The sequence below is a fragment of the Macaca fascicularis genome, chromosome 17, assembly GCF_037993035.2.
Source record: "Macaca fascicularis isolate 582-1 chromosome 17, T2T-MFA8v1.1".
NCBI lineage: Eukaryota > Metazoa > Chordata > Mammalia > Primates > Cercopithecidae > Macaca > Macaca fascicularis.
The window spans coordinates 69,975,329-70,036,276 of NC_088391.1; the positions used below are offsets into that span (position 1 = coordinate 69,975,329).

Below are 60,948 nucleotides of genomic sequence, written 5' to 3' on the forward strand. Positions count from 1 at the left end.
TTTCATTTTATCAGAATCCCTCTTTCTTGCCGTACTGTTCTTCACTGTACACACTGCATCTTATCCCAACACCCCTAGGGAAATGTCTAAGGTAGTTTGAGCCTTGGTGTTTTTCTGAAATGTATGATTAATATTATTTCATTTCTCTATATTCCCAACAATTCTTTATTAGCCTCTGGTTAGAGATTTGTCTTTCTCAGTAATTTTTTAACCAAAACAAAAAGATAATATATCATGGTTAAGTTTTTACTATCCTATCCTTTTGTTAGAAGAGACAAAATCTTACCTTACTTTAAAATATTCTACAATGCTATAGTAATCAAAACAGAGTGGTACTGGCATAGAGACTGACACATAGACCAATGTAACAAAGCAGAGAGCCCAGAAATAAACCCACACATTTATTATGATCAATTGATTTTCAATAAAGGTGCCAAGAACACATACTAGGGAAAGAAGAGTCTCTTTAATAAATGGTGTTGGAGAAACTAGATATTTTCATGCAGAAGAATGAAATTAAACCCTCATCTCACCCCATATATAAAAAATCAACTCAAATTGGATTAAAGATGTACATGTCAGACCTGAAATTATGAAACTACTAGAAGAAAACATAAGAGAAAGCCTGCATGACATTGGTCTGGGTAATTATTTTTTTGATATGACCCCAAAAACATAGGCGACAAAAGTAAAAATAGACAAATGGGGTTGCATCAAATGAAAAAGCTTCTTCACACCAAAGAAAGCAGTTGACAGTGAAGAGACAACCTATGGAATGGGAGAAAATAGTTGGAAATCATATATCCAGTAAGGGGTTAATATCTAAAATATGTAAGGAACTCAGCTCAATAGCAAAAAAAAAAAAAAAGTAAGAATACACTAGTAACCAGATTTAAAAATGTGCAAAGGACCTAAATAGACACTTCTAAAAAAAGACATACAAATGACCAATGTATGTATGAAAAAATGCTCAATATCACTAATCATCAGGGAAATGCAAACTAAAGTCACAATGAGATATTACCTCATACCTCTTAGAATGGCTATTACAAAAAAGACAAAATATAACAAATGCTGGTGAGAATGTGGAGAAAAGAGAAACTTTGCACACTGTTGGTGGGAGTGTAAGTTAGTACAGCTATCACTGAAAATGATATTGAGGTTCCTGAAAATATTAGAAATAGATCTACCATATGATTCAGCAATCTCACTTCTAGGTATGAAGTCAAAGGAAATGAAATCAGTATGTGGAAGGGATATCAGCACCTCTGTGTCTACTTCAGCACCATTTTTTATGTACATATACTTTATTTATTTATTTATTTTTAATTATACTTTAAGTTCTAGGGTACATGTGCACAACATGCAGGTTTGTTACATATGTATACATGTACCATGTAGGTGTGCTGCACCCATTAACTCGTCATTTCCATTAGGTATATCTCCCAATGCTATCCCTCCCCCCTCCCCCGAACCCACAACAGGCCCTGGTGTGTGATGTTCCCCACCCTGTGTCCAAGTGTTCTCATTGTTCAATTCCCATCTGTGAGTGAGAACTTGAGGTGTTTGGTTTTCTGTCCTTGTGATAGTTTGCTTAGAATGATGGTTTCCAGCTTCATCCATGTCCCTACGAAGGACATGAACTCATCCTTTTTTATGGCTGCAAAGTTTTCCATGGTGTATATGTGCCACATTTCCTTAATCCAGTCTATCATTGATGGACATTTGGGTTGGTTCCAGGTCTTTGCTATTGTGAATAGTGCCACAAAAAACATACGTGACTTCAGCACCATTTTTGCATCAGTTCTACTTCCCAGCCCTATCTGCCCAAGACGCACAGGGGTGATCCAGTATGAGCCTAGACGGGTATCTGCACCTGCAGTTGGTTACATTAGAGGAGAGAAGCACTGGGCTTGAGGAACCTACACTTTTATGGCAGTCAGTAACCAAGTGTGTTCTTTGTCCCAGGAGACATTACCTCATCTCTTAAAGTTGCTGGCTATGAACACAACCCTGAAAATGCCCTGGATAAAGAGCAATCAGAGCCTTTTAGGCTTATCATTTCCAGCCAGAATGTACAGGGATGCTCAGAGAGAATGGTGGATTGGCACTTCTGACATCAAACACTGTTATAAGGACTTCACATTGACCAACTCATACTCCTCAGAATGACCCTGTAAGGGAAGTATTTGATCTTCAATTTTTACACGAGATAATCGAGGCATAGTGAGGTTTAAGCAACTCAGCTGGGGTTCTACTACTGGTAAGATGTGAAGTCTCGACATCTGGCTCTAGGTTCTTCCTTCTTTTCCAATGTACTATCACTTTTATTGCCAGGTCAGTAAGGATAATGTACATGTTTACCAACTAGATGTTCCCCTAGCCACTCAGGTAAGAGCTCTGGGCCTATGTAGATCCACACCACACCTGCTCCCAATTCTGTGCTTTGTTCATGCTGTTTCATTATCTATAATCCACCCCCCAAACCCCACACACCCCGGTCCCCCACAACCCCCCTGCCCCCCCCACCCCGCTACACACACACACATTATTCCCTTTTCCTGCATGGCTAAATTCCTTTTCTATATTTTCAATGTCCTACTGAGCCACTGTACATTTCCAACCAACCATTTTCACTTTCTGTGCCCTAAATGTAGCAATATGGCCTTGGTTTCTCTTTTTCAAAGGGAGAAATATATTTTTATGGCTAAGTGCCAATGTATGACTCTTTACTTATTTTACCTGTTTTCATACTAACATGGGTTACATGGGGGAAATGTTGGTCAAAGGGTACAAAGTTTCATTTAGACAGGAGTTCTAGGAATGTATTGTATAGCATGGTGACTATGAGTTGGTCATTTCACAATGTATACATACATCAAATCATCACATTGTACACTGTAAATAAGTACAATTTTTGACAATTACACCTTAATAAAACAGGGAGGAAAAGAAATATCTTCTAAAATGCAGATCTGCCATTCAGTAGAAATACAGGCAACCTCTTCTTAGGGGGACACTAACAGACACCCCCCTTACTTGAAGTGTACTGGGGATATTCTTGTTTCACCATTTTATGCCCCTATTATGAAAGTTACATTTTCATAACTATGTATATTCTTCATTTTGGCTTATATCACAGAATAATATTATATATATAGTTCAGTCTTATCTCCAACTGGACTCTGGACACTTTAAGAACATGAACCTATCTTATTACATTTTCATTTTTTGGTCTCTCCAAATTAGCCCAATGCTCAGTTCATAGCATGTGTTCAATAAACTGCACACAGAAGTGATTACATTGCTCTAAGTCTGGCACTATATTTCTATCCTATAAAGCTTCCTGGTTTAAATGAAGTTTGAAGAGAGGAGATAACCTGGAAGCTTATCAACCCAGTAGAGCTATGTAACTACATAACTTTGGTAAAATGTTTTATAAATTTTCAAAAAATGTCAACAATTGTCTTTAGGATAAAATCTTTTTAAAATGGTTTATTTGTAAAGGTAAATATCACTTGCATAAAAATATACCTAGTTGTTTAGTTAAAAATAAAAAGATCTTAATTAGTAAGCTATAGTTCAATTTTCTTCTATGTGTTCACCTAGCATGCATTGCCATCAAATGGTATATGTGACACTTGACTTGGAACACTTAATGCAGATAGGGCTGGGAAGTAGAACTGATGCAAAAATGGTGCTGAAGTCACGTATGTTTATTGCGGCACTATTCACAATAGCAAAGACCTGGAACCAACCCAAATGTCCATCAATGATAGACTGGATTAAGGAAATGTGGCATGTATACACCATGGAATACTATGCAGCCATAAAAAAGGATGAGTTCATGTCCTTTGTAGGGACATCAAATCAATATGTGGAAGGGATATCAGCACCTCCATGTCTGGATAAAGTCCTTCCCATGGTGAAAACACCTGCCATTATTTACCTATCATTTGTTTCTAAAGCATTTTAAAATGTAGTCTAATTTCTACTCTTCAGACCTGTTCTGTCTCAAGCATTTCGTAAATTCAAGGAAATTAATCATTTCAATTTGCCTTTGAAATATATAAAGAAGATTATCAAAGTATCTCAAGAAAGAGAAACTGCACTCAGAGGGGTTAAATGAATCGTCTAAAGTCATACAGGCCTTTAAATGAACAGTTAAATGAATGGTTTAAAGACATACAGGAATATCTCATTTTATTGCACTTCACTGTATTGCATTTATTACACTTTTTATAAATTGAAGGTTTGTGGCAACCCTGTATTGAGCAAGCCTTTCAGCAACATTTTTTTCCAATAGCCTGTGTCCACTTTGTGCCTATGTGTCACATTTTGGTAATTCATGCATTGTTTCAACTTTTCATTTTTATTACATCTGTTATGGTAATCTGTGATCAGTGATCTTTGATGTTACTATTGTAATCATTTTGAGGAATGACAAACTGTGCCCATATAAGACCATGATTTAATCAATAAATGTGTGTATTCTGACTGGTCCACCTACCAGCTGTTCCTCCATCTCTCTCCTTCTCCTCAAGCATCCCTACTCCCTGAGACACATCAATATTGAAATTGGTCCAGTTAGTAGCACCACAGTGGCCTCTAAGTGTTCAAGTGAAAAGAAAAGTTGCATGTCTTTTACTTTAAATCAAAGCTCCAAATGATTAAGCTTAGTGAGGAAGGCATGTTGAAAGCCAAGAAAGGCCAAAATAGCTAAGCCTCTTGCTCTAAACAGCTAACCAAGTCGTTAATGTAAAAGGATACCTGTTGAAGGAAATTAAAAGTGCACTCCAGCAAACATATAAATGATAAGAAAGCAAAATAGCCTTATTTCTGATATTGAGTGGTCCGGTTAGAAGATCAAACCAACCCCAGCATCCACTTAAACCAAAGCCTAATCCAGAGCACAACTCCAACTCTCTTCAATTCCATGAAATCTAAAAGAGGTGAGAGAGTTGCAGAAGAAAAGTTTGAAGCTAGTGGAGTTTGGTTCATGAGGTTTAAGTAAACAAGCCATCTCTAAATCATGAAAGCACTATGTGAAGCAGCAGGTGCTGGATGGAGAAGCTGCGGCAAGTTATTCAGAAGACATAGCTAAGATCATTGATCAATGTGGCTATACCAAACAACAGATTTTTGATGAAGACAAAACAGCCTTCTTTTGGAAGAAGATGGCATCTAGGACTTTCATAGCTACAGAGGAGAAGTCAATGCCTGGCATTAAAACTTCAAAGCACAGGCTGACTTTCTTGTTAGAGGCTAATGCAGCTGGTGACTTTAAATTAAAGCCAGTGCTCATTTTCTATTTGAAAACTTTAAAGCCCTTAAGAATTATGCTAAATCTACTCTGCCTGTGCTCTATAAATAAAACAAAAAGTCTGGATGACAGTACATCTTTTTATGGCATGGCTTATTGAATATTTAAAGCCCACTGTTAAGACCCAGAACTCAGAAAAAAAGATATCTTTCAAAATATTACTGCTAATTCACAATGTACATTTATGCAAGAGCTATGATGGAGATATACAAGAAGATTAATATTGTTTTTGTACCTCCTAACACAATACCTATTCTGTAGCCCAGGTATCAAGGAGTCATTTCTACCTTCAGGTCTTATTTTTTAAAAGATGCATTTTGTAAGGCTATCTGCCACAGATACTGATTCCTCTGACAGATTTGGGCAAAGTAAGTTGAAAACCTTCCGGAAAGGATTCACCATTCTAGATTCCATGAAGAAAACTCATGATTCATGGGAGGAAGTCAAAATATCAACTGGAAAATATCAACTTGGAAAAAGTTGCCCCCAATCCTCATGGATGATTTTGAGGGGTTCATATCACTGAAGAAAGTAACTACAAATGTAGTAGAAATAGCAAGAGAGCTAGAATTAGAAGAGGAGCCTGAAGATGTGACTGAGTTGCTGATTCTCCTGATAAAACTTGAATGCTAAGGAGTTGCTTCTTATGAATGAGTAAAGACAGTGGTTTCTTGAGATGGAACCTACTCCTGGTAAAGATGCTGTCAACAGTGTTGAAGTGATAACAAAGGATTTAGCATATCACATACATTTAGTTGGTAAAGCAGTGGCAGAGTTTGAGGGGATGGATGACAATTTTGAAAGTCCTTTCGTGGGTAAAATGTTATCAAACAGCATCACATGCCACAGAGAAATTTTTCATGAAAAGAAGAGCCAATTGATGTGGCAAAGCTCACTTGTCTTCTTTTAAGAAATTGCCATAGCCATCCCAACCTTCAGCAACTGCCATCCTGATCATTTATCAGCCATCAACAAGCAAGACCCTCCAGCAGCAAAAGAATTATGACTTGCTGACAGTTCAGATGATTATTAGCATTTTTTAGCAATAAGGTATTTTTAAATTAAGGTATATATATTGTTTTTTAGACATAATGCTATTGTATACTTAATAGATGACATTATAGTGTAAACATAATTTTTATATGCACAGGAAAACCAAAAATTCATGTGACTCACTTTCTTGAGATATTTGCAGTGGTCTCAAACCAAATCCACAATATCTCTGACATATGTATATGTTATTATCAATTGCTTTCTAACACTCTGCAAAACCATTTGGAAGATAAACCGTTGATGTCCAATCCAAAAGAAAGCAGATTCTAGAACACACAGATTTTTCTTTCCTGCTCTTACCATCTTGTAGTGCCCATCATGTTTTCAAGTTTAGTTCTGGTGGTTATGCTAGCATCTTCTTCATTTATAAACTGGTGAACACATAGCTTAACCCACTTTCTGTTCTTGGTTCACAAATAAAAAGTGTGATCTCTTATGACAAAAATAGTTTTCAGTATTAAGCGGTGGAAAGTCTGTAATATCTTTTCATTTTAAAGGACAAAAGATACAGTGAAATGTGTCATTATCTGACCTGGGATATCTAAGGTCCATATCTCATTAATTGCCTGTTTGATGGGGAGACAGGGTAGGCTTCTTGCAATATTAACAGAGTTTGCTTTCCCTTGTGGCTTTAATCCTTAAAACGTAAAAGATACTGTAACCTTTCTGACCATCTACGTGGCACAGCAGAGAGGTCCACCTGCCTAAATTGATCACTGAGAGCAAATTGGAAATGGCCATGGCTGAAATAGTCCAGGGCAGAAAAGGAAATCCATGCCCCGCATTGCAATAGGGCCCATGCTTATTTAGATGTAAACTTAGGGCTTCGCTGGAGAGCCATCTCGTTCCCAGCCTCTGAAACATGGCATTAGTGAAATGTCAGCTTGCGTTAAGATCACCAGTGGCCTTTGCTGCGTACATTCTTCCATGTTTCTGCACAAAGCTAGCGGAGCACGGCCATGCCTCTGCTCTGGAGATCGATCCGCCTTCATGTCTGATATTACCTTATATCGCTGGGGCCAGGCGGGTGTGAGAGGGGGCAGAGAGACCGTGTTCACTCACTGAACCTTGAGGTAGAGCTTTAGCAAGCAAGTGGCCAGGCAGCTTTGAGTCGCTGAACTGACTGCAGTTGGGGCCCCCTTTTAGGGTTTGCACTGATAAGAGCAGATCTCGGAGGAGTTGAATGTCTGAGTGATCTAAAACCAGGGCAGTCAAGCTGAAGAGGATGTGTGCACTAACCTGTTTGCACTGAATACTCTCCATAAATAATTTACAACTATGACTGTTAGCTATTATTACAAAAATACCGGATTGCATTTTGACACATGCATCCAGCTTGTAAGTCAATAGATATGGTTTCACCTAGTGTGTGCAGACTCGGCTTAAGTCACCCAACCAAGTGTGTTTTCCAACAATGTAATTTAATACTGCCAAACCAGAGGGAGAAAGTGCTTCCCAAGAAGCCTGTGCCTTCAACAAAATGATAAATTGTCCTTCCAAGTGCTTATTTTAGTATCCCTTAATAAGATTCTGATTTTCTTCTCCCATGGATAACATTCTTGTGAATTTCAAGTCAGTCGCATCTAATGTTAAAGTGAAAGTGAATGTGAGAAATATTCTTCTTTTTCTCACATTCAAAGGATATCTTCTATATCACTAATTGGTGTTTTCTCTGAGAGGCACTGGAACCAACAGGAAGCATTTCACTACTGGCTAATCTTAACCATCCTCCTCGCCTCTCCAAAATAGCAATGTGGCTTTCTTTAGACTGGCATTTTTCCCAAAGAGGAGAGTATTGCCCGATGAAGACAACCCAAGACTTTGTAAATTCTCTTCAGGAAGTAGAAAATCACCTCCTACTTTCTGTGGTCTCAGAAATCTGAAGCGAAGCAGCCTAGTAAATATGCAAGAAAGGAGTCACATTAGAGCTCCTCATGATGGCTGGCAAGGTTACATGACTCTTGGTGGTTTTTATGTTTGTTTGTTTTTTTTAAGAGAAAGCCCGAGAACACGATTCAGATATTACTGTCTTTATGAACAATCAATAGCAGTGTTGCAGGGTCTTCCTTATTCTTTGATGAGGTACATTTATATGCAATGAGGGATTGCATGTATATTTAATAAGAAACTCCATTATGTGTACACATGGTGAGAAAAAGGAAAAAGATGTTTGTGCTGGCTGTGGTAATGCTATAATAAGAAATGTGTCTAAAAATTACTTGCTACAGATTTAAAAGAATAATCTTAGGTGGAGGAAAAGGCAGGTAGGAAATGGTGGTTCCAGGCATAGATGGCTTTTAAATATTCACATGCCATAAGTAGAAAGTATCTGACAATGAGCTGTTGATAACACACAATATTCTCACAATACAAATCATTCTACTAGGGTAAAATGCTTAGAATTTGGGAAAAAGGAAATTTGTGGCACAGGTAGAATTTTCTGTCAGAATGGTCTTTTTCTGCATCTGCTCACATGTAAACATACACAGAAATGTTAGCAGTCCTTTCATTAAACACTTATTTTCCTTGATAAGGGATTATTCAGTAGCAGTGGTCCTGGGTTGGATGAGGAGTCTCCTGTGCAGATACACCTGCACTTCATCTGAAAAAAATAATTTTGGAATGTATGATACTTTAAATAGGCTTGAGTATCTGGGTAATTAATTGACTCATAAACTCTTTCAAAGCTGAAATCTTAAAAGAAAACATCATTGTCAACAAATACCATCCAATAGCATTAATCCAATTGTAAGAAATTTTTAACATGTGAATTACATGTTTATTAAGGTTTGAGTAGCCTAATATGCTAACTGGAGAAAATCAGGCATATATATAATAGAAGAGAATAATTTTATTTTTAAAATAAGGTGATATTACCTTTGTGGATTTTTATATATCTGTATCTACCTTAATTATACTTTCTTCCTTGTGTCTTCCATTCACCCTTAAACTCTATCTCGATTTTCATCTACTTTCCACTTGGCAAAAGAAGATCTTACCAACTGAACAGCTTTCTGGATGCTTGCCTTGACTCTGGATGCCCCCTCTTCCTATTTGTCACCTGTGCAGATGCCACTCTCCACCAGCCTTCCCCAGGCATTTAGCCTCTTCAAGCACAGGGACTCACAGGCTCTTCTGATTGCCCACAAACCCTACCTCACCTTCTCCTAAGCTGCCAGGGCCTCCCAGTAGGAGCATCTTGCTGGCTGATTTGCTCTTACACATGGCTTCAGGGTAAGTGAGTCTTCACAAAGGGGCCCCAAACTTCTTACAGCTCCCTTCTATGCCAGCCTGCAGCAGTCGCTGCTTCTGGATCCTACTGGCATCTAATGCCCCTCCTCTGTTCAGGTTCAATTCCTAAGACTTTTCAAAACCTACTCATTTCATCTTTTCCATGAGGAATTTCCTGCTAACTTGAACTCACCTCATTACTACCTAATATGTACAAGCTTTACATATTTGTGTAGTCTCTGAGTCTTTCAATTATGATTTCATCTGCCTGGAATCAACCTTTCATACTGGTTTCTTCCCATCCTTACCCCTTACTTATCTCTTAAAAAATTCAATTTGGACAGTTCTCCTGCAAAGCCTTTGATGACTCCCTAGATAGGGGCATTCAAATATTGAATGCCTGGTGCCAGGGTGTGAGTTTTCAGAGGTCCATGATGAAATGAGCTAAACAAATATTCACAAAATTATATGTGATCAATTTAAAAGATTGTCCTTTACTCCAAAATCATAATGTATTCTTTTTGAGTTACAACATTTTATGAAATGAGAGTAATAGTAGAAAAAATTTTTAAATGTTTTGATTTCGAATAATAAAACTTGGCCACCCATATCAGTTGCCCAATTTGTTTTTGAAAAAATTTTAGTCAATGAAACATGAATCTGAAAAACACTCCCCTAAGGCTAGTGACCTATGTATAACACTACAATAACACTTACCATGCTATAGTATAATTATTGACTCATTCGTTAGTGTCTCTGGACTGTGAATACATGCATGATATTCGCCACGGTATCCTTAGCCACCAGCACAATAAATACTCGTGAAGGAAATGGTATAAAAATGTTCTGCATTTTATTTGCCAAGGATATTCATTTATTTTCCTCAGCAAGTGGTTCTTACTCCAAGTTTTGTGGTCCGCTAGGCAGGTCTGTGGAAGAACTTTAGAAGGTCCAAGAATAGCCTAAAATTTCATGCAAATGTTTCATGCACAGTATATGACTGTTTGGTGGTGGTGGTTGTGCTGGGGAGAGAATTTATAACATTTTCAAAGTCATAACCCTCAAAGACTAGTGATCACACTGCAAGAATTATGTCATTCACTGTGGACTGATTTAGCATTTCCAGAATAACTGAGATATGCAAGATCCTATACTGACTCTAGAGCTACAAAAATGCATTAAGTGAAGTCCTTCCCTTCAAAGAACTCATTCATAGCGTGGCTGTCCCAATAGAGCAGGCAAATAAAAACTACTAGAGGTAAAGGCTATAATAAATGTGTGGAGCTTCCCTATGGTGGTGGTAGTGAAGGCTACCCAGAGGAAGTGAGGTTGAAGTTGGGCCTTGAAAAATGAACAATTTATTATGCAGCAAATGAAAGAGATAGGAAAGGTATTCTAATTATTCAAATTAGAGTCAAAATAAAACAAAAGCAAGAACAAAACTGCCAAGTGCGCACAGACACACACATCTATGTGATGCATATAAACACACATGGCTATAATTGTTTTTCTTTTTCCATTCCTAGTAGCATCTAACCTAGCACTAGCTATACTGCACTAATTTTCCCAAACTTGAAATGCTACAGAATATGGATAAGCCATGCCATGCTGTAATAGCAAATTCAAGTCATCAAAAACAGTTTCAAATGGAAGGGCAACATGAAAACTTGTACTCCTCCAAACTAGTTGAAATTAAGAGGTGTCATGGATTTCTTTGAGACCTGATTCTACAGATGGCAAGAATGAGCTATGTGCTTAGGAAGGCAAGAGAGCATCTAAAAGCATGAAGGCTCAATTGGTCCCCTAAGCTTGGTTTGTGTGAATCCTGCTTTGCACAGGTCTGCTAGCATATGATCTAGTGCCTTGGTGCAAATTAGAATTGGATGCCGTTTCCTCTGAGTGTATTCAGCATCATGCCAGGGCACACAGCTTGAGGAGTAAAAGTTGGATTCCAGTCCCCACTTATCTCCCAGGTGGGTGCTTTGAATTCTCAAGTCCTAGAGATGCAACAGAGACAGAATAAATGACACATTTTACCAAATGTCACGATGTGATGAGCCAATCTTGGAATGGTAAGTGTTGAGAGAAGATCCCCCAAACCTTCTTCCTCATATCAAATAAAGTGTGTGTGCAAAGTAATGAGCAGCAGCAGCTTAAGCCCCGAAAGACGTCTATCTACTGTGGGCCTTTAAATATTGCAACATTCTTGCAGGCACAATACATTGTGATAAGAATAAAGAGCTAAACTCTACACATTTAGGATATGAGGCTCCAGGGAATAGTAATTCTAAAGAGAAAAAAAAAATCATTTTGTTTGTCCACTGGTTGGAAGGAAAATTTCAGGGTTAACAGCAGATTATGGATTTCCAATCAGAACAGCATTATACTGAATGAAAAATGGTGCTAGCTGCACTCATAATGTAATGCTGTTGTGTTTTTTCATAGCATTTCAACTATCTCCTCTAATGAGTCTCAGTAAATACAGAGAACTTTAAAGCAGATATGACTTTGACTAATTCAATGTGTAAAATACACTGATACATAATGTATATCAATTATATAAATATATAAAATCAAATTTAAAAAGTTACCTTGTGATCCAGCACCAGGCAACTAAATAGGAAGAGTATAAGCCTCTTAAAAGTATCTTCCTGACTTGTTTCATGTAGGTCTTTTCATTTTTTTGTAGTGGGAATTTAATATTCAAGGAAGATGGTACCTGAACACAAGCCATGAGATTGTCTCCAGGGGTCACCTGTCAACTGCTCCCACTACCTCAAAGGACACAGGAGGCCTTCAGAGCATTCTCTATAATTCCAACATTAACATGCATCAGTTTATTGTACCTTCTATTTGCTACCCCAAAAGACACAAAGTTCCCAGCTTAGAGAATGAGGAGCATAAGTCAGCATATTTCAAAAGGAAAATAAAATAAGGATACATGAGTTCAGCATCTTCAGACAGACCATAAACTCCTAGAATGCAGTATCTTTTGCCTGTACCCAAAGAGTAGATGCTCTGTTAGTATTTTCTGAATGACTGTCTTAAAAGAAGAGAGGAAAAGCCCTAGAGAACATGATGACTTATGTGGGTCCTAAAAACTTTTCCCTGTTCACTTAGAAGAAAATATTCACATTTTTCATATGTTAAGTTTAATCTGTATTTTTCATGATTATTTCTTTTTCCATTTTTAAATGAGTCTTAAGTGACTTGGAGTTAAACATCTGAATGCTTCTTCTCAAATAGTTCTTTTTTTTTTTTTTTTTTTTTTTTTTTTGAGACGGAGTCTCGCTCTGCCGCCCAGGCTGGAGTGCAGTGGCCAGATCTCGGCTCACTGCAAGCTCCGCCTCCCGGGTTCACGCCATTCTCCTGCCTCAGCCTCCCGAGTAGCTGGGACTACAGGCGCCCGCCACCTCGCCCGGCTAGTTTTTTGTATTTTTTAGTAGAGACGGGGTTTCACCGTGTCAGCCAGGATGGTCTCGATCTCCTGACCTCGTGATCCGCCCGTCTCGGCCTCCCAAAGTGCTGGGATTACAGGCTTGAGCCACCGCGCCCGGCCTTCAAATAGTTCTTTACTTAAGGTTGCACAATGCATTCACTACGTCTCTTGGCATTTCACCAGTGAATTGGTAATGGTGCCTACCTAATAAATGCTAAATGAATAATTGCAACAAATTCTTGCCCTAGAGAATGAACCAGATCCTGCTGGAGGGAATTTTTATTAAGCTGTCACTGGATCTTGGTTTTTAAGATTAGAGGGCCATCAAGAAAACACATTTTTCCATGTCTGTGAGCAGCAATCCACCTTTTTCACTCTCAGGTTTATGGCTAGTTCAATGCATCCAGTTCCTTTGACCCACAGAGGCATTACTGTTCATGTACTATCCCTGGCTCGCATAACAAAATGCTTCCCATGAAATCAGCAAGCTCAAAGACACACTAGATCCCACAGCCTTAGTTTTGCAATATCTTTATTCCATTTTCTCACTTCTTTTTCGTTTTTCCTCTGATCTTCAATTCCACTTTTCAGTCCCAGTGGGTGAGCTGTTGGCAGCATTCTGAAATAAGCAAAAAGGCTTTCTGATTCTCTGTGGGTGGCACAAGAGAACTGTTTTACTAGATGCAACCCATACTTAATTGCTGCCAAATTTGGGACCACAAATGTGGCCTTGATCATCCATAGGCATGAGTGATGGATAGCTACTCCATCAGTCTGCTCAGCCATCCATCTCTGTAGGAAGACGACGGTGAAAGCCGAAGAGAGTGGAGCTGACATCAGCAGAAATGACCACAAGAGTCAGATGAAAAGGCAGTGGAGGAGGGAACTTGTCTTTAATCTCCTTTCTGAGGCCTTTTGCAAATGAGGGCAATTCTAGTCACTTTGGTCCAGACATTTTGCAGATCTTTTAGTGTAAAAAAGAAAAAAAAAAAAAAAAGCATATCTCCTGGGGTAGGCAGGCATAAAAGTTGAGCAGAACCAGTAGATCAAGACTATTTATCATCTAACTTTCTTCACCCTCTGAAAGATGGAAACTTAAACTGATGCGAACTATACACACCAATCCATCAGATGCTTGAGTCAGTTTTATGGATTGATACATTATTATTGAATAAGGCTTTCACTGTGTCTACAGCAAAGCTGATGAAAGTGACACAGTGCCTACCCTCTGAGACATACAACCTTGATATAATTTTGCTTTGAGCATAAAGTTAAAATTAAAATGGGTAACAGTCCTAGGTAACTTTTGTGATTTATGAAAGGGTAACTTGGTTGACAATGGGTTATGTAATTCTATGGTGAGTGTAATTCTCTATAAGGATGATAGTGTAAAGTAAACAGTATCTTGTAGTGCTACTTATATCAGTTATTAACAGTAGAAATAGTATGAATATTATATTTTAAAAATATTTTTGCAGTGGGTTGAATAGTGTCCCCCACAATATTTGTCTACCTGGAACCAACTCCACATTTAAACTTATTTGGAATAAGGATCTTTGCAGATGTATTTAATGTAAGGATTTTGAAAGGAGATCATCCTGGATTAGGACAAGCCCTAAATACCATGGCAGTGTCTTATAAGAGACAAAAAAAGAGAAGACACAGAGACACTGGTGAGTAGACCATGTGAAGACAGAAGCAGAGAGCAGATGTCTCTGCAAGCTACGGAGCACCAAGGGTTGCCGGCAGCCCCCCGGAACTTGGGAAAAGGCTTGGCACATCCAGAAGAAACCAACACTGTTGCCATCTTCATTTCAGAATTCTTGCCTCCAAAACTATGAGAGCAAGAAATTTCTGTTGTTTTAATTCACCCAGTTTGTGATAAATTGTTGTGGCAGTGCAAGGAAACTACTACAACTATATATCATTCTAATTTTATGATAGTTACTTCAGTCCAGATTTGTACCCAGCTTTTTGCCTAAGCTTCAGATCTCATATAGGCAGCTGCCTTCTTGATACTTCCACTTAGTTGTGATACTAGTCAGGGTTTTCCAGAGAAATAGAATTCAACAGTTGTTTGGTCAAAATATGAGAGATTTCATATATGTGAGAGAAATCTCATATATATGAGACATTAATTTTAATGGAATTGGCTCATGTGAAATGATACCTGGCAAGTTTGAATATAGGGCCAGCCAGCAGGCTGGGGATACAGATAAGGGTTGATGTTGCACTGTTGCGGCTGAAGACTTAAAATTCAGGCAGAGTTTCACCATTGCAGTCTGAGAGCTGAATATCACCTTCTTTGAGAAATCTCAGTCTTTGCTCTTGAGATCTTCAGTTGATTGGATGAGCCCTCCCAGATCATTTGTTTTACTTAAAGCAACTCATTGTAAGTGTTAATTACACCTTTAAAAAATTTTTTACAGCAACATCTAGACTGGTGTTTGACCAAAAAGCAGATCACCATAGTCTAACCAAGTTGACACATAAAAGTATCCATCACAGTTATCTAATATACACCTCAAACTTAAGAGAGCCCCTAACTAGTCCTCCAAAACAATAGCTTTTCCCTCAGAATTTTCTATTATCTGTTATTGAAGCTGAAAAGAAAAAAATCCAAGTCATCTTAGACTGCTTTCTCCCCCAATATAATAAATACTCAAACTATCAGAAAGCCCTGCTGCATGCAGTATAGCAGAGATCTAACCTGTGCTCACTGCCTTCTTGGCTACCACCTTAGCTAAATCTTCTCCCACCTGGATTTCTACAATAGCCTCCTAACATTCCATGTCTACTTCTGTGTTGCTTATGATCCGTTTCATTCATATGTATGCATATATATATATATTTTTCCTCACACTGCTATAAAGAAATACCTGAGACTAGGTAATTTATAAAGAAATGTATTTCTCACAGATCTGGGGACTGAGAAATCTAAGATCGAAGTCCTAACCAATTAACTTCCTGATGAGGGTTCTCTTCATGGTTTGGAGATGGCTGCATTTCTTGCAGTGTCCTCACAGGACAGGGACATAGAGAGGTTGATTTTCTCTCCTTTCTTTTCCTTCTTTTCTTTTCTTTTCTTTTCTCTTTTCTCTTCTTTTCTTTTCTTTTCTTTTCTTTCTTTCTTTCTCTCTTTCTCTCTCTCTCCTTTCTCTTTTTTTTTTTTTTAAACAGTTTCACTCTTGTCACTCAGGCTGGAGTGCAATGGTGCGGTCTCGGCTCACTGCAAGCTCCACCTCCCAGGTTCAAGCAATTCTCCTGCCTCAGCCTCCTGAGTAGCTGAGACTATAGGCAACCACCACTATGCCCAGCTAATTTTTGTATTTTTAAAGGAGACAGTGTTTCACCGTGTTGGCCAGGCTGGTCTCAAACTCCTGACCTCAGGTAATCCGCCTGCCTCGGCCTCCCAAAGTGCTGGGATTACAGGTGTGAGCCACCGCGTCCAGCCAAGATTGATTTTTTTTTATAAAGCCACCAATCTCATTGGATTAGGATCCCACACTTATGACTCCATTTAACCTTAAGTCTCTCTCTCTTGTTTTGTTTTGTTTGAGACAGGGCCTCACTCTGTCACCCAGGCTGGAGTGCAGTGGTGCAATCTTGGCTCACTGCAACCTCTGCTTCCGGTTTCACAAGATTCTCTCCCTCAGCCTCCAGAATTGCTTGGATTACAGGCATGAGCCACCATGCCTGGCTAATGTTCTTCTATTTTTAGTAGAGACGGGGTTTCACCATGTTGGCTATGGCTGGTCTCAAACTCCTGCCCTCCCAAAGTGCTAGGAATACAGGTATGAGCCATGGCACCCAGCCTAACCTTAATTATCTCTTAAAAGCTCATCTCCAACCACAGTCACATTGTGGGTTGGGCCATCAACATATGACTTGGGGGTACAGGAGCACAATTCAGTCTCTAGCAGGGGGCAGTAATTTCTGCTGCCTTTCCCCATGAAACAGTTGCTGATTTGTGGCACACATTCAGAAGCTAAGTCAAAAGCAGTGGCTTGAAGCATTCAGCAGCCTCATGGGACTTCAAAGACAAAAAAGTGTATTTCAGGGTTACTAAGGCCCGAAATTTATTCAGACATTACTATTAACTCCACAAATAAAAGGTATAAGTCTTGAAGAAAAGGAAACTTCAGAAACGTGAGTTCAACATTCTATGCTACTTTTTTCCTCAACATATCTGCCAGTTCTTAAATTGCAGTGGTTGAGAAGTTTAGAAACAACAGCAATAAAGTAGAAATTAAGGCTCAATTCAGTGGCTCCCATCTGTAACCCCAATACTTTGGGAGGCAAAGGTGAAAGGATCGCTTGAGGCCAGGAGTTTGAGACCAGCGTGGTCAACATGGAGAGGCCTGGTCTCAACAAAAATTTTTAAAATTAGCTGGATGTGGTGGCATATGCCTGTAGTCCTAGCTAGTTGAAAGGCAAAACAGGAGGATCTCTTGAGCCCAGGAATTTGAGGTCACAGTGAACTATGTGTCACTGCACTCCAGCCTGTGTAACAGAGCAAGACCCTGTCTCTTAAAAATAAAAAAAAAATTAAAAAAAGATACAAATTAAGAGAGTAAAAATCTGAGCAGAACTTTTGACAATTTCACAATGCCAAGAAGATAGAAGTTTGATTTCAGGGCCTGCCAAGGTGGGGGATTCATGTTAAACTTTCCAGGCTTTCAGCTGAAACCTCTAAAAGGATATGACCTGGAAGTAAAAACAAACAAGAAATAGATCAGTTCTGTGAAGACTGAACCCAGTCAAATTATCTCACCCCTCATTGGATCAAGTTGGCCTGCTCCTTCTCCAAAGTCCTGCCAGAAGAAAATTAAATCCCCTCTGGAGGAAGATAACATAACACAGAACTGTTGTATTTTTCATATATAATTTCTGACATCCCAACACAAAATGCCAGGTTGTTAGTATACGGAGCCAAATGTTGAAAATAGAAAGTAATAGATAAAAACCTACCACAGGAGATCCAGATATTGACATTATCTGATGTAGATTTTTAAATAACTATAATTAATATATTCAAGAAAATAGATTGCAAAGTGGAGAATTTCATCGAAGAACTGTAATCAAACAAAATAATCTGATGGAAATTTTAGATACAAAAAAATTGAAAAAATAATAAGTAGATCTAGCAGTGGATTAGAAACATAGTAGTAGAGATTAGTGAATTGGAAGATAAGTTAGCCCAAAATATCTAAACTGAAGCACAAAGAATAAAAAGGGTGGAATACACAGAAAAGAGCATACAAAAAATATAGGACATGGTGATAAATTCTAACATATTGGAGTTACAAAAGAGAGAAGAAAGGGAATGGAACATAACCAGCATTTGAAAAGATGTTGACTAAGGATTTTCCAATACAGATGCAAAGTTACTTAGGATCAGATGCAAGAATCTCTACAAACGTCAAGGAGGATAAATACAAAGATATCTATAAATAGACACACCATAATAAAACTGCTAAAAAAGGAAAGAAGAAGAGAAAAATCTAATACTCACAGTGGAGTTTTCAATAGAAGAGGCAGGTATCAGGGCAATAGCATCTTAAAATTCTAAAAGAAATAACTAACCAACCTAAAAGTCAAAGGAATGTGAAAATGAATGTAAAATGAAATGCTTCAGAAGTACATGTGAAATATAGATGGTTTGAGACAAACAGACACAGAGAATTTGTTACCAGCAGCCCAAACTGAAAGAGAAACTGAAAGGATTCCTTTAGAGAGCATTCCAGAAGGCAGCATAAAATGGGCAGGAAAAAAATGAAGAGTAATGGAAAGGAAAAATAGGTAAGTCTAAATGAATATTGATCATGTAATACAATAATAATAATATCTAGAATTTTTTTTTTTTTTTTTTTTTTTTGAGACGGAGTCTGGCTCTGTCGTCCAGGCTGGAGTGCAGTGGCCAGATCTCAGCTCACTGCAAGCTCCGCCTCCCGGGTTTATGCCATTCTCCTGCCTCAGCCTCCCGAGTAGCTGGGACTACAGGCGCCCGCCACCTCGCCTGGCTAGTTTTTTGTATTTTTTAGTAGAGACGGGGTTTCACCATGTTAGCCAGGATGGTCTCGATCTCCTGACCTCGTGATTCGCCCGTCTCAGCCTCCCAAAGTGCTGGGATTACAGGCTTGAGCCACCGCGCCTGGCCAATGTCTAGAATTTTATATAAATGATATATGCTCTTAATAACATGGACTCAATATATAATGACTGTTTGCCTTTTCATCACTCATTTCTCCTCTTAAATACTACCCACTTACTTAGAGGCCTTCCCTGGCTACCCTATGAAAATACTCTCTTACCTCTTACCCTACAGTCACTCTCTATACCAACAGAGGATTCTGATTCTCACCTTCCCCCAGGAATCCTCAGTTTCCTTCCTTCAGAACTTCTTTCTCTAATTCTTCCATAGCTTCATTAGGTAACTTCTTGCATGTGATGCTGTGTTAGTCACTGCATTTAACAAGCAGCATAAGCATAAGCCCCTGACCATAGCAGTCTGCAACACAGAATGAACAATGGCATCTGAGACTTATCTAAAAATCCAGTAAATACTTATATACTTAATTATATAGTTAAATACTTAATTTTAAAGCAAAATGTATAGTTAGTGGAAGTAATAAGATTCCAAAAATCAGGAAGATTAACACCATGACAGAGTGTACAGCACCAAGATGCTGAGAATATGAATCTTTTTATTCCTGCATTGAATTTTCTTAACATGAGTTCTGCCTCAAATCTAAAGTTCAAGAGTCCTAAAGTATAGCAGTCAATTCTTATTCTACTATTGGCCCATAAGTCCAGCAAAAACACATTATTGAGAGAGATTCTACACTATTATTAATTTTCTGTAAGCTTTGAAGCTCTTTTTCTCGTTGAATCTTTAGAATATAATGCAATCATTAGTATTGTACTTTATCATTTATAATACATTTTTACATTTTCTGACCTCGCTGGATCAAAAAAACTACCCTCAGAGGGGCACTTGGTGAGTTTTGTAGTATGAATGAGAAAACTGAGATTCAGAGAGGTTAAGGGACATGCTCAAGGTTGAATAGCATGTAAATATCAGATTTGAGACTTTTTATCATCTACTCTGCTTTTAGATTATAACCTCTAATAGTTACATATTACATTCCAATTTATAAAATTTGTTTATAAATATATGTGTGCACATACATTACAGTTGATATTTCAGGTTCTTTGACATATAGTGGCAAATAAACCACCTAAATAAGCTGGCAATTTTGGAAGGTTTGAGATATGAAAATAGAACCCCTGGGTAGATACTAGGGGTGCTGTTAAACATCCTACAATGCATGGGACAGCTTCCCAGAACAAAGAATTATTCAGCCCAAAATGTCAATAGTGCTGAGGTTACAAGACCCTAATCTAAAGTAGTTAAGGTCTCTTGAGGGGTAGGAGTACCTCACTTTCTCTGCCAAACCACCGCTACTGCACCCTGGTTCCATTTAACCAACTAGACCAATTTGCTAAAGATCCCAAACAAGCCTGAACTTAGTGAAATTAGATCCATACCTCAGTGATAAAACCATGGAGAAAGCAGCAAGGAAATTGCCATAAAAGTCAAGATGGCAATTATATTTAGGAAGGAGGGGAATGGGTTCTGATTAAAAAGGTGAGTGTGAAGACTCCCACGGTGGCCGGCAATACTGTATTTCTTGACTTGAGTGCTGGTTTCTGAGATTCATTTTGTGATAATTCATTAAACTTTTCTTTATAGTTTATGCACTTTTCTTGATGTGAGTTGTATTTCACAATAATAAAAGGTTTTCAGAAAACGCGCTTCAGTGATTATCCTAGTTGTTTCCTGAAATAACTAGGATAAAGAAATATTACTGCCATGAATAAGCCAACTGTATTTATATTGAATAACAAAGAATCAGAAAATGGTAGAAGCCCAATACTTAAACTAGAAATCGTGGTACAACTTCCAGCTCATCTTTCCTCTAGGTTCCCAAATCTGGTTATTTACTGAACTCTATATATGCATGTAGGCATGCATACATGCACATACACACAGACACACACACACAAACTTGAATACTAAATTAATAACAGAGATTGCAAAGTAACTGTCAAAGAGGCCAAATCCCCAATAGCTAATGATCAGTGCATTACTTCCTAAAGCCCAGTGATTCCCAGCCAGAGGAGGTGAGAGCAGGTCCAGCTGGAAAGGAGATAGCAAAATAACCTGTAAAGTATTAGTATTTCTCTTTTTTAAAGTTCTGGGATACATGTGCAGAACGTGCAGGCTTGTTACATAGGTATACATGTGCCATGGTGGTTTGCTACACCCATCAACCCGTCATCTACATTAGGTATTTCTCCTAACGCTATCCCTCACCTTGCCCACTACCCCGCGACAGACCCTAGTGTGTGATGTTCCCCTCCCTGTGCCCATATGTTCTCGTCATTCAACTCCCACTTATGAGTGAGAACATGTGGTGTTTGGTTTTCTGTTCCTGTGTTACTTTGCTGAGAATGATGGTTTCCAGCTTCATCCATGTCCCTGCAAAAGACATGAACTCATTCTTTTTTATGACTGCAGAGCATTCCATGGTGTATATGTGCCACATATTCTTTATCCAGTCTATCATTGATGGGCATTTGGGTTGGTTCCAAGTCTTTGCTATTGTGAGTAGTGCTGCAATAAACATATGTGTGCATGTGTCTTCATAGCAGAATAATTTATAATCCTTTGGGTATATACCCAGTAATGGGATTGCTGGATCAAATGGTATTTCTAGTTCTAGATCCGTGAGGCATCGCCACACTGTCTTCCACAATGGTTGAACTAATTTACACCCCCACCAACAGCACAAAAGTGTTCCTATTTCTCCACATCCTCTCCAGCATCTGTTGTTTTGTGACTTTTTAATGATCACCATTCTAACTGGTGTGAGATGGTAGCTCATTGTGGTTTTGATTTGCATTTCTCTAATGACCAGTGATGATAAGCTTTTTTTCATATGTTTGTTGGCTGCATAAATGTTTTCTTTTGTGAAGTATCTGTTCATATCCTTCCCCCACTATTTGATGGGTTTTTTTTCTTGTAAATTTGTTTAAGTTCCTTGTAGATTCTGGATATGAGCCCTGAGCCCTTTGTCAGATGGATAGATTGCAAAATTTTTCTCCCATTCTGTAGGTTGCCTGTTCATTCTTATGATTGTTTCTTTTCTTTTTCTGTGCAGAAGCTCTTTAGTTTAATTAGATCCCATTTGTCAATTTTGGCTATTGTTGCAGTTGCTTTTGGTATTTTAGTCATGAAGTCTTTGCCCATGCTTATGTCCTGAATGGTATTGCCTAGGTTTTCTTCTAGGGTTTTTATGGTCTTAGGTCTTATATTTAAATCTTTAATCCATCTTGAGTTAATTTTTGTATAAGGTGTAAGGAAGGAGTCTGGTTTCAGTTTTTTACATATGGCTAGTGAGTTTTCCCAACACCATTTATTAAATAGAGAATCCTTTCCCCATTGCTTGTTTTTGTCAGGTTTGTGAAATATCAGATGGTTGCAGATGTGTGGTGTTATTTCTGAGGCCTCTGTTCTCTTCCATTGGTCTGTATATCTGTTTTGGTACCAGTACTATGCTGTTTTGGTTACTGTAGCCTTGTATTATAGTTTGCAGTCAGGTAGCATGATGTCTCCAGCTTTGTTCTTTTTGCTTAGGATTGTCTTGGCTATACGAGTTCTTTTTTGGTTCCATGTGAAATCTAAAGCAGCTTTTTCTAATTTTGTGAAGAAAGTAAATGGTAGCTTGATGGGAATAGCATTGAATCTGTAAATTACTTTGGGCAGTATGGCCATTTTCATGATATTGACTCTTCATATCCTTGAGTATGGAATATTTTTCCATTTGTTTGTGTCCTCTCTTATTTCCTTGAGCAGTTGTTTGTAGTTCTCCTTGAAGAGGTCCTTCACATCCCTTGTAAGTTGTATTTCTAGGTATTTTATTCTCTTTGTAGCAGTTGTGAATGGAGTTCACTCATGATTTGGCTCTCTGTTTGTCTATTATTGGTGTATAGAAATGCTTATGATTTTTGCACATTGATTTTTGTATCCTGAGGCTGCTGAATTTGCTTATCAGCTTGAGGAATTTTGGGGTTGAGACGATGGGGTTTTCTAAATATACAATCATGTCATCTGCAAACAGAGACATTTTGACTTCCTCTCTTCCTATTTGAATACCCTTTATTTCTTTCTCTTGCCTCATTGCTCTGGCCAGAACTTCTAATACTATGTTGAATAGGAGTGGTGAGAGAGGGTGTCCCTGTGTTGTGTGGGTTTTCAAAGGGAATGCTTCCAGCTTTTGTCCATTCAGTATGATATTGGCTGTGGGCGTGTCATAAATAGCTCTTACTATTTTGAGATGTGTTCCATCAATGCCTAGTTTATTGAGTGTTTTTAGCATGAAGGGGTGTTGAATTTTATCAAAGGACTTTTCTGCATCTATTGAGATAATTGTGTGGTTTTTGTCATTGGTTCTGTTTATGTGATGAATTATGTTTATTGATTTGTATATGTTGAACCAACCTTGCATCCCAGGGATGAAGCTGACTTGACTGTGGTGGATAAGCTTTTTAATGTGCTCTTGGATTCGATTTACAAGTATTTTATAAAGGATTTTCGCACTGATGCTCATCAGGGATGTTGGCCTGAAATTTTCTTTTTTTGTTGTGTCTTTGCCAGGTTTTGGTATCAGGATGATGCTGGCTTCATAAAATGGGTTAGGGAGGAGTCCTTCTTTTTCTATTGTTTGGAATAGCTTCAGAAGGAATGGTACCAGCTCCTCTTTGTACCTCTGGTAGAATACAGCTGGGAATTCATCTGGTCCTGGGCTTTTATTGATTGTTAGGCTATTAATTACTGCCTCAATTTCAGAACTTTTCATTGCTGTATTCAGAGATTCAACTTCTTCCTGGTTTAGTCTTGGGAGGGTGTATGTTTCCAGCAATTTATCCATTTCTTCTAGATTTTCTAGTTTATTTGCATAGAGGTGTTTATCGTATTCTGATGGTAGTTTGTATTTCTGTGGGATCAGTGGTGATATTCCCTTTATCATTTTTTATTGTGTCTATTTGATTCTTCTCTCTTCATTATTAGTCTTGCTAGCAGTCTATCTATTTTGTTAATCTTTTCAAAAAAACAGCTCCTGGATTCAATGATTTTTTGGAGGGTTTTTTGTGTCTCTATCTCCTTCAGTTCTGCTCTGATCTTAGTTATTTCTTGTCTTCTGCTAGTGTTTGAATTTGTTTGCTCTTGCTTCTCTAGTTCTTTTAATTGTGATGTTAGGGTGTCGATTTTAGATCTTGCCCACTTTCTTCTTTGGGAATTTAGTGCTATAAATTTCCCTCTAAATACTGCTTTAGCCGTGTCCCAACTTCTTGTATGTTGTGTCTTTTTTCTCATTGGTTTCAAAGAACTTCTTTATTTCGGACTTAATTTTGTTATTTACCCAGTAGTCATTCAGGAGTGGGTTGTTCAGTTTCCATGTAGTTGTGCAGTTTTGAGTGAGTTTCTTAATCCTAAGTTCTATTTGATTGCACTGTGGTCTGAGAGACTGTTTGTTATAATTTTTGTTCTTCTGCATTTGCCGTGGAGTGTTGTGAAGACCGTGGGAAAAGCGTAGTACCTAAGCTGTAGTGCACCACATCGTTACTCACAGCACAGTCCCTTAAGGCTTCCCTTGGCTAGGGGAGGGAGTTCCACAGCCCCTTGCACTTCCCCCTCCCATGCCCCGCCCCCCACCCCCGCCTGCCTCTCCCTCTCTCCCCCTCACTTCTCCCTCCGCCCCCCCATGCTTCTGCTCACCCTCCAGTGGGCTGCATCCACTGGTTAACCAGTCCCAATGAAATGAACCGGCTACCTGGGTAAGAAATGCAGAAATCACTCACCTTCTGCATTGGTCTCACTGGGAGCTGCAGACTGGAGCTGTTTCTATTCTTCCATCTTTTTCCCTTGCCATATTTTTTGTTGTGCCTCAGGACACCATCCCAGAGGCCACCACTGCTAAGTCTTTTGGGTGTTTAATATTCACCCTCATATTTCTAAATAACATGCTCATCTTGTAGACATTATCTCCTTAATTTCTTATTAGGTAGATGAAAGTTTTCTGAACTTTTCTATGATAGATTTGTAACTTTTTTTTAAATCCATAGACCACATTTATATTAATATGAAATATGAATATTCTTTATTCTTGAGCCAAGGAGTAAACTTTAATGATGACGTTTTCTAGTTCAACTTTTGTTTTTCCCTGAGTAAATATCACATTATTTTTCATTTGCTTAATTTTCTATAAATCCAATGCTTATTTATTTTTTACCAGGTGGTTCAATAAAACTATCTGATGTCTATTAATATTGTCTCAAAGTATTGAAATGGATACTGTATTGCTTCCATTATTTCCTCTTGGAGACTTCACTCTTACTGCCTCTTCTCTCTTCTGCTTTCTGGCATTGACACAAAGCTATTGCTTGGAACTGTTCTATACTCAGGAAAAATTCTGATGTCCTTCTTGTATGTTCAATTTTGATTTACTTCCTCACTTTGCTGGAACACATGCTCCAGCATCTAACTAAGAAAATCCTGCCACATCTAAACATGTCTTAAGTTTACTCTCAGACATGACTGGTTAGAAAATTCTGATTTGGAAATCATTTCCCTTCAGAATTTTGAAAGCGACATTTTGTCTATTAGCTTCTTGTGTTGCTGTTGAGAAGGCTGATGCAGTGTTGATTCTTGATTTTTTTTACATTGTCTTTTTTTTTTCCTCTCAATACTTTGTTTGTTTGAGACGCATTCTTGCTCTGTTGCCCAGGCTGGAGTGCAATAGCACAATCTTAGCTCACTGCAACCTCCACCTCCCGGATTCAAGTGATTCTCCTGTCTCAGACTCCTGAGTAGCTGGGATTAGAGGCACACACCACCACACCCAGCTAATTTTTGTATTTTTAGTAGAGACAGGTTTCACCATGTTGGCCAGGCTGGTCTTCAATGCCTGACCTCAAGTGACCCACCCACCTCGGTCTCCCAAAGGGCTGGGATTACAGGTGTGAGCCACCACACCCGGCCTAACACTTTTAATATTACTTATTTGTCTCTAGAATTCTAAAATTTCATGGTAATGGGTCTAGGTTAGGATTTCTTTTTTGTTTTTTGTGTTGATGAATTTTGCATTGAAGAATTGGTGGGCCCTTCCATTTTATAATAGAAACTCATGTTTAACCATGTTAGGAAAAGTATTACTTTATTAATTTGACAGCTTTCCCTCCTCCATGTTTTTTATTTTAGTTATTTTGTCCCTCCTCAATGTAATGTATTACTAATTTTCTAATAATCTCTCATATTTGTTGTCTTCTAACCCTTCTAATGCATTTTTCAGTGTAGCTATTTAATTTTCAATTTTCAATAATTCTTTCTGTTATGTGGGAGTTTTATTTCACGAGTGGAATATTTTCTTACATCTCTGAGAACATTAACTTTTCTTCTTCTCCTTATCTTGGTAGACATTTCCAAATTTTCTTGTTCTGTTTTTTGCCTTTTCATTTTGAAGGAATTACTCAATATCCATTCACTCATAATTAAAAGGCAAAACTACAGTTGTACCTGATTGGAAGCTCTGTCTGCATGAGTGAGTCACGTCAGCTTCACCGTACGGTGACAAGGCAGCAACCTGGCTGTCTCATGTCAGTATCTGGAAGCTCTGTCTTTGTGGCATTTCAGGCTCTCCAAACAAAAAACAAAAACAAACAAAAACGAATCTAGGAATTGAAGGGGGTAGGGGGAGAGAAGATCTTCTGACTATAGGGGTTCTGGAAATAGAACTGAAGAACAGGTTGGAAAGACGGGGTATTCTACCATTGATTGTGTAGAATTTGCACACTCCTCATCTTCAGCTCCCAACTTTACTCATTTCTGTACCTCAAGTCTGAAGCTTTTCTGGCTGGATTTGTTCAGTGACTAAACTTCCCATTTTTCTTAAGATAGTAGAAAGAAATTGTGACTTCATTTTGTAGGGAAGGAGTGGGGATCCAGGACAGCAACTCCTTTGTGTATAGGCTTTCAACCAACATCGATTCTTTTCATCTAAGTCTCACCTGTACTTCCCACATGACTTGGTGTCCCCCAGGTCTATTCTGCTAGGCAAGTTGTTATTGGGTATTTTTTTCCCTGTTTTTGCAGTATATACAAGCATACTTCAGAGATATTGTAAGGTAAATTCTAGATCACCAGAATAAAATGAGTATTCCAATAAGGCAAGTCATACAAACATTTTGGTTTCCCAGTGCATGTAAAAGTTATGTTTATGCTATACTTCAGTCTATTATGTGTGCAAGGGCATTATGTCTAAATAAATGATGTACATGTCTTAATTTTAAAATACTTTATTACTTAAAAATACTAATAATCTGAGCCTTTTGTGAGTTGTAAGCTTTTTGCAGGTGGAGAGTGTTGCCTTGATGTTGATGGTGCTGAACGATCATGGTGGTGGTTGTTGAAGGTTGAGGAGGCCGTGGAAATTTGTTAAAACAAGACAATGAAGTTTGCCACATTACTGTATTCTTCCTTTCATGAAAGATTTCTCTGTAGTATGTGATGCTGTTTAATAGCATTTTACCCACAGTCAAACTTCTTTGAAAGTTGGGGGTCAATCCTCTCAAACCCTGCTGCTGCTTTCTCAACTTAGTTTATGTAGTATTCTAAATCCATTGATGTTATTTCAACAATGTTCACAGAATCTTTACAGGGTAGATTCCATCTCAAGAAACCACTTTCTTTGCTCATTCATAAGAGGCAACTCCTCATGCATTCAAGGTTTATCATAAGATTGCAGCAATTCGGTCACATCTCCAGGCTCTACTTCCCATTCTAGTTCTCTTGCTTTTTCTACCACATCTGTAGTCACTTCCTCCACTGGAGCCTTGAATCCCTCCAAGTCAACCATGAGGATTGAAATCAATTTCTTCCAAACTCCTGTTAACGTTGATACTCTGACCTCCTCTCATGAATCATGAATGTTCTTAATGACATCTAGAATGGTGAATCCTTTCCAGAAAGTTTTCAGTTTACTTTGCCCGGATCTGTCACACAAATCACTCCCTGTGGCAGCTGTAGTATTATGAAATGTATTTCTTAAATTATAAGACTTGAAATTTAAAATTATTCTTTGATCTGTAGGCTGCAGAATAGATGTTGTATTAGCAGGTATAAAAACATTAATCTTCTTGTACATCTCCATTAAAGCTCTTGGGAGACTAGGTGCATTGAGAATAAGCAATAATAATTAGAAAGGAATGTTTTTTCTGAGCAATAGGTCTCAACAATGGGCTTAACATATTCAGTAAACTATGCTGTAAAAACAGATTTGCTGTCATCCAGACTTTATAATTCTAGTTATAGAGCACAGACAGAATAAATTTAGCATACTTCTTAAGGGCCCTAGGATTTTTCAGAATGGGAAAAAAATCATTGGCTTTAACTTAAAGTCACCAGTTGCATTAGCCTAAGAAGAGTCAACATGTCCTTTGAAGCTTTGAAGTCAGATGTTGATTTTTCCTCTCTAACTATGTAAGTCCTAGATGGTGTCTTCCTCCAGTAGAAGGCTCTTTTGTCTACATTGAAAATGTTTAGTGTAGCCACTTTCATCAATGATCTGAGCGAGATCTTCCGGATAACTTGCTGCACTTTTCCATCAGCACTTGCTGCTTCACTTTGCACCTTTATGTTATAGAGATGACTCCTTTCCTTAAACCTCTTGAACCAATCTCTGCTAGTTTCAAACTTTTCTTATGCAGCTTCTTTACTGCTTGCAGCCTTCATAGGATTGAGAGGAGTTAGCGCCTTGCTCTGGCTTAGGCTTTGACTTAAGAAAATGTTGTGGCTGGTTTGATCTTCTATCCAGAGCACTCAAACTTTCTCCTTATTAGCAATGAGGCTATTTTACTTTTTTTTTTTTTTTAAATCATTCATGTGTTTGCAGGAGAAGCACTTTTAATTACTTTCAGAAACTTTTCCTTTGCATTCACAACTTGGCTATCTGTTTGGAGCAAGAGTCTTCGCTTTCAACCTGTCTCAGCCTTCAACACATCTTCCTGACTAAGGTTAATTATTTCTAGCTTTTGCTGTACAGTGAGAGACTAGTGACTCTTCCTTTCACTTAAGCATATAGAGGCCATTATAGGGATTTTAACTGGACTAATTTTAATATTGTTGTGTCTCAGAGAAGAGGGAGGCCTGAAGAGTAGGTGAGCAATGGCGAACAGCCAGTCTGTGGAGCACTCAAGAGAACACACATGTACTGATTATGTTTGCCATTGTATACGGTTGCAGTTCACGATGCCCCAAAACAATTACAGTGGAAACATCAAAGATCACTGATCACCATAACAGATACAATAATGATGAAAAGTTTGAAATAATGAGAGATTTACCAAAATATGACCAGGGACACAGAGCGAGCACAAGCTGTTGAAAAAAATGGCACCAATTAGACTTGCTTAACTGGTGCCACAAACTTTCAATTTGCAAAAAGCACAAATTTGTGAAGTGCAATGAAGTGAAGCACAATAAACAAGTTGTGTCTGTACAGATTTTACTTCTTTTGGATGCTAATCACAGATTTTTAGGTTTCCTTTTAATCCCTGCATGCACATTGGGTTCTTGCCTCTTTCTGTCTTTTAAAAATCTCTTTTCTTCACGGTGTTGTCTGCCATTCTCTTGGTCCTGGTGGCTATATGCCTTCTTAAAATGCCATTACTGTCACATTAGATCTGTTCTACAAAGAAGAAAAAATAAGTGTGTAGTCAATCCATCATTTCCCTGTCATTTCATTCTTCTTTTAAATTATATCTGTGAACCGTCGAGAGGTAACTTGGTTTTATGGAAATATCCTGAACTTGGGCTTAAACCTACTTGTTTAAAATTCCTGCTTTGTAACTTAGTGAGTGTGTGATGTTCTGCCTGTCACTCAGCTGTCCTGCTGCATCCAGCAGAGGTGCCTAGTAAAAGGATTGACCGAAAAGCATCTATTGCATTGGGTAATTAGAAGGTCAGTGGTGACCTTCACCAGAGTAGTTTCCATAGAGTAATAAGGGCAGAAGCCAAGCTGCACTGGGATTTACTCATTAATTATGCTTCTATCACTGACTGTTGTGCAAGTCTCCTCCAGCGCAGTTTCTAGCAAAGCTGTGAATTACTTGCACCTTTTGGTCTCTGCCTACTTTACCAGATGCTTTAGTGCTTCAAATATGCTGCCACGTGTATGCATGCTTGTCCTTCAAGGCTCATATAAGCCAGCTGTTGTAACAAGCTTCAAAATGCTTCCTGCAAACTGGCAGGAGTTGGAATGCCCTCAGAGTTGCAAAGGGACCAGGTACAAGCAATGTAGCAGGAAAATTGCTTTGGGAAGGCAATAGGGGAGAGAAGGTCTGAGGAAGGAGTAGCTCAGTACAGAAAAAAGAAAAAAGGACTTTTGCCAGTAATATTAGTGAGAGGAAGATAATAGAGAACTGGGAGAAAAAAATATGGCAGCAAGAGCAAAGAGGAAAAAGCCTCTGTTAGTCTTCCTTGCATGCTACCCTGCCAAACCTGACCTAATTAGCCTGGATCTTCTAACTCCAGTCCAAAGCAGAGAAGCCGACGGCTACAGATGTGTGAAGGATGGAAGGCAGAAAATGAATAAAGTGAATAGTTTTAGATTACTTGTAACTCTTCCTAGACAGACATGTGTTCTGGTGTTCAAGGGAAAAATTCTATAAGGGACCATTTCAGGAAGGCTTAGATTGCTAAGTTTTATAAACAGCCCCAAAGCTCCTTTTTGGGGCCCTAAGTTCTAGTCAGTGTTTTGTTACCTCAATTGCAATGTTGTTTGTTTGTTTGTTTGGTGGTTTTACTACACAACCCATTTTCATGAACTGTTGCCCAGCTGCATACACTGGTGGAAAACTAGTCGAAGCAAAAAATGCTGTTATTTATTCTGTTCAGAAACAAATTTAAAATTCTGTAGACTAGGGAATATTAAAATGAGAAACTAAAAACATACTTTTTAGTGCAGAAGTTCAATGCCAATATTGGGATCTTTGTACCTGAGGAATAATTCTTATGAATCTTTCGTTTTAATAGAGCAAGGACTCATATATAATGTTATCTAATTGAAGTTTATTCTACTGACTTTAAAAATAATTCTTAATATCGCTTATACAATTCTCCTAGAAAGTGCTCATTTTAATCATCAGTCAGCATTTTATTATATTATAATCCTTAATTGATTGACGTTTAATCACAGTCTTTGTATTTTACTATCCCTCGTCTCATAAGAGGCAATTTTCTCTTTACTGTAGTTTAACAGCTGATGAAAAAGATTTAAGGAAACCTATAAACTTAAGATTGGTTAATGGTCCCTTATAAAAGAATATTACACTTCTAGGATCCATTGCACAGATGTGATACTCAATTGTAGAAATGTGCATGGGGTTTATTAAATTACAGCACAAATCTTCAGGCTTCTGAGTTATTGTCCATGTTGGTATTGTTAGGCAAATGGGGAGACACATTATTGCTTCCAGTTGTTCACATTACTGTGGTGTAATGCAGTCGGAGACAGCTGGCACTTCGCTGTAGGCAAACGCAGAGCTGCAGCAGCTGCCGAGAATTGGACCCCAAGTGAAGGTCCAGCTCCGCTGAGTCAGTGCTGGGTGGCTCATCAAAGGTGTCCAGAACATGGAAAATAAATAAATGAACCAAGCTGGCTATCAGAGCAGGAGGGAGGGGCATGAGAGAGGGGAAAAGAGAGAGGGAGGGAGGGGCATGAGAGAGGGGAAAAGAGAGAGGGAGGGAGGGGGAGAGGGAGAAAGAGAGAAAGAGAGAGAGAGAGAGAGATTGCCTTAAACATATATAGATCTACTTTTCTATTGTCTTATTTCTTGGACACACTGAGAACCTTTGCAAAATTGGTTGCTTAAAAACAGACTCTGCACTTCTTTGTTGGACAGTGCTTAGTTCTGTTTGGTGATATTTCTCACCCAAGTTAAGAAGGTGCTGTTGTGTTTTGTTTTGCTTTGTTTTTGTTTTTTGGTACTTGTGGTACTGCTATATTTGAATGTAAGGAAAAATAACATGAAAGTAGAAACTCGTGGACTTGGGGATCTGAAAAGATGCAAAATTCCCTCCTAACCACTAATTATCTCTGTAATATTGGAAGACATATATATAACTTCCTAGTGCCTCACTTTTCTCCACTCGATCTTAGCCAAAAGGCCGAGAAGCGATCTCACTTTTCTCATCTGTATATGGGGACAATGATATTTATCCTACATAGAACAGAGTTAATGGATGTAAGTGCCTGGCACAGTGTATGGGATCCAGTAAGTGAACAGTAACTGATAGTTCTTTCATTATTGTATCTGTGACTTTTTTGATAATAGAACTAAGGTTCATAACAGTTTGAATAGAAACTTGAGTGAAGCATTCTCCTGCCCACATCATTAAAAATTGTATCTCAAAGATGAGCACAGAGCAAAAGGTCACATTCTTGAGTCACACGTGGCTTTAAATGTGACAAGTGTAAATCTTCTCCAAGTCTTAGTTTTCTCATCTGTAGAATGAGACTAATAATGTTACTTATCTAATAAGATTGCTCTGAAAATTAAAGTAGTCCATATAAGTACATCATTTAGCACAGTTTCTATAAAAACTAAGCATTTAATAAATGTTAGTCACTCTTCTTAGAGTAATAAATCTGTGTATGAACTCAATTCCTAAAAGTAACAAGTCTAAACTTTGTTCTTTTATGCTTCTCCTTTATAAATTTTTTATTATATTTCTCAAGGCTTATGTGTGTTTAAAATCTCCCTTCTATATACCCAAGTCTTAGGCTATTCTTTAGTTGGGCCTGAAAATTTTAGCTAATTTTAGAAAAAAAAATGAGGCAAATATTGTTATCTGATAAATATTTATTCCTCCAACATTTATTAACTGAGTCACTCCTATATTCCAGAAACTGTGTTGAGGTCTCAGGATACAACAATGAATATGACAAAATCCTTCACTCAAAGATTGTATGGTTTGGTAGGGGGCAGAGATCCAAGTAAATAAATTAATGCTGCACATGTCATTGCTGTGGAAGATACTTATGTAAGACACCATGGGGTCCAACAACGAAATTCAAGTCTACATGGGCTGGGGTAAAGGACCAGGAAATTTGTATATTTAGGCAACATTTATTAAATGACTACTATGTATTAGACAATGGAGGTACAAAAATGGTACAAAGATGAATGAAACAGGATGCCTGTCTTTTTATTTTCTGCATTCTCCCCCCAGGAAAAGCCTTTGTTCCCATCATTCCATCCAAATATACTTATTAAGGTCTTCATTGGCTTCCCCTTGCCGAAGTTCACAAGCAGACGGCAGTTGATAAAACTGGGCAGTCTTTTCTTCTTCACACACTTTCTTTTCTGGAATACTCCTACCTAACGGGCAGTATTCCTCACTTTCCTCTGAAGCCTCTTCTGCTTCTGTTTCACCTCTGAGTGCCTAAGTACTCTATCACAACACTTGATATTTGAAATTATTTATTGTTTACTTGTTTACTATTTTCTCCCTTTATCTGTGTATTTTTTGTACTTGGAATATGGCCAGGCACATAACTGCTTAATGAACGTGAGTTGAATTTATGAGGGAAAATAAGGGAGTCACTCTTGCAGACTCAGTTACAGATATGAATAATTATGATATAATAATTACCATAAATGTCAGGGAAAAGTTTTGTGAGCAGAAACTAGAACTAAATGGCTCAATAGAAGTTTACATGTGGAACAGTGTGAAGATTTCCAGATCCAGGGACCATGAAGGAAGCATGAACCAGGATGCCTCAGGAGAGAAAGCACAAAAAGGTAGTGGTTGTAGCCAAGCTGGCCACACTACTTCTGATTTTTTATTTTTATTTTATTCTTATACACTTACATTATTCTCAAGTCTATTATTTTCAGTGAGCTCCTCTGACATTATAAAATGCAGATGCCATCACTGTGAGTTAATGGGAATGTCTCATGAACCACTTTGAGTTAGTGTGTATACAGTGTGTATTCAGATGCATGCAAATCGTACGTGACAGCTCACATTTCCCCCTTCTCCTCTCCCAGTCACTGCGCTATCTGCAGAAGAGAAGGTGATGGCAAAGATCTTCAGGCATTCACTCTAAACCTTCGTGTTGCTCAGCAAATATTTTACCTCTTAACTGCCATTTGTCTTTGTGTTTTAGGGATGAGGAACTGAAATACAAAAGATAGAAACAACTTGGTTAATTTAGTTATTTTGTTTGAAAGATCAATCATTTCCTATGAGAAATTTTCCGGGATGGGAACCAAAGTACCTGGGATGCAAAAGCAGCATCGCCACCACTGGCTCTGACGGTGATGCTGCATTAGCTGTCTGCAGTAATCACACTTACATCCTCTTTCCAGGCCTCCAGCTATGAGGGACGCCATTACACTCTCCCTGTCTAGTCGCGAAGCACTCGACAACAAACGCTCAAGCAGACAAGGCTGAGCGGCTCTTGAGCCTGTCCCTGGCACGGGGACCTCTCCAGCAGGTGTGCACTAACTGAGTCATGCTGCACTTGGCGCAGGCCATCAGGACCCATAATTGGGCACCCCCATAAGGCATTTGTCTCCATTCAGATCTGAACTGCAAACTCCACTTCAGGACAGCAAGCCACTGTTGAAACTGGAGAAGTCTCTTAATTACTGAATGGCAGGAGTATCTACCACCTCTGCTGTTTAAGTGGCCAGTCATGATTCTTAAGAAAGGTTACTTTGCCTTGTCTTTCAAAGTAACATCTGTATACATGCATACAAGGTTAGGTTCTGGTGCTTTTTGCTTTTCTCCTTTAAATATTTTAGTGACATAGCCAAGTATTCATTCACAATAAACTCCCTCAAGGAAGCATGAACAAGCTCAGAACATGTTGGGTTAACTATTTTTCCTCAGGCTTTTGATTTACGGAATGTATCTCAACTGCTCATTTTCAAATATGAATAGCTATGGCATCGCAGCAAGCCTTGAGCATGAATTCCTTATTAAAAAGGACTTCCAGGTACCTTTGGGCTCAAGGAGGGCCTCAGGCCAGGGTAATTAAAATGTAGCCTTGAACAACATGGCCAGATGATATGTGGCCCCATAATGAGAGATTATCAATTTAATTACAGAAAAAAGCTAAACACTTCCAAAATGATTAATTGCCTCAGACTCCACATTTTATTGAATGGGTGACTATCTAAGGGGTTAATTTTCTTTTTTTTTTTTAAATTTATTTATTATTATTATACTTTAAGTTGTAGGGTACATGTGCATAACGTGCAGGTTTGTTACATATGTATACTTGTGCCATGTTGGTGTGCTGCACCCATCAACTCGTCATTTACATCAGGTATAACTCCCAGTGCAATCCCTCCCCCCTCCCCCCCTCCATGATAGGCCCCGGTGTGTGATGTTCCCCTTCCTGAGTCCAAGTGATCTCATTGTTCAGTTCCCACCTATGACTGAGAACATGCGGTGTTTGGTTTTCTGTTCTTGTGATAGTTTGCTAAGAATGATGGTTTCCAGCTGCATCCATGTCCCTACAAAGGACACAAACTCATCCTTTTTAATGGCTGCATAGTATTCCATGGTGTATATGTGCCACATTTTCTTAATCCAATCTGTCACTGATGGACATTTGGGTTGATTCCAAGTCTTTGCTATTGTGAATAGTGCTGCAATAAACATACGTGTGCATGTGTCTTTATAGCAGCATAATTTATAATCCTTTGGGTATATACCCAGTAATGGGATGGCTGGGTCATATGGTACATCTAGTTCTAGATCCTTGAGGAATCGCCATACTGTTTTCCATAATGGTTGAACTAGTTTACAATCCCACCAACAGTGTAAAAGTGTTCCTATTTCTCCACATCCTCTCCAGCACCTGTTGTTTCCTGACTTTTTAATGATCGCCATTCTTACTGGTGTGAGATGGTATCTCATTGTGGTTTTGATTTGCATTTCTCTGATGGCCAGTGATGATGAGCATTTTTTCATGTGTCTGTTGGCTGTATGAATGTCTTCTTTTGAGAAATGTCTGTTCATATCCTTTGCCCACTTTTTGATGGGGTTGTTTGTTTTTTTCTTGTAAATTTGTTTGACTTCTTTGTAGGTTCTGGATATTAGCCCTTTGTCAGATGAGTAGATTGCAAAAATTTTCTCCCATTCTGTAGGTTGCCTGTTCACTCTGATGGTAGTTTCTTTTGCTGTGCAGAAGCTCTTTAGTTTAATGAGATCCCATTTGTCAATTTTGGCTTTTGCTGCCGTTGCTTTTGGTGTTTTAGACATGAAGTCTTTGCCCATGCCTATGTCCTGAATGGTACTACCTAGGTTTTCCTCTAGGATTTTTATGGCATTAGGTCTAACATTTAAGTCTCTAATCCATCTTGAATTAATTTTCGTATAAGGAGTAAGGAAAGGATCCAGTTTCAGCTTTCTACTTATGGCTAGCCAATTTTCTCAGCACCATTTATTAAATAGGGAATCCTTTCCCCATTTCTTGTTTCTCTCAGGTTTGTCAAAGATCAGATGGCTGTAGATGTGTGGTATTATTTCTGAGGACTCTGTTCTGTTCCATTGGTCTATATCTCTGTTTTGGTACCAGTACCGTGCTGTTTTGGTTACTGTAGCCTTGTAGTATAGTTTGAAGTCAGGTAGCGTGATGCCTCCAGCTTTGTTCTTTTGACTTAGGATTGTCTTGGAGATGCGGGCTCTTTTTTGGTTCCATATGAACTTTAAAGCAGTTTTTTCCAATTCTGTGAAGAAACTCATTGGTAGCTTGATGGGGATGGCATTGAATCTATAAATTACCTTGGGCAGTATGGCCATTTTCATGATATTGATTCTTCCTATCCATGAGCATGGTATGTTCTTCCATTTGTTTGTGTCCTCTTTTATTTCACTGAGCAGTGGTTTGTAGTGCTCCTTGAAGAGGTCCTTTACATCCCTTGTAAGTTAGATTCCTAGGTATTTGATTCTCTTTGAAGCAATTGTGAATGGAAGTTCATTCATGATTTGGCTCTCTGTTTGTCTGTTACTGGTGTATAAGAATGCTTGTGATTTTTGCACATTAATTTTGTATCCTGAGACTTTGCTGAAGTTGCTTATCAGCTGAAGGAGATTTTGGGCTGAGACAATGGGGTTTTCTAAATATACAATCATGTCATCTGCAAACAGGGACAATTTGACTTCTTCTTTTCCTAACTGAATACCCTTGATTTCTTTCTCTTGCCTGATTGCCCTAGCCAGAACTTCCAACACTATGTTGAATAGGAGTGGTGAGAGAGGGCATCCCTGTCTTGTGCCAGTTTTCAAAGGGAATTTTTCCAGTTTTTGCCCATTCAGTATGATATTGGCTGTGGGTTTGTCATAAATAGCTCTTATTATTTTGAGGTATGTTCCATCAATACCGAATTTATTGAGCGTTTTTAGCATGAAGGGCTGTTGAATTTTGTCAAAAGCCTTTTCTGCATCTATTGAGATAATCATGTGGTTCTTGTCTTTGGTTCTGTTTATATGCTGGATTATGTTTATTGATTTGCGAATGTTGAACCAGCCTTGCATCCCAGGGATGAAGCCCGCTTGATCATGGTGGAAAAGCTTTTTGATGTGTTGCTGAATCCGGTTTGCCAGTATTTTATTGAGGATTTTTGCATCGATGTTCATCAGGGATATTGGTCTAAAATTCTCTTTTTTTGTGTGTCTCTGCCAGGCTTTGGTATCAGGATGATGTTGGCCTCATAAAATGAGTTAGGGAGGATTCTCTCCTTTTCTATTGATTAGAATAGTTTCAGAAGGAATGGTACCAACTCCTCCTTGTACCTCTGGTAGAATTCAGCTGTGAATCCATCTGGTCCTGGACTTTTTTTGGTTGGTAGGCTATTAATTATTGCCTCAATTTCAGAGCCTGCTATTGGTCTATTCAGGGATTCAACTTCTTCCTGGTTTAGTCTTGGAAGAGTGTAAGTGTCAAGGAAATTATCCATTTCTTCTAGATTTTCCAGTTTATTTGCGTAGAGGTGTTTATAGTATTCTCTGATGGTAGTTTGTATTTCTGTGGGGTCGGTGGTGATATCCCCTTTATCATTTTTAATTGCGTCGATTTGATTCTTCTCTCTTTTCTTCTTTATTAGTCTTGCTAGTGGTCTGTCAATTTTGTTGATCTTTTCAAAAAACCAACTCCTGGATTCATTGATTTTTTGGAGGGTTTTTTGTGTCTCTATCTCCTTCAGTTCTGCTCTGATCTTAGTTATTTCTTGCCTTCTGCTAGCTTTCGAATGTGTTTGCTCTTGCTTCTCTAGTTCTTTTAATTGCGATGTTAGAGTGTCAATTTTAGATCTTTCCTGCTTTCTCTTGTGGGCATTTAGTGCTATAAATTTCCCTCTACACACTGCTTTAAATGTGTCCCAGAGATTCTGGTATGTTGTATCTTTGTTCTCATTGGTTTCAAAGAACATCTTTATTTCTGCCTTCATTTCATTATGTACCCAGTAGTCATTCAGGAGCAGGTTGTTCAGTTTCCATGTAGTTGAGCGGTTTTGATTGAGTTTCTTAGTCCTGAGTTCTAGTTTGATTGCACTGTGGTCTGAGAGACAGTTTGTTATAATTTCTGTTCTTGTACATTTGCTGAGGAGTGCTTTACTTCCAATTACGTGGTCGATTTTGGAGTAAGTACGATGTGGTGCTGAGAAGAATGTATATTCTGTTGATTTGGGGTGGAGAGTTCTATAGATGTCTATTAGGTCTGCTTGCTGCAGAGATGAGTTCAATTCCTGGATATCCTTGTTAACTTTCTGTCTCGTTGATCTGTCTAATGTTGACAGTGGAGTGTTGAAGTCTCCCGTTATTATTGTATGGGAGTCTAAGTCTCTTTGTAAGTCTCTAAGGACTTGCTTGATGAATCTGGGTGCTCCTGTATTGGGTGCATATATATTTAGGATAGTTAGCTCTTCCTGTTGAATTGATCCCTTTACCATTATGTAATGGCCTTCTTTGTCTCTTTTGATCTTTGATGGTTTAAAGTCTGTTTTATCAGAGACTAGTATTGCAACCCCCGCTTTTTTTTGTTCTCCATTTGCTTGGTAAATCTTCCTCCATCCCTTTATTTTGAGCCTATGTATGTCTCTGCGTGTGAGATGGGTCTCCTGAATACAGCAGACTGATGGGTCTTGACTCTTTATCCAGTTTGCCAGTCTGTGTCTTTTAATTGGAGCATTTAGTCCATTTACATTTAAGGTTAAGATTGTTATGTGTGAACTTGATCCTGCCATTATGATATTAACTGGTTATTTTGCTCGTTAGTTGATGCAGTTTCTTCCTAGCCTCGATGGTCTTTACATTTTGGCATGTTTTTGCAATGGCTGGTACTGGTTGTTCCTTTCCATGTTTAGTGCTTCCTTCAGGGTCTCTTGTAAGGCAGGCCTAGGGGTGACAAAATCTCTAAGCATTTGCTTATCTGTAAAGGATTTTATTTCTCCTTCACTTATGAAACTTAGTTTGGCTGGATATGAAATTCTGGGTTTAAAATTCTTTTCTTTAAGAATGTTGAATATTGGCCCCCACTCTCTTCTGGCTTGGAGAGTTTCTGCCGAGAGATCTGCTGTTAGTCTGATGGGCTTCCCTTTGTGGGTAACCCGACCTTTCTCTCTGGCTGCCCTTAAGATTTTTTCCTTCATTTCAACTTTGGTGAATCTGGCAATTATGTGTCTTGGAGTTGCTCTTCTCGAGGAGTATCTTTGTGGCGTTCTCTGTATTTCCTGGATTTGAATGTTGGCCTGCCCTACTAGGTTGGGGAAGTTCTCCTGGATGATATCCTGAAGAGTGTTTGCCAACTTGGTTCCATTTTCCCCCTCACTTTCAGGCACCCCAATCAGACGTAGATTTAGTCTTTTTACATAATCCCATACTTCTTGCAGGCTTTGTTCATTTCTTTTTTTTCTTTTTTCTTTTGGTTTCTCTTCTCGCTTCATTTCATTCTATTGATCCTCAATCGCAGATACTCTTTCTTCCAGTTGATCGAGTCGGTTACTGAAGCTTGTGCATTTGTCACGTATTTCTCGTGTCATGGTTTTCATCTCTTTCATTTCGTTTAGGACCTTCTCTGCATTAATTACTCTAGCCATCAATTCTTCCACTTTTTTTTCAAGATTTTTAGTTTCTTTGCACTGGGTACGTAATTCCTCCTTTAGCTCTGAGAAATTTGATGGACTGAAGCCTTCTTCTCTCATCTCGTCAAAGTCATTCTCCGTCCAGCTTTGATCCGTTGCTGGCGATGAGCTGCGCTCCTTTGCCAGGGGAGATGCACTCTTATTTTTTGAATTTCCAGCTTTTCTGCCCTGCTTTTTCCCCATCTTTGTGGTTTTATCTGCCTCTGGTCTTTGATGATGGTGAGGTACTGATGGGGTTTTGGTGTAGGTGTCCTTCCTGTTTGATAGTTTTCCTTCTAACAGTCAGGACCCTCAGCTGTAGGTCTGTTGGAGATTGCTTGAGGTCCACTCCAGACCCTGTTTGCCTGGGTATCAGCAGCAGAGGCTGCAGAAGATAGAATATTTCTGAACAGCGAGTGTACCTGTCTGATTCTTGCTTTGGAAGCTTCCTCTCAGGGGTGTACTCCACCCTGTGAGGTGTGGGGTGTCAGACTGCCCCTAGTGGGGGATGTCTCCCAGTTAGGCTACTCAGGGGTCAGGGACCCACTTGAGCAGGGAGACTGTCCCTTCTCAGATCTCAACCTCCGTGTTGGGAGATCCACTGCTCTCTTCAAAGCTGTCAGACAGAGTCGTTTGCGTCTGTAGAGGTTTCGGCTGCGTTTGTTATTGTCCTGTCCCCAGAGGTGGAGTCTACAGAGACAGGCAGGTTTCCTTGAGCTGCTGTGAGCTCCACCCAGTTCGAGTTTCCCAGCAGCTTTGTTTACCTACTTAAGCCTCAGCAATGGCGGGCGCCCCTCCCCCAGCCTCGCTGCTGCCTTGCCGGTAGATCACAGACTGCTGTGCTAGCAATGAGGGAGGCTCTGTGGGTGTGGGACCCTCCCGGCCAGGTGTGGGATATGATCTCCTGGTGTGCCTGTTTGCTTAAAGCGCAGTATTGGGGTGGGAGTTACCCAATTTTCCAGGTGTTGTGTGTCTCAGTTCCCCTGGCTAGGAAAAGGGATTCCCTTCCCCCTTGCGCTTCCCAGGTGAGGCGATGCCTCGCCCTGCTTCAGCTCTGGCTGGTAGGGCTGCAGCAGCTGACCAGCACCGATCGTCCAGCACTCCCCAGTGAGATGAACCCAGTACCTCAGTTGAAAATGCAGAAATCACCGGTCTTCTGTGTTGCTCGCGCTGGGAGTTGGAGACTGGAGCTGTTCCTATTTGGCCATCTTGCTCCTACTATCCCCTAATGAAGACTGGGGTTAATTTTCATCTGGAAAAACTCCTATTCACTCTTGAATACCCTTTTCCATTATTACTTAATTTGTGAAGTTTTTCCAGGTCAGAGTTGATCATTTTTTCATTTTTACTCCTATTAAATTATATTTACAAGTTTCTTTGGAGTTATTAACAAACATGTAGAAATACTCTTTTCCTGACCTCCACCCAAAATTATACTCTTTCCCGTTTGTTTTGAAAGAGGCAGGAAGCACTCTTGATCCTTCTTGTATTTTCTCATCTTTGACTTTGACATGAAAATGGAGAACGATTTCTTTACTGTATGAAAAGAAGAGTCCAAGTGTAATAATTACTGTGGATATAAAAGGGAGTTGTGGGGATTGTGGAGAAATGGAGAAGACATGATCCAACAAAAAGCAGCAGCTGCTCCTAGAATGAGCAAATTGTTACTGTTAGAAATGCGGGTGAAGTCATCCGTGTCTTTGAGAAGAGCCAAAAATGAAGATGAAAGCCAAAATGAAGATTTTACAGATATAAAACATAAATATATTACATATATTTTCATGTTAACATATATTTAGGTTATTTATATAGAATATAAATATATTACATATATTTTTTGAATAAGCTGCTGGGATAGAAGACGTGATTAACAGCCCCGAACAGAAGGCATTTCAGCTTTGTTTAATAGTTTCAGTAGGAGAGTAGAGGTCAGAGGATTAGATTTATCTGAAGGTGGAGGGAAGTTGTTTTAAGGACAGATATAAGGAAGAAAATGGATTGAGAGGTTTGTGAGTGCCCAGGAAGAAAGATTGAAATGAAAGACCAGTGTTCAGGATGGGAACAAAACAGAAGTTAAACCAGAATGGACTGATCAGTTAGGAACAATTGATGGGAATAAAATTCATAGAATTGAAAGAATTGATGCAGATGAATAGCAAGCACAATAATAGCAAAGGATAGTAGATTACAGGAGGAGCATGGAATATTGTGATTTGCTTTTGAGGTGCAGCAATCCTGAGTTGCTCATTCCAATCTGTTATTTGTAAGCATCTATCCTCACTCTGTGAGTTGCACAGTAGCTGATGTAGAAAGAATGACCAGCTAGATGCCCATGGGTTGTCATTTTGTACCTCCTCACTTGTCAGGCTTCCCTCCTCACTCCTCAATTTTATACTCCTGATCTGATTTAGTTCAGTTGGTTAACTCATCATTGATTTGTGTTTCCAATCTAAACACCATCAGTTTGATGGCTGGTTAATTTCCTTCTAAGGAACCCAAGTCTCCTTATTAACTATTGTTTTCTTCTTTTCTCTATGACTCTCTGAATAAACTTAAGGATAGTATCTCCATGTTTTCATCCAACCTCTGTACCTCTCATCCTTAGGTTTTCCCCAATGGGTCTACCTCATCCTCTCCAAAAGGACTCACAACTGGATAACCACAGGGTGTAGGGTGTGGCAACAGTGGTGGTTTGTAGATGTGGGTTGACATTGAAAGCCCAATACTTGGTGGGTTGACATTGAAAGTCCTTGGGAGGACAAGAAGACAAGAAAGTATTGAGCTAGAAGATTGGATGAAATTGATTTTCAGGTTAGCACTACATAAAAGTGGCTCCCCCAACATTGCTTCTCAATCCTACAATCTTTCACTGGAATGTTAACTTTCTTTCTTATCAAGATACTTTTTGTATATTTCTCTTTTTGAGATTTCAACTCTTCCTCTTTTGATTCTCAGCTAATAATTCACATATTATGTCACAGGGAAAAAAAGAAAATCAGAGAGAACTAGCTCATCTTACCACCAGCAAATCTACCAACTGACCTTTATCTTTGGGCACAAACTCTATCCTCTTTACTTTTAAATGTTTCTCAATCTTCATTCCCCCTGATTATTGCCTTTTTTCTAACTTTCCTCCACAACTAAACTTAACAGTCCACACCCATCTCCACTTTTCCACTCCCCGTTCACCCCTCATCCCACTGCAGTTTCTGGCCCTATGCTCCACTAAATATGTTCTAAGCCTCAAATAGTTTCCTCAGAGCGATGTCCAGTAAATAATTTTCAGGCTTTAAATTTCACTTGGGGCTTTTCCTAGTACTCCAAAACTTATTTCTTCTTGGAACCTCTGGTGCAGCCATGGTGAAGTACGTCCCTTACAGTCTGTCTCTCCTACTATGACTAAAGTCTTTATTTGAAGTACAAAAAGCAACTACTTGCGGACTCTGAAAAATAAACCAAAGCAGGTAGATTGGGGAAGGATGTCAAGACATTTAAAAATGATCTATATGTAAGTTAATTTCCCTTTTATTTTCTCTTTTTTCTATCATGGACTTGAGCCAACACAGGCTTCCAGTGAATCTGACACAACATCACTATGGGCATCTAACATGTTGAGATAATTCTGTCTTTCTCTCTAGAAGGCTAAGATATAGGCCTCTATGAGCAAGAGAACATGAGGGGAATCACCATTTATTTTTTTGTCTTGTGGCTTGATAAGAGTGGAAATGACACTTCCAGTGGTGCCTATATCGTGGGCAGTGCTGTAAAGCTTAAACTCCAGTAGAACCCATATCCTTTTGGCTTGATGAATAGGTTATACGGAACTCTTCAATCAGGAGAGTATTAGGATGAGTCCCATTTTCTTTCTGTCTTTATTCTTGCCTGAGATGGCCACAATCATTGGAGTTATTCAGTATGCAAAGGCAGCACGGAATTTAACCCCAAGTTCAAATCCATATTTTTGGCCTGAAGATCAGGGAAAGAGTCCCTTCCAATGGAAAAGTGTGGGGGAAATCCTGGAGGTGAGAGATTTAGAGAAAGGAGTCCCCTAATTCTGCGAATAAACAAGTTTAGCTTCTGGGCTTACTCTTGAAGTGTACTTATGCAGGATAGATCCAAAAGCGCACAGCAAAAGTTTTGATAGTGGAACCTTAATTTTAAAATATCACCCAGGTCTTACACTAACCCCTGAGTGGTACATGCTCACAGTAGACCCCAAATGGCATATCAAAGGCTTTGCCAATTGAACTGACATTGGAACAATCATTTCCATAAAGTGAGACAGAAATTGCCATCTGAACCTAACTTGGTGAATGCCAAACAAACCACCACAACCACCAAAAAGCATGTACATTTTCCTGAGGATTTTAATATAACCTAGAATGTAAAGAACATATTTAAAATGTCTAGGTTACAATACAAAAGTATTCAATTTACAAAGTACTCAAAAAATGTGACAAATTCCAAAGGGAAAGATTATCAATAAGTGCCAATCTTGAGATAATCCAGATGTTAGAATTATCAAAGACTTTAAAGCAGCTATTATAAGTATGTTCCATCAGATAAAGGCAAACACTCCTGAATAGAAATATGAAAGTTCTCAATAGAGAAATAGAAATCATAAGTAAAAAATATTGCAACTATCTGAAATAAATCTTATAACTTATTTTTTAATTCTAACAATTTGCTTTCTACAGTACAATTCCTCTCACATTTTCAATCTGAATCTGATAGATCCTTCTCTGTCTTCCTTACTGATTTTTCTTCTTCCACCAAGATCTCATTTTTGTCATTGATTTCTTCTCATTTTACTATATATTTTCATATGTAAGCTTATACACAACTTATCTACTCCTACTATCTTTTCTCTATACCTACCATTCATTCTTTATACTATGGCTTTTATGCTTTTTGCTTTCAACAATCCACAGAAGTTGCTCTAATTCAGTTAGTCAGTGAAACTCCTTATGGCTAAATGCAATGCACAATTTTTAGTTCATATTATTAATATTCTTAATGTGTTTCTGGTGGCCACAGTACCGAGTAGAGTTAGATGTTCAATACATTTATTATTTAAATTAGTGAATGGCTACTCCCTTAGCTCCCACATAAACAAAATTTTTCTTTTTAAGAAATGCAAATCCTTTTGGCCATTTTTCTAGGTTTCCCATACGGGTTCCTCTTGCTTTCCCCACCCATTAATTGTTGGTGTTCACCAGAGTTTTATAATCAGCCTACTCGTCTTCCTTTTCAACAGAATCTCCTGAATATTACTTACTCTCCTAATTTGGCTTAAAGGCTATATGCTATTGACATTTAAATTATTTATCTGTAGGTCGAAAAATTTTCAAATCTTCATTTCCACTTAAAAGTCTTAACAGCACTAACACCCCTAAACCTGATTCTCTTTTTGCGTTATAAAATGCACCCTTGGTGGTACTATCATGCTCCTGAGACCCTAGGAAAAAACTTGATGAAATCATCCCTCGTTCTTACCCTGGCCCTATCTTGTCACATAGATTTGCTGGTTTTACTTCCTAAGTATTTCTCAATTCACTGTTTCTGTCTGTTGCACTCTTATTGTTTATTCAATCTTAATCCATTTCTGACCTACAAAATTGCAATATACTCCTACTATCAGCTTCCTTTCTTTTTCTCCTACAATTCCAAACAGTTCCTATGTAGAGTTCTTAGCAATAGAAATATGATTACTATTCTTTTTTTTTTTTTTTTTTTTCATTTTGAGAGCAGGTACTGTTTATTAAACTGACGAGACTCGAAAAATAATCATGGTAGACACCTTAGTTCATTCTTCTAATAAGCCTGTTGATCTGGTCCTCCCTGTTGCCAGCATCTCCACCTTCTACAAAATGGGTGGTCTTTTTCTTCATCCCACCTCGTGGAGAAGATAACTTGAAAGGCCACAGGAAGTTATTTGCCTCTTTGAAGCGTTTTCCAACAGTATAGATCTCATGAATCAGATCCTCCATGCAGATGATGCCATATTTACCAAGAGATCGAGCAATCAAAGCGTTATCTGTCAAAGCAATTCGCTTCTTATTGATTTTGCCATAACCACGCTTGTAGATTAGCTCATTTACTGACTTCAGATTGGGGTACCCCCATGCAATATATGGCTCTACAATCCTCAGCATGTTAATCGAAGCCTTGTTGAGCTTCACAAAGGTTCCATTGAAGATTTGACGAAGGCGCAAAAGCTGCAATACCTTTCGGACCTTTGGGCTCATGCCACTGATACCTCTGATCCTGATGACAAACGCCAATTTGGGTTCAGCAGGTACATAGAAGTTGTCAGCTTTTCTTGCCATCCTCGCCATTCGAATTTCAGTTCTGTACATCTGCCTATATTCCTTGTGATAGTGCTTCGCTTTTTCATAGATAAGCTTCCTCCTTGCCTTTCGAAGCATCTTTTGGGCAAACTTCTTTCTCAGGCGCTTTATCTTCAGCTCTGCGAAATTCCTTTGCTTTTTCTTAAGGGTTTCTGGCACAGCAGGAACCTTCTTCTTCTTCTCTTCCGCACCCTCCATGGTTCCAGCCGGAAAAAGAGGTTATTCTTTTCTTAAAACTTATAATTGCTGCTACTTTCTGTGAAATAAGTTCCAGCTCTGTGTTATTTCCTCTCTGGCAGTCCTTCCAGGCTCCTTTCTTGCCACTCCCTGCCTCACATTTTAAACTCTAACAGTAGTAAACTACTTATAATTATCCAAATAACCCTGTGGTTATGATTTCATAAACATTTGTTTTATGTCTGTTGTCTGTAATAGCCTTCCCCCATCCTGCCTCTACAAATAATTATAATAGTTGATGTTTATTGAGCACTTACTATGTCTAGCTATAGCTTTGTCTTGATAGGGACCCTTTCATTTAATCCTCAGGACCACGTTGAGATAGGTATTGTAGAACTACTACAATCACCATTTTAGAGATTAGAAAACCAAGGAACAGAAAGGTTTTAAGTGACTTACAAAAGAAAATAATAAGCCCAAAACCTACATCCATAAATTATAACTCCAGAAACTGCAAATTACTATACTTCATAGTATCCAGAGATCTTCTATCCAACTTTCCACACTCAGCTCAGAAATCACTTTTAAGAAAACATCCTTGAATAATAAACACAATCACCCTTCTAAGCTCAGTTCGAGGTCTCTCTACTGATCTCCCAGAGTACTCTGCACATCTTATAATAGAGGCCACCTTGCAGTATCATTACCTGATTGATATCTGTTGTACTTCCACTAAAGGTAATTCCTCAGTGGCATGGGTTACGTTTTATCTAACTTTGTATCCAAAGCACCTTGCAAAGTACTTCATACAGTGGTCACTCGATAAATACTTGTTCAACTAAATGTAAATAGCTCTTAGCCCAGACCTCTGTGCTTTTAGACATCTACTGGACACCACTGTTTAAATCCTCCCATCAGTACTTAAGGACTTGGATAAAATTAGATTCCTGTATTTTCCTTTCTATTGCTCGAGATTGTCCTTGACTCTGCCATTCCTTTCTTGACTAATGTACTAATGTCTGTCTGATTAACCAAATCAGAAGTCTGGGAATCATCAAAGATTTGTGTCTTGTTTCCAGTGACTAATTGGTCATCAAGTGCTTTAAGTTCTATCCTCTCTATATTTCTTAAGTCTTTCATCTTTCCCATAATCCCATTGCTTCTGGTGCTTCCCTCCATCTCAGAAATTATTTTGAGGCATTGCCCCTTCTTATATGCATATCATTACCTCTTTCCTCATCACTGGCCTGCAAGATTCTTGAGAAAAAGGATAATCTTTTCATCTTTGTACTTCTCAGTCATGCATATGTCCTCTTGAGTCATGAGTAGAGACACGAGTCAAGCAGCTCATCTCATTGGCTGGTAGCTATTAACTTATACTCTGCAATAACCTAAAGAGAAAATTTCTCTCTCAAAGGGCTATGCCTATAATAACCCCCAGAATTGTTCATAAATATTGCAGCTATACTCTCTTTCCAAGTGTATTGTAAGATTGCACTTCCTTGCCCATTTCAAAGTTAGGTGGGCATGACATGATTCAGTCAATGAAATAGAAAGGATTGGATGATCTCTGGACAGAAGCTTTAAAAAATAGTTCATAATTTGACACATCCCCTTCTTCTTGCTGCAGTGATTAAGGAAGGATGTGTGAATGAAAAATTTGTCGCATAAAATGTGAGAAATAAACTTTTGTGTATATTAAGGCACTGATGTCTTAGGATTATTTGTTACTGCAACATAACTTAGCCCATCCTAACCAGTATAATGTCCTTGGGTTCCAGTATTATTTCTCTTCTAGAAGAGTGATTTTCAGGGCAAATCGTGCTGCATGTCCCTTTCTTGTCCCACAGACATTTTTATCTAAATGAATTCAGGTTAAAATTAGCATCAAGGGAAGCCTTGAAATGGAATTCAAAGTCCCAATTTGGCAATATTCAACCTAAGAATTATGTGTGGAATGAAAAGGGTAATCGTATTTGCTTTGAAGGATAATTATGAGCTAATTGTGTGCAAGAATAATGTAACCACTTTTATTCATAACTCTTCTTTTCTCTCTGCTGAGTGTGTAGCACACAGGCTGACCCAGTCAGGGATAATATACCTTCTGGAATACTGGTAGAGTGATCAAAATAATACATGCCACAGATATTTTATTGGGGTTTCATAAGTAGGACATTAAGTAAAAAGTTTATCCACCAAATAATTCAACATGGGAAACATGATAGCATTATAATCACGCTTACTATGCATTTAGAGTTTGCAATGAACCACTGATTATATATAGTCTATATCCTGGGAGAAAACTATCTAGGGGTGTGTGTGTGTATGTGTGTGTGTATATAAATATATATATATGCATGTGCATATGTGTGTGTGTATATATATATATATATGCATGTGCATATGTGTGTGTATATATGTGTGTGTGTATATATATATACACACATGTATTTTTGATCATCAGTTCCTCCTTGCTAGAAGAAGTAGGAAGCTGAGTCTAAATCAGCCTTCATTAACCACAATGCTCACCCTCTGCAAGGAATCAAATGTCAGATAATCCCAGAGATTTAAGGCATTTCTAAAAGTCATTATGAGCCCACTTGTCATTTTCTAAATTTCCTCTCATGCATATGTTCAGTGTCCTGGAGCTTCTTGTTCTTTTATATTTTCTAATATTAGTATTCTCTGTCATATCAACACTGTCCATTTCTTTTTTTGTTGTTGTCGTTGTTGTTGTTGTTGTTGTTGGTCTACTATTCCTTAATTCCTGTTTTTACTTAGAGGATTGAACTATTTTTCTCCCCTAAGAAAACTGCCATTGATCAGAAAACAGTTGGCTTTTGGTTTCAGTTCAGATGGCCTCTTTCCCTCAGAAAGCAAACCAAACTTTGTAGGGTCCTTTATGTTTGGGAATCACAGAACACACCAGCTCTAGGGACACCTCCCTCATTAAGCGTCTCTTTATTCCCTGGGACAAAACTACCTCCTTACATTAGACAGTACTTTGTTCTGTTTTCTATAATAATACCACACTGCTGTACTGTGACCTGCCCTCTTAAATGTCTTTCTCCTACATGAGACATGAAACTCCCTAAGAGCAGAAAATGTGTTTTTTCCATCTTTCCACCGCTGGTTGTTCAGAGTCTTGTACATTATTTTTAGAATAGAGCCCGTTAAGTCACACTCAACGTTAAAAAACAGAAGTCTCAAATTGCAGTCTTTGGGACCAGCAGGCATATTCTGTTCAACTCAAAAAATTGCCCATCACAGGGCTTTAATATTTTCAAATAATTGACAACTTTAAGAATTGACAGATTTATCATTTTTCAAAATCCAGAATCCTAGCTCAATATTTAACAAACAAACAGAACAACAATTAGGAGATGAGGCAACACCGAGTTCACGTTTCAACATGGAAGCAGCTACTGAAGTTTAGTGATGGCCGCCATCTTTGAAATGGACACCATGGGTCCAGTTCTCCTTAGTTTACCACAGTTTGCCACAAATGTCATGTACAGCTCATAAGCCATCAGAATAGCCCCTAAATATTATAGCCCTTTGGGAACAATTTTCAGGTGAGTGGTTTCAGAATGGAGCAGTCTTCTGATTGTCAGACCAAATATGAGGAATGAATGTTGACATACCTGGACCCTCTGACCAGGGAAGCCCTGGACTGGCTTCTTCTGGCCTCCAGGGTGAGGTAGCTTTGAATGGCTGCTTCAAACCAGAGCATACTTTGCATACTTTCTGCTACACTGAAAACTCTACTCAGAGTTCAGCTTAACTGTAAGGATTTAAATAACAAGAGAGCAAAGTAGTAACCTAGTCACTTTTTAATGCAGATGCCTTGGGAAGTCCAGGGTCTTGGTAAATTTTGGGGTATGACTCTGGAAAATTACTTACATCAAAGCCTTCAGTGTCAGTCTGCCTCTGTGTCTTTTTCTCTTTTGTTCCTAACTCTTCTCTTTTCCCTCCTATGTTTCATAATTAAATGTATTTCTGCCCTATTCATGCAAATGATCTCCAGTAATTTTCTCATCATCCTAATATTCAATTTTATTCACTTTTATTTTTTATCTCTGCATATTTCTTGTGTCTTAAGTGTGTGGAGTTAGAAAAAGTAAGACCACAACAAAAAAAAATCAACGACTTTTTAAACTATGAAGGTAAAAGAAATTTCTTTTGGAATTTTAAAAAAATAAAGTAACAGAAAATCAAAATGGTTCAGTCCTCTCTCTAACTTTTCTTTGTGATTATATATTTCATAACGGAAATCACGTTGCACACGGTTCTATTAACCTTATCTTTTGATCATTTTTCAAAATTATTTGAAAACATTATTTTTAATGTTTTCATAGATGGAAATATGATATTCCACCTATTAATGTATTTATTCCATGTATAAACATTGAAATTACATCTGGCTTATTTTTCATTTTATAAGAAAGTCTTTGCCCCAAAATGTAAGTAATTCTCTGGAGTTTGTTTCTCAAAGTGAAATTACTGGCTCAAAAATTAAGAATATTAAAAATACATCCAACAACATGTATTGCCAAACAGCTTTTAGAAAGTCCATTTCTGGCCTGGGGCGGTGGCTCACACCTGTAATCCCAACACTTTGGGAGGCCAAGGCAGGAGGATCATCTGAGGTCAGGAGTTCAAGATCAGTCAGACCAACGTGGTGAAACCCCATCTCTACTAAAAATACAAAAAACAAAACAAAACAAAATTAGCCAGGCATGATGGAGCACACCTGTAGTCCCAGCTACTCAGGAGGCTGAGCCAAAAGAATCACTTGAACCTAGGAGGCAGAGGCTGTAGTGAGCCAAGATCACTCCACTGCACTCCAGCCTGGGAGACAGAGCAAGACTCCATCTCAAAACAAAAAACAACCACCACCACAAAAATGAAAGTCTATTTCTGTTGCATTCTTATCTGCTGAACATTAGAACACAGGGCTGTCTCACGTACATTATGAAACTGAAAAATCTTTAATAACCGTAATTGAAAAAATCATTGTAACTTGTATTTGATGACTACTGACTAATTTTTATATCTTTATTGTCCATTGTATTAACTGTTTTTATCTTAATTGTTAATAGTTGTTGCCTACTTTTCTATTGGCACATTGAGGATTTTCTAACTAGCCTCAAATATTCCTTATTCATTTAGGATGGTGGTTCTGTGTCTGTTACATTCACTGCAAATATTTCTCCCAATTTGACAATGGTCTTTTTATTTTTTATGACTCTTTTATATACAAGAGTTAATTTTTTTCACTTAAAATATCCATTTTCCTTTCCTTCCTTTTGTGCTTAAAAGTCCTTTATATAATTGAGATCAATTAAATAGTTACTGTATTTTCTTAGCTTGTTTTGGTTTCAGGTTTTACATTTAAATCACCAGTTTATTTTATACTTATTGTGGCTCACAGTGCCAGTTGAGTATTAACTAAAATGATTTCATCTGTAAAAGGAAAGGCTAATTGAAAGTAAAATCAGGAGGGACCTCAAACAGTAGAGGGAGTATCACACCAGTGAAGTTGCATCTCCTCACCTGCAAACCAAAAGATACGACTACCTGACAGTGGGGAAGAAATAAGACTTCATGTAATGCTTCATAGAATAGTGAGTGACATAAAAGGACACCGAGGTCTTTCCAAACAATTGTTTTTAAACACCATTTGGTATTTGATACTTTCTTATTACTCAAAGAAGTTATACTAGGTCTGTTGAAAGACTATATATTCAATTTGCTGGTTTTTCTTGTAATTCTTCCTCTACTGCTCCTGTTTTATTAGTCTGTTTTATAACAAGTAAAAGAAGTCCCCTGAAGACCAGCCTGGCCAACATGGCGCGACCCCATCTCTACTAAAAATACAAAAATTAGCTGGGCCTGGTGGTGCACATCTGTAATCCCAGCTACTCAGGAGGCTGAGGCAGGAGAATCTCTTGAACCCGGGAGGTGGAGGTTGCAGTGAGCCAAGATCCGGCCACTGCACTCCAGACTGAATGACAGAGCGAGACATTTTTGTGTCAAAAAACAAACAAACAAACAAAACCTGAATCCTTTTTATTTTTTGAAGTGTTCTTAATTATTGGTTTTATTCTTTTGAATTAATTTAATACTTGTATTAATTTATCTCCCTCCACTCCATATCCCACTGGGATCTTTGTTGTAATTTCATTAAATCTAAAAATTAAATTGTAAAGATATGTCATCCTTATAATATTGATTTACCCATAAGGAAAGAAAAATAATGGCTAAGTTTTGTGAGGGCTTGCCATATGCCATGTGCCAATACCAGGTATTTTCACTACCAAACTCATATTATCTCCATGACAGTTTTCAGAAGAAAGTACACATTTACAAATGAGGGCACTCAAGCACAATGCGGAAAGCAATCCTTAAAAAAATCACTGGCCTAACTAATTGTGTGTTTGTTTTTCTTTGGTACACATTATCACAGCCTACTCTCTCTCTACCTCTTTCCCACTTTCTTATCCTCACATTTTTTTCTATTTTCCATTCCTTTCCAAATTCTCCTTTTTTTATGAGACAGTCTCACTTTGTCACCCAGGTTGGAGTGCAGTGGTGCGATCTCAGTTCACTGCAACCTCTGGCTCCAGGGTTCAAGCAATTCTCCTGCCTCAGTCTCCTGAATAGCTGGGATTACAGGCACAGGCCACCACACCTAAAGTTTTTCTAAAGAAACTTTTGTATTTTTTAGAAGAGACGGGGGTTCACCATGTTGGCCAGGCTGGTCTTGAACTCCGGACCTCAAGTGATCCTGCCACTTTGGCCTCCCAAATTGCTGGGATTACAGGTGTGAGCTGCTGCACCTGGCCCCAAATTCTCCTTTCTGTGTCTACTTTGTCTTCCTCATTTTTCACCTACATAATTGATTATATTATACTACTAAGAAGTTTAAATGTAATTGATTTGAATTATTATGCTTTATTAAGGAAACAGCGTAAGGCCTCTCCTGACTTTTGTTGCAGGCCAGCCTTCTTTATCACACCCTCAACAACATCTCCACAAAGGGAATCTACAACTTCTGATGTAGACTCTGGAGCTAAATAGAAAATCAGAATCTGTAAGACACAGGGAAGAGAGAAGAGGGAGCAGAAGGAAAGTTTCAGGATGAATTTCTACCACCTATGTTTAACTTCATGGAACCTGAGACCTTATTTGTTCACTTTAACATTATTTAGCACCTACTGTATACTGGCATGAGACTCCTGAGGCTTTATTGTTTATCTGTTAAACCTACTACAGTGTTATTCAGTTGGAGAGGAGGAAAACCTCCTGGTTCCTAAAACGCCCAGACTATGTCAGGGAGGAGTGGAGCACTGTCTCCACTTGGCCCCTATGGGAGTAAATCGTCTTCACCATTTATCCTTGAGCAGAAGAGGGCTGTAGTTGGTTCACTTGAGAGGATGACAATTCAATCTCAATTAGCGTAGATTCTTGAAACATTTCCAGGTTGAAGTAGCTATTCTCAGCCCTCCATAGGCTGGACTGTCCTCCCCAGAGGACTTCTTAGAATTCATTTCTGGTCCACAAGACCAATACCAGATCTAAGCCTAACTGGGAGTACCTGAAGCCTCAGCATGCCCCAGTGTAACATGCAGTCGCTTGGCCATATGGTGTCCCCTGAGCTTGCTGTTCTCTGATTTATGCCAGAATGGGCATATGCTGGGATATTTCAGGACCCTGAGGGGAGAGTCAAAATGTCACAGAGCCAGTATGAGGTTAAGCTTCCATTTCTCTGGTTTATGGCATAAGTAGAAATAGAACCGGAGGGGACAAAAAATGCCATTATTGATTCTAAAGCCTAGAAGGTTGAGGTTAGGGCATATAAGATAAAACGTTTAGGTTCTCTTAGGTATGACCTATTTATACCTGTAAAATAGCCTTTAAAAATGTCCAACAATGAAAAACATTGTATATTTGTAAACTTTACCCACTTGGCTTCACTTAAGCCTGCTTTCTTCGTATTCTGAAAAGAGAAATATCTAGAATCTGGTTTTTAGGTGGTGCCTTTGTTTTTTTTTTTTTTTTTTTTTAAAGGGGGACTTAGTAGGGAAGGATGCTCATAGGAATGAGCCATCACTTCAGGATTTGTGCTTATTAAAAAGTAAATGTAGACTTTTCTCTGTGTTGCTATTTGAACTCCCCATGACTAAGTGATGGTTTAGTTCAACCAATGTTAGACGCTGCCTGTATGTAGGGGCTAAGTATGCTTCCCAGTTGGAGAGGGTTGCCCTCCCAATAAGCATTCTGACAGGCATATTGGACTAAGGACAGAGGATATCATGTGGGGGCAGGAAGGCTGCCAGATGGCAGAGGCAGAAGGAGGGAATGCCTAGAAGGCCAAGTGAAAGGAACGATTTACAGGGAAATACCCCATTTGTGGAGAGATGTGAGCATGGAAGCATGGAGGTATACTATGGAAGGGAGCTGCCCAAATACTGGAAAACAGGAGGTCCATTTTCAATCTAACCTTCCACCTAAATGACCCAGAAAGAAATGATAAATACAATAATTCACATGAGGGAAATTGGTTTTATTCACAATTGAAGGGTAACTAATTTTAAAGAGTTTACTTGGTGGCCATGAGAAGTGTACTTTTTGGGTATAAAAATGATGCCAATTGTGAGCACTCACAGGTTGTGATGAAATGTTGTCAGCTTGTCTACACATTGTTCACTTCTGTCATTAAGGTCTCTCATGAATCTTCATATAGCCAGTTTCATAAAAGACAAAGGCATGTTCTCTTTTCTCTTAAAGAAAGAAAAATACTAGTGAATTCGTGGCCTTTTCTTTATAATGGAACCTGCAATATAAATCTAATGTGTAACACATCAGAAATTTATAATGTCCTTTTGAATTATATGCATGCACACCACTCAATACTAGTAATTCATTTTGTTAATTTTGACCAAAGAGTTAATTACTATTTGAATGAAACTCTACTAATGAATGAATATAAAATTAAGGTCTTCTTCTCATGATGCAAGTGGTTACAAATAAGACATAAGAAAGATGCAAATCATGAGGCTTCATTTAGGTTTCATTAACCAAATGCTTCTAACAGGAAGATAAATACAGAGCTGTATTCAAGTCCTCTGAAGCTTAACCAAAACAATATTAATTGTATAGGTGAGGAGGGGAGAGGGGATAAAAAGAAAATGGAAACAAGCAGAGTTCTCAGTTTTCAGGCGTAGGAAGAGGTTTGTTTCTATGTAGTTGAGGAAAGACACAAATGCATAAATGCATGTATGTAGTGCAATCAGCAGTTACCTTCACAAATAAATCTGCTTGGATTCAAGAGTAGAGCTGACAGACCTCGGTGGATGTTAAGACCGTGCCACCTTCTGGTTGCCATGTGTATGACAGGTGCTCATACTGTTTACAGACTAGCATTTCTGTTTTATGCAAAACTTATATTGAAGGGAAACAGCAGATCCGTTCCTGGTGCTGTTCACTATCTCCCCTGGGGACTGTATTGGAATGAGAACACGATCCATAAATGTACTCCAGTGACTGCTGTGCTTGAAAATCTGAGTTTGCTTTTTAAGCTTGATCAACTGTAATGGTATATGATAGTCCAGACACAAGCTCAGACAGCACTGCAGTTGTGAAAACAGGAGATTTGGTTGCCTGTCTTTTCCCTGGTTGCCACTTTCTGAATTTCTTAGAGCCAGAGAAATGGAGCTCCAGCAACCGAAACAAGGCCTCTGTCAGTCAAAGAAATCAGATGGGGGAATATACTGTTGTGTCTGCAAAGCTGCAAAATAACAAATACACGTGTAAGCTAATTTCTGTGCAACTGTTAACATGCAATTGTGGCCAAAAGATGATTTGAGGAATTATGTTCTGCTTAAATTCCTCCACAGTCTCAGTTGGAGCAATTATTGGATCATAGCTTTTGGAGTCCTGGCTGGATGCTAACATACCTTTGTCACGAAGCTGACCATCCTAGCTGAAGGACTTCTAGAGGACCATGGCCACTCATTTCATAAATGTATCTGCTGTAATTTGCATTTGAAACACTGGAGTTTGAAACAGTAGTCACAAAAGAAAGGTATTGTTTTTTTCAAGTGCATTACTTAGGGGTTTGTGTCTTAAAATTAGCCCTGGAAACCTTAAAATCCTGTAACATTTTAAATGTGTCTAGATAGGCAAATAGATTTACAGAGACAGAGCAATCTGAATTGAGTAATTGTTCTTTACACTTTATCAATGTAGCCTGCTAAGGTTCTTGGGTAGGGTAGGTGGCCCTCTCCCACACTACCTTATCCGTCTTCCCCTATTCCATCTGATGCCCACACGCCCACCCTCTGCACCCACACATACACTCTTAGCCCTGAAAACAAACAGAAAACCAAGAATACTCTTACCCACAGAAAGAAGTGGTACTTTACTGTAATGATCGAGATGATTTCTTCGACTTTCTATTTCACCTTGCCTATGATGATCGAAACTCAAATATTTTGCAAATTCAGGCATTTCTGAATCTACAAATAAAGTGATCAAGAATGAAATAATCAGAAAAAAAAATCAAAATGCAGGTTTGCTTTAAAACACGAAATTCAGCTGCTGTTACTGTCCTACATTATCATCCTAAATTGATATTGGGATTGGCATTATGTAAAATTTGATTATGAAGAATAAAATCTTCAAAGACAAGGTTTTAAGAGTATCCCAATTTTTGATTACTTATCCTTCTTCATTGAAGGGTACACATGGCTGCTTTGCAGTGTTTACAAAACTAAAAGAACAACAAGATCAAAGTGTGAGGTTGGTAGGGATGTGAATATAAGATGCAAAGAAAACAACTTGAAAATGGATTAAAAATCAGTGAAATGTGTCCGGGTATGGTGGTTCACACCTGTAATCCCAGCACTTTGGAAGGCCAAAGCAGGCGGATCACGTGAAGACAGGAGTTTGAGACCAGCCTGGCCAACATGGTGAAACCCCGTCTCTGCCAAAAATACACAAATTATCTGGGCATGGTGGCAGGCACCTGTAATCCTAGCTACTTGGGAGGCTAAGGCAGGAGAATTGCTTGAACCTGGGAGGCAGAGATTGCAGTGAGCTGAGATCATGCCACTGCACTGCAGCCTGGGTGACACAGTGAGGCTCTGTCTCAAAATAAAATGAAATAAATGAAATTTAGGAGCCAGCCTGAGGGGCCCTCACTGGACAAGTCTGGGGCCGTTTGGAATCAAAATAAATAATGACAGTAAAAGTTTGTAACCCACTGAATAGGGTAAAACTCCATGAGTTCATGTTAATATAAACACATAAATGAATGAGAAGGAAGAGAGTTTTCTAACAATAGGAAGGCAGTATTTGTAATAAATGTGAAAGAAATTATGAAATTAGAAAAATCACCATTTGGCAGCCTTAATAATAATAATTGATTCAGGAAAGTATCATTAATGGACTACAACCTGTGGATAAAAGTTTGAGAAGAATTATTGATATCATATCATAGTATCTCTCCACTTTTAAAGACTTGAAAGTAGAGGATGGTGGTAAATCTCCCTTTAACCAAGTGCTCAAAGTTAACGTCAACAACAAATGCACAAATCTAGTTTATGCCTCCTGAGATAAAGCACTGAGAATTAAGTATTGCTTCTGTGTTATTCCTACCAAAAGCCCAAATCCTAAATCTAACTTCATGAAGAAACATTTGACCAACCCTATAATTGACTTATACTAATAAAATGTCACTGTTGTGAGCCACAAAGAAATAGTAAATACTGTTCTAGATTTTAAAAGACTAAAGACCCAGTGGTTAAGTGTAGCACATGACCTTGTGTTTTCTTTCTTAGAAAAGACATCAAGTCAATTAGCAAAATCTGAATAAAGGTTGGTTGTTTAGGTAATTGTATTGTCTCAATGTTAGTCTCTTGACTTTATTTATTGTATTGTGGTTACATAAGAGAATTTTTTGTTTTTAAGAATTACAAACTGAAGTATTTAAAGGGAATGCATTTTCATCCCTACAATTCTTACATTATTTAGTGAAAAAAAGATAAATTTTAATATTAGGATATAAGTATTATTTGTATTATTCTTGCAACTTTTCTACAAGTCTAACATTTGCAGAAAGTAAAAGAAAATAATCAGTAAAAACAGGATGACACTGCCACATCTTTTGGCTCATAATGAGTAACTGTTACTTTGCCAAATAACAGGTAACTAATTTTTTATTTAAAAAGCAAGTTGTTTTAGTCTTATGCAGACTCGACTTGAAACATTGAAGACAGAATTTGGAAATCATGTCTTTTCAGAGTACCCTCTTTGCATATCCAGCTGTACATCAGTTCCTGTCCTATTTGAGTCTCACATTTTCTCTTTTCTTTCCCACACTTTCTTCTTTTATTCAAAAATCTTTTTATTGTGCCCCATTTGCAACCAGACCCTGTGAATTTCTGGGAATTCAAAGATAAGTCAGACTCAGCTCCCAGGTGAAAACACACATAGCTAATTCTAGGAGAGTATGTATGTTTCATAAGTTTAACAAAGGTAGAAAAACCAAGGGGGAACATTGTAAGGGTTGACATTAAGGAGGAGTCTTGGCAAGGGAACAGAAGTATATTATGCAGGCAGAAGTTGGTGGGGAGCAGTGGGGAGATTGAAAACACTGAGGGGTAGCAGGTGGGCAGTTTATGAAGGGCTCTCCCAGTGACCCACTATTGCTGGAGCACTGGGTCGGTGGCCAGGGATGCAGCTGCACAGGAGGTAGGCTCTATGTCAGAAACTGTTTGCCCAACTACAGAATTTGAATTCTATTGCTTGGTGATGGGAAACCATGAGGGTTTTAAGCAAGACTGTGATGTACTTAGATTTATTAGAAGGTTCTATGCTGCTCAGTCTCCCTGTCTAGTTGTTTTGTTTATCTACTGTTTCCTCACTAAATGACCATTTTAGGTCAGATGCTGCACAAGTTTGAGGTACATATGACCAAAAATATATGGTTTCCGTCTTTATAGAATATTCTCATTCTGGAGTCTCTGTGGCTTTTTTGGTTTGTTTCCCAGTTGTTTCTACCACACAAAATTGGGCCACATTTAAAGACCACTGTAAGCTGTAGTTGGTCTGCCCTTTTATTTATTTGTGCTTCTTAACCTCTCCCTAGAAATCTTAAACCTGCTGTCTTTATTAAGCTAGAGGAAGAACGTACTTGATATGAACTACCGTGCAACATAAGGCAAACTTTGCCTTTCCCTAGTCAACCCTAAAGTAGCCAATTTAAACTATCCTCAAAGCTTTATGCTCAATTCTAGCAAGTAATATTGAAATTATAGAATTCCCTAAAATTCATCTTTTTAATTCATTTACTTAACAATATTCCTATCACCTTAACATTTATAAGATAATTGTATCTTTTGTATAATTCTGAAATGTGGCTAACCATTATTTTCAATTATTTTTTCACAATATAGTATAACCATTTATATTTCCTGCTTAGTATACTAATTAGGTTAGTAGCCTCTGGTTCTACATTCTGTAGTATTTTATTTTATAATGTTTGACAGCTATCTTGTATGGAATATAATTTTCACAGTATAAATTCACATATTAGCATTATTTTTAAGGTATATTTTTTATTATAAGTCAGCAAGGAGGAAATACTCATACTCAGGTGCAGTCATGGACCACATAATGATGTTTTGGTCAACGAAGGACTACCTATCTGATAGTGGTACCATAAGATTATAACAGAGCAGGAAAATTCCTATCACTTAGTGACAGAAATATGAGTTGTCATAATGTTGTAGTGCAATGCATTACCTTTTCTGTGTTTAGATATGTTTAGCTTCATACATACAGTATTCAGTACAGTAACATGCTGTACAGGTTTGTAGCCCAGGAGCAATAGGCTATAGCTTGGGGTGTAGGAGGCTATACCATCTAGGTTTGTTTAAGTCCACTCTATGATATTAGAACAATGAAATCACCTAACAATGCATTTCTCATGACATATTGCATCATTAAGCGACACGTAACTATAGTTTTGATTTTCTCAAAAAACATTATTTCACTCAACCAAAGCACCTACTATGCATAAAACATTTGGTTAGGAGCTCTCAGAG

At 38.4% G+C, this 60,948-nt stretch overlaps 1 protein-coding gene and 1 long non-coding RNA gene across 2 annotated transcripts; both read right to left on the bottom strand.

The window, feature by feature from the left end:
* Positions 1-33,014: 33,014 nt before the first annotated feature.
* LOC123569759 (uncharacterized) lies at positions 33,015-57,360 on the bottom strand. Its single transcript, XR_006693551.2, has 3 exons — positions 57,241-57,360; positions 55,505-55,620; positions 33,015-34,352 (listed from the first exon to the last, which is right to left on the bottom strand). It is a non-coding gene; the product is annotated as an uncharacterized lncRNA (long non-coding RNA).
* On the bottom strand, positions 46,022-46,876 carry LOC102135504 (large ribosomal subunit protein uL30). The gene has a single exon (XM_005586059.4). It carries the CDS (start codon positions 46,853-46,855, stop codon positions 46,109-46,111), a length of 747 nt encoding a protein of 248 aa, XP_005586116.3. The 5' UTR covers positions 46,856-46,876; the 3' UTR covers positions 46,022-46,108.
* Positions 57,361-60,948: the final 3,588 nt, after the last annotated feature.

Bases quoted from the DNA above. Each gene is read 5' to 3' on its own strand.
- LOC102135504 (XM_005586059.4), bottom strand. From the start codon at position 46,855: ATGGAGGGTGCGGAAGAGAAGAAGAAGAAGGTTCCTGCTGTGCCAGAA.